Source organism: Sparus aurata, chromosome 9, assembly GCF_900880675.1.
Source record: "Sparus aurata chromosome 9, fSpaAur1.1, whole genome shotgun sequence".
Lineage (NCBI taxonomy): Eukaryota > Metazoa > Chordata > Actinopteri > Spariformes > Sparidae > Sparus > Sparus aurata.
The window spans coordinates 30,086,386-30,140,023 of NC_044195.1; the positions used below are offsets into that span (position 1 = coordinate 30,086,386).

The 53,638-nt window shown below is 42.0% G+C and overlaps 3 protein-coding genes and 2 long non-coding RNA genes across 6 annotated transcripts; all 5 read left to right on the forward strand.

Annotated features, from left to right (window-relative positions):
- Positions 1-9,071: 9,071 nt before the first annotated feature.
- Positions 9,072-22,021, forward strand: LOC115587424 (protein FAM171B-like). Its single transcript, XM_030427225.1, has 8 exons — positions 9,072-9,421; positions 16,459-16,692; positions 17,591-17,683; positions 17,782-17,940; positions 19,020-19,190; positions 19,431-19,547; positions 19,754-19,877; positions 20,835-22,021. The coding sequence occupies exons 1-8, from the start codon at positions 9,235-9,237 to the stop codon at positions 21,673-21,675; spliced, it is 1,926 nt and encodes a 641-aa protein (XP_030283085.1). The 5' UTR covers positions 9,072-9,234; the 3' UTR covers positions 21,676-22,021.
- Positions 22,022-23,818: 1,797 nt separating this feature from the next.
- Positions 23,819-27,892, forward strand: LOC115587418 (uncharacterized). Its single transcript, XM_030427219.1, has 7 exons — positions 23,819-23,836; positions 24,022-24,050; positions 24,321-24,354; positions 25,726-25,851; positions 25,994-26,134; positions 26,219-26,250; positions 27,498-27,892. Exons 3-7 carry the CDS (start codon positions 24,333-24,335, stop codon positions 27,783-27,785), a joined length of 609 nt encoding a protein of 202 aa, XP_030283079.1. The 5' UTR covers positions 23,819-23,836; positions 24,022-24,050; positions 24,321-24,332; the 3' UTR covers positions 27,786-27,892.
- Positions 27,893-31,996: 4,104 nt separating this feature from the next.
- On the forward strand, positions 31,997-43,940 carry LOC115587419 (uncharacterized). Of its 2 annotated transcripts, none has more exons than XM_030427222.1 (6): positions 31,997-32,152; positions 32,417-32,450; positions 33,791-33,913; positions 34,053-34,193; positions 35,427-35,458; positions 43,575-43,940. In XM_030427222.1, the coding sequence occupies exons 2-6, from the start codon at positions 32,429-32,431 to the stop codon at positions 43,860-43,862; spliced, it is 606 nt and encodes a 201-aa protein (XP_030283082.1). In that variant the 5' UTR covers positions 31,997-32,152; positions 32,417-32,428; the 3' UTR covers positions 43,863-43,940. The 2 variants fall into 2 exon arrangements, with proteins under 2 accessions (XP_030283082.1, XP_030283080.1); XM_030427220.1 differs by lacking the exon at positions 43,575-43,940 and adding an exon at positions 36,808-37,215.
- Positions 39,647-41,196, forward strand: LOC115587420 (uncharacterized). The gene is made up of 4 exons (XR_003985050.1): positions 39,647-39,973; positions 40,213-40,240; positions 40,828-40,950; positions 41,085-41,196. It is a non-coding gene; the product is annotated as an uncharacterized LOC115587420 (long non-coding RNA).
- Positions 41,249-41,904, forward strand: LOC115587421 (uncharacterized). Its single transcript, XR_003985051.1, has 2 exons — positions 41,249-41,286; positions 41,771-41,904. It is a non-coding gene; the product is annotated as an uncharacterized LOC115587421 (long non-coding RNA).
- Positions 43,941-53,638: the final 9,698 nt, after the last annotated feature.

Genomic DNA, 53,638 nt, shown 5'->3' on the forward strand with positions numbered 1-53,638 from the left:
TCATTTTTGGGCGAACGTATCTTTAAACAATTTATCCAGACTGCATTTCGAAACAATGCACGGAGCAAAAGCTAGCTTAAGAAGCTAACTAGCTACAGCCAAATAATCTGACAGTGACCGGACTTTTCAGCCGACAGAATCCGCCGTCACTGGCTTTTGCCTGTTTTTGTTTTTTGGGGAGCGATTGTTTGAAAAATAACAAAACATTTAAACAGCCTAGAACAGTAAATGGGCAAATAGGTAATGGGCAAATATTAGGGCCAAACTCAGAGAAAAGATTATAATTTTTTGGGGGGAGATTACGAGAATAAAGTCATAATATTACGAGAGTAAAGTCAAAGAGCAGTCTTCCCCCTGCGTTAAAATGAGGAATGTTCAGCATCTTGTGAAGTTATAGTTTGGTATCAGTTTCACAAATAAGGAAATACTTAATCTTTAAAGCATCAGCATCAAATTATTATCAGTATCAGGACTTTGAAACGATTGTGCAAACGACAACATCTGTTTTGAAGAAAGAACTGGTCACGTCAGATCTTTGATAAATCTATCAAAGCTTTTTTCTCATTAAAACGATTTTTTTTCTTGTATTATTATTACATTATTCCCGTATTATTACGACTTTATTCTTGTATTATTACGACTTTATTCTCTTAATTCCTATAATTTTTTCCTCTTAGTATGGCCCTAATATTCGTATTATAGTATTATATAATAGTCGTAAATATGCATAAATGTATGGTTGTGAAAAAGTGCAACATGTGAAAAAAGATCATTTAATTTCTTAAATAAGGTTTATATGTTTTTATATATTTCTTTTATTGATATTTCAGTTTATGTGTAATATTCCTGAATATACAGGCAGTGAATTTACAGCAAGTCGCTTCCAGAGACAAGACTTACTTTACTTACTACTACAGTGTTTTATAACAGACAGTCAGGGAGACATTTGAAGTGAAAGAAATAAAAACAGGCCTTGTCACAGAGATAATACGCTTTTGAAAACGGGATCAGGTCTCGGTTAGTTACAGATGAAGTAAAAGAAAACAGGCCCTGACTGACATGCTTTGTGTTCAGTAGATGAGGCAGTAGTTGTCGTTGATAATGCACTTGGGTCAGATTCTTCATGCCGCTCTCGGGAAGTCAGCCCTGATAGTTTGCTGCTGCTGCATCATCGTATACCGGTCTGGAACATCGTACTGTACTGCAGAGCCGACGTCCTCCGCACCAACTCTATCAATCATTCAGTGAGCACAGGCGCTCCAGACCCTGTTATTTTTGTTACCGAGCAGGAGGTCAGCATTAGCGCTGATGCTGGTGGACTGGCGGAGCAGCACAAAAGGCGATATAAGAAAAAACAGCGTCAATTAACATCCCACTCTGCATGTCCTCATCTTCAGCTCCCTGATCTCCAAATCCGGTTAATTTCAGAGAACAAATACATTGTGTAAAAAAGATTTAGCTTTCACCTCTTCTGGGAGAAAAAAAAAAAAAAGAAAAGTTGTTTAACAAACAATCAGAAAGCATTTTAATGAAGAAACGCTGTCTGTGGATTGATTTCATGTCTCAGACTGAGTAAATCTTAATACATAAAGCTCCACTGAAGCCCAGCGCAAATTTGCCCGCTTTTTTTGGGGAGGCTGCAGTGTTGGTATTAGCTAATGTAAGAGGGGATGCTGAGTATCTATAATGAAGTTTGTGTGCTGAATCCTCAATGTTCTGCAGGGTGAAGGCACCCGATCACTTATGCTGCGCTGTCTAAATTCAACATGCTCTCTGTAACCCTTGCGCAGCGACTTCTCTTGAACCAAAAAGCTAAACTCCATTTTTGAAGCAGGTCAGTGAATCATTAAGCGAACCCCTCAGATAAAGTAGGAGAGGGAAGGAGGCGTCTGCCACAGGTGTCATGCTCTCGTGTTACAGAACAGGAAGTGATGAAGGTTTTGCTGCAGACTTTTTCACATCGGGTTAACAGCGCTACCTTGGCAGTTCAATTACAGTGTCAGGAAAACTTTCCTTCATGCTCATTTGCTGTCTGAGGTGGAGTTCAGGATGTCGCGCCGAAGACATTCAACAGACACGACTGTAGGCGATATCTCACCCCTGGTAGCGGGAAACAGATGAGTCTGACAGACTATCAGCTCTGCTCTGATCATTTTCCTTAATGATCAATTACATGGCTGGTAAATTGAACTGATGTGACACAAACAAAACAAGAAATGAGTCCGCGGCTACTGGGGACTCTGAGAGGGTTCACTTATCCTCAGAGAGTAACCGTAATTATCAGTTTCAGACAAAATGAATACACAGCGCTGTCTGTCTGAAAGAGGCTGACGTGAGTGTCGGAATTCTGATTCGGTTCTCAATAATTCAAATATGGAATCCTCATTCTGTCATACAAGATGAAGTTAAAGGTGCCCTGTTGAGTTTTTTGTTTAAAGGTGTCATTCAGTGTGTTTACATGACACTCGAGAAAACCGAATTACTGGGTTAGTCCGACTATGATCAGATTTTTAAGATGCATGTATACACCTTAGTCTGACTAAAATCGGACCGGATCGGATTTCTCATAGTTGGATTAAAACACCTAGATTATTCGATTGATAGTCACATTACTCCTGCATGTATACGTTCCATCGGATCGGATTGGATTTTCGCGTTCTGCGCAGGCGTGAGATTTCTAGCGTGAGCCGGTAGTAGACGGACGGCGGTGCCGTCTTTGCTCCGAAATAACCATAAGTAAGAGCGCCATTGTGCATCTAGTTTGTGTATTTATCATGTATACCAAATACGAAATGTACAAAGATGTAGCTTCGTCAGGCTCTTCGTACGCCATCTTTCTCGAATGCGGAGGCAGTTTGTTGTTGCTGGTGACGTAAAGAGGTCAGCTGTAGGTGTCTCTGTTACCACTAGTTGAAATGGGTACAGCGCCACCTATCGTACCGGGGTATGACATGCTTCGGCCGATAATTCGATTTTCTCACCGGCATGTATACTCTGAGAATTGCAGTTGTCTGATTGAGCAGCATAGTCGAACTATGGCTGTAATCCGACTAAGCTGTGCATGTAAACGTACAGACTGATTACATTGATTTAATCTCCTCCTTCCATTGCATCAACGTGACAACAGTGCTATTGATCGAATCATCTTTCTCCTCGAGTCAGAGCTGGTTTTTTGCACTAGCTGGATGTGCTAGCTAGCTAGCAAATATGAGGGTGCAAATTCTAGCAAAGTAACATCATTGTTGCCGGTAAAGCATGATGACCACATGCTGTAGAACTCCGCCACATGAAAACCAGCTCATATTCCATTTATAGACCGTGGCAAGTATTGTAGAAATGTCCATATGACACATAGAAGGAGAAGTTCACATTGGAACACTTATTCAGACAACGCTATCACGCTAATGTGTAGGGAAGGTTTCGTTGACCATCAAAACCGAGCTCATCTTGGTTTAGCCTGTTAGCATGCTAACTATCGCTAACTGATATCGTCGGTGCAGATTTTTGCACAAATCCACAGTCGAAATAGAAATATTTCACTGGATATTTGAAAACTTTCCTGCGCCTGGCAATAGATGAAAAAGTTTGGTCATCGGCAAACTTATTATCACTCATCATTCATTTCGGGGCTCCATGCAAATCTGCACCAAATTTAATGGCAGCCTATCCAACAGCCGTAGAGATATTCAGGAAAAATGTGTATTCATCCTCATGTCTCATTCACAGACTTGCAAAGCCCAGATGCAACAGGTGCCAATATCCAATATCCCTGAACTAATTTCAGAAGAATTTCAATGGCTTCATTTCAAAGACTTGCAAAAGTTGCACAAAGTATCCGAAGCTTTAGCACAAGACATCTTTCAACTTTAATATCCTGATGTCCTGATGTAATGTCCTGCAACGTCTCCCCCCCCCCCCATCGTACAGCCTGCTTCACAACTTTCTAAACTTTCCCTAAACTCTTTTTTATTATCTTCAAATAATATTCCACGGCGCATCAAAAAGCCCTGCCGATGTTTCCGTTATTAATGGCGAGTCATGCACCTGTCTCTCCGGGCAAGGGCTTACTCACTGTGTGACACTGTCTAACACTTCGTCATGTTTTCTGTCTTACATCCTCACGTCAGTTCGTTGCCTCTGGTCCATCTCTGGTATTTTGAACGAGAGCTCAGCTGCCCAGTCTTGCTTTTAATCTATTTCATTAGGCAGGACGTCACCTGGCAGGCTGTCGTCTCTCCTAAAATGGCTTTCGGACCAATTACCAGGAAATTTGTCATTATAGTTTAGAATATTTTAAGAGACGCACTTGTGATGTTGTTAAGAAGTTTCATAATGGACTTTAAAGGAGCTGAGACAAGACACTGGTACAATCTGTTATGTTAAAGGCATTTATGAGTTGCATTGAACTCGTGTGGGGTTTTGAGGAGTGATACAGACACAGAACAAAACATATTTCGTCTTTCATTTGTCTTTCAGCTCTCCGTTACGCTCTGACCTGCAGACTTCGATGATTAATGGCTCAGCTGGCACGAAATGTTGAGTTCATATCTATGTAAAAGGATGAAAATATTGATTTTCCATTGAAAGACCGCAGCAGGCCAACAGAACAGAAGTATATACTAAGTCAAATGCTTTTGTCTAGAAGAGGGCAAGATAGGCAATATATTAGTGCTGATGTTAAGTATGAAACATTTGATTTATTTTCATGCTAACTTTTACCGCAACCCAAAATAAATGTAGTAGTTGGAGTTTTCTGCATACCTTTGATATGTTGAAACTTTATATTTTGTAATGTTGCAACTTCTAACAGTTTTGTGTTCAATTTTCCATTTTGGCTCATGACAATAATGTGAAAATAATGTGGCCATGTTTAGGGATAAAAAACACATCACCTTTTGGCTTAAAATACCTGTTGCACGGATGGAAATGTCTCAAGTTATTGTGAAAAAACCAGATTTTGTCACTACAAACAAAGCTGGCTGTAAAACAATATCTGCTATGTGGCAAAGAACATAGCTGAACATTTTCCTGAGCTCTCCCCCTAAAAATATCCAGCAGTGTCACACATTTTGAAACCTCAACTTACGGTCACCGACTTGGCAGCACTCTCGTCTTTAACAACGACCCCGTACGACCTCCTCAACGTTTGGACGTTTGAACGTTTGGTTCAAATGTCAATATAGTACGTAGCCTGACATGTACGGATGTAAATGTATCAGTCATTTGCAGAAACTCTAAAGCAACATTATGTAGAAATGAAAAGCCAATTCATGCAATTTGGCGCTCCACCATGTGTGCAACATGTAAAAGGTGCTAACGACAAATAAAACTCATTACGTCAGAACTATGTTACATAATGAAGAAACAAGTGATTTCTGTGACAGAGACACCATTCATCCTATTATAAGACACAGAACCATCAAAATGATTTTGAAGCTCTCGTTTTAAGGTAAAAAAGTTACATAATGTTGCTTAAACGGCCAACATTTTATCCTGGCGACTGCGCTGAATATTTATTATCAACCCCCTTTAGAAAGAAGAAGCTGTTATTTCACAGATAATGGACAGTTCGTTTTATTTAACCTGACCATAAATCTGCATAAACAGGAATAATGTCCAATATAAAAGTTGGCCAGTGTAAGTACAAAAAAAAAAAAAAGGAAAAAACATTATTCTGATTCCACACGGTGGAACAGATTTATCTCTTTGCTTTATTAACAGAAATGAATAAAGTTGGCAGCGCTGTGTGTAGAAAAACAAAGATTTAGTGTATCTGTGCTCTGATAAGATTAATAGAAGAAAGCAGTCAGGGATGGAGCAGAGAGCCGGCACAGATTTTTCGGGGTGAAAGCGAGCAGATTTCCCAAATAGTCCCTGTAGATGCAGCTATTTATGTGGAGAAATGAACCATTACTGTATCTAATTTGTGGCAAATTGATCCTGGAGACTGAGGCTGTCATCCATCCTCCTTGCTTGTGTGTTTAGACTCCGATTTATACTTTGTCAGAAGGGAATAATGCCGGGAGGACGAATGTGTCAGCCCACTGCCTCTCTGAGGCCGCTGTCACAGAAGAGCTATGGCGGTGAAGAAGCCAGCCGAGGAAGGATTCACTCATGTTGTGTCGACGGGAGGCTCCGCGGGCGGACATCCCCGAGCAGCCCAACCTTCAGGTGCAACTTGAAGGTTAGAAAGTGAAGCAGGGCACGATTCCCAATGTTAACAGGCAACTTGTTGGGAAGGTGATTGGCTGGCAAGTAGAAATCACAGGAGGAAATGTTTTAAAATAGACAAAAAACCCCGAATCATACATAAGTAGAGATGTTTCGACTCAGCGAGAATAATACAAATAATGCACACAAAAATATTACTGTAATTTTTCAGTTAATTCACAGAACAATACTGTCATTATTTTACAGAAATATAGATTAAAATCACAGTAAGGTATTATGTTTCTACAGTCCAACAGACAATGTTACTATGAAAATACAGTAGTTTGATGTAAAATATCACGATACTGTAATAAGCATCTTTAGTTATTGTAAAAATACAAATCTACTCTAAATTTTGAGTAATATTATGGCAATGTACTGTTTTTTTATGTCAACCCAACCATATTGCTTCTTAGCATGTTAGCATGCTAGTATATGCACCTTAGTGGACCACTTGTAGGCCTCTTAGCATCTTAGCCTATTTTCGTGGACTAATAGTAAAGCTACGATATTTGATTGCTAATTTACTGTATGGAGCTGAAACTTTGTTACAGTATTTCCTTGTAATTTACTCTTTTTACAGCATTGGCACGTTATCTTACTGTACTTTTCCACATTTTTACCCATGATGCATTGTAAAAGTATAATTACAGTGGTTTACCTGCGAGAAATAACTGTGTTTTTGTAGTGCACAGTCATTAATCATCTCTTCTTCAATGCATGTCTGTTTTTTGTCACTAGGAGGCACTGCATTCACGACTACACATGACCAACCACTGCACACCACAGGAAGTTCACTAATTTAGCCGTTTCTGATTGTAGACCAGAATGTGCTTAATGTCACCGAGGATTAAGGGTCATCGACTCTGTTGTCTTGCCGATGGTGATGCGTGTGTGCATAATATTTCCACATCAAGCAATATTTGAACAGACAGGTGATAAATTAAAGCAGAAACGTGAATAAATTAGTGGAGATGCACTTGCTTCCTGGCGGTAGGAGGTCACTGAGTGGTTTGATGAGCATGAGAGCCAAAAGTCAGATCTCAGCACGGTTGATGTGGAAACTCTGCAGCTCATCATTACGGCAAATATCTTTTTTAGAAGATTTGTGTTCATCCCTCCAGGAGAACATACAGAGGTGTTGGAGGAGGTGGAGGGTGTTAACAAAGGTGCTCCGAGGCCGTTTCTAGGTGTTGAAGATCACATCAGGACGGAACAAAAACTTTTTCCCTCCACAGCTCGGCGGCCTCTGGGCAGCAGCTCTGTACTTTCGTGCAGGTGTGAAGACTGCAGCGTGGACAGATTCTGAGTCAGTGATTAAAAACTTTAGAGTCATGTAGAAATGGAGGATTGTAAAAGAGGCGATATGAATGTTTAATATTTAATGTGTGCATTTTTAATTAAGCTCCACAAATTTAAATGTACATCTAATAACTAAAGAAAGACACATTAGGAACTTAACATCACAGCTACAACAGATAACATCCATACATAACTGATGCTGTCACCGTCACAGCTGCAACCACTGACACCACCATCACTATTTCATTCATTGATCATACGAGTTCATGTGCATGTGATGCTCCTCAAGATCAGACTGGGAGATATATTCCAAAGCTCTTATCAATATGTTAATCATTTTTCTGATTATATTAATTGGATTATTAATGAGTAGCTGAAAGTTTAGTGTGAGTCTGTGAGAGAAGTTGCATTGCATTAGCACCATCTAGTGGTAGAAATAAGCAAATGCAAGCGTTATTAACAGGAGACAGCATGAATATGAACATTTTCAGTGGTGAGAATTACATTTGTTACAAATTTAATTACAAGTACAACATCAATCTGACATATTTGTATAGTTACCAGTTACTTTGCAGAAAAAAAAGATCCACTAAGAGAACACAATGCGTTGTTCTGAAACAAAATACATACATCAAGTCATTTCAGTCTCTGATACTCTTATTTCGCTTTTTAAACAGAAAGATATGAGTGTACCAGTGCAGTGTGCATAAAAACATTTTCATTTTTAACAGAACAAAACTTGTTGGAGGCATTTTCTGTAACAAGGTTTCATTTTAAAATGAATTCTGCTACTTTACATGTATTATTCTTTTTAGTTCCATCGGTACATTTGTAGTTAAATTAAACTGAACTAAACTATCAACTATTTTCAAAGTCTTACTACCATCAGTTGATTTTTTTTAATGCCTGAACTAACTAAATAAACAAACTCCTCATTTTTATGACCTAATTTGTTTCACTGTTTTTATATATGGCGGACCCTGCCACCCTTATTTATTTTGCTGATAATGTTCGACATTCTGAATAAAAAACTCTTTAAAAATCTTTCTGTGGTTGCACTCTTACTTCAGTAATACAAAAAAGAAAAGTTAAAGTATTTATTCGTATCATATTTAATGTTTTATTGATAGATAGATATGCCGAAACAAACTTAATAAACACACTCTCTACATTGTTATGACTGAATTTGTTTCACTTTGTTTATATATGGCGGACCCTGCCACAATTTTAGCTTCAAAGAAAAATATAATTTATTACAAATAAATTAAAGTCCGTTAAAATGAGTCTTCATCGACAATCTTAGTCACTTTTTACACTGAAAGTATTTTTTTCTGATGTTCGATATTCTGAAGAATTAAAAAAAAAAAAAAAAAAAAAAAACTTTCTGTGGTTGTACTTTTACTTCAGCAATACAACAAAGTAAAGTTAAAGTATTTATTCGTATCACATTTAATGTTTTATAAATAGATAGATAGATAGATAGATAGATAGATAGATAGATAGATAGCGCAGGGGATTAAAGGGGAGGAGTTTAGTGTGTGTGTGTGTGTGTGTGTGAGTGTGTGTTTGTGTGTGTGTGCTGTCGGGCAGCGGGGCAGTCTGGATGGTGACGACGATGATGATGATGATGATGATGGTGGCAGCGCTTCTCGGGCTGTAGATGGAAACTGGAGTCGTGACGAGCAGAAAAGTGAAGCCGATCGTCCACTCAGCTGAAAAGTCATGCGGCTTCTCCTCTGCGTGTTGTCTGCGCTGGTTCTGGTTTCGTGCGCGGACGGGAGCGAGTCCACAGTACCGAGCCGACACTCTGTGCATACCAACGACCGGAACTTTTCACAGTGGGATCACGTGAAGGAGCAGGAGTCCTCTCAGCCAAGACAACAACAAGTTCTGCTGGGTCCAACTTCAGGTTTGTTCTGTGCCTCAGTGCAGTCAGACTTCTAAATTGTGTGTTTGATGTGTTCCAGAATAAATGACGAAAACTGCAGAATGAGATTCAATGTGTGCATCCTCTCCTCTCTCAGAGGTCTTTCTCCATCAGATTATGTCTGTCCTCATTCTGCAGGCCCACAGACCATCTGTATCAGGATTTACCAGCAGATCTACTGATCTGTTCATGAGTAATAGGTGGTGGAGTGTGAGCTCATCATCAGTTCCTCCATCTGTCCCTTTCTGCTGCTTCACCACCACCAAAGGCAGCAATATATCAGTCCAAGTGCATTATTACAATATCATAACAATGTGTGAGCATTAAAGTGACTTTAAAGTTGACTTAAATATTCTTAAAGGCAAAGATGTGTCAGTGTTACTTGTTTTGTGTGTTTAACATGTGTTTGTGGGTCATTAAAGGTACAGTTCACCCCAAAATTTAAAATATCATGATATATTTCGTCTGTTTTGGTGTGAGTAGCTGAATTTCAGTGATATTGGACGTCCTGAGGTCTGCCTTCGCTCGATAATAATGGAAATAGAAGGAGAAATTTGTACGATATGGACAGAATTTTTCATTGTGAGGAGACACAACAGTGTTGCACATCTCTGTACTGTGTTGCACAGGTGTCTACTAAAGTTAGAATGCTAACCAGCTAGTTAGTTAGCCTGTCCTGTCCTCTAACACCACTTTCTACCACCTGTAGTTTCAGCTAGGTGATATAAAAGCGAGGAGCTTGGGCCTTGATTTAATAAGTAACAGAATCTCAAGAAATGTCAAGAAAGAGGAGAAATTCCTGACTAAAAAAGAAAAATGCTACATTAAACCATCTGAATTCAACTTTGCTCTTTCTTTTACTGAACTAAAACAACCTAAATTGCCTCACTGACTCAATGTAAACAACACTTTGACATTAAAATGACCTCGAGTCATAGTCCTGGACAGACATGCTGTAAATCGCCTCTGTATTGTAGTCTATCCCCAATATTCAATCAGTTATCTGTCAACTCTAGTTCCAGTCCCTGTCTGGTGTTCAGTGGGAGGCCAATTCTGGCCTGCCCCATCATCCTTGGTCGCCTTGTGTACACACTCCCATCAGCTAAAACGGCTACTTAGCTCCACGCCTAACCGAGGTACCCGCTAATGCTAGGTAGTAATGTGAGCAGCAACAGGCCATCATGCTGCCCCCTATAGTCCTGGAGCTACCTTCAAATTCTGTCTATTTCTTGCAAATTACACCCAAGCCATGGTGTTTTCCCTAAACCTAACCAAGACGCTGTTTGACGTAACTTAGACTAATAACTCTCGTTTATAAGTAGCTCGGTAGTTCCTACATGAAACTTCTCACAACAAGATCTGTGGACAATCTTGAGTAACTGGGTCAATGCTCTCTGGAGAGAAATATGGCTGTTGAGTTTTTGAAATGTATTATGTACTAAGCCGAATGTCATTCAGTTCCATTATATAAGAGAGAAGGCAGATTCTCTTGAGGCTGATATTTGGAAATCACACACCAATAGTCACGATGGTTAAATATCATTACAGATAAGAGGAACAGTTTTGTTTGGGTTTTGTATTGAGCTGTCAGTTTTATGCCCCCCGCTCTATATTCACTCAGATCTTGCCAATATATTACAGCAGACTCTCTCTTCTTTACAGCTTCTTCATTTTTTTTGTCCTGCTGGCCATTTTAATTATATACCGCTGCTCCTTCTGTCTCTGAAGTACTTCTCTCTGCCTCGTTCATACTCGTCATGACATGAGCTTCTTGTTTACAGCAGAGCTGTCGGATGGGAGCTGAAAGAGGGGATTTGTGGCCCCACGTCCACTTATCAACTGCTTCATGACTAATTCATGCTGCTGTAGGAGTACATTACCATCGGTCATCACATGATCTCCCCCCCCGTCTGTGCTGACGACTGAAATGCTTGGAAATGTACCCAAGCATGCTGTTGTCTCCAGCACCACCCCCAACACCTCCCCTCCACCCTGCAGGCCTGCGTAGTGTCCTGCCAAACCATCTCCTCTTAGCCTTCCTGTCCTTTCAGTACAGAGTAAACTCTCAGGGGAATGATCGCCCTCTCTCCTCTTCTACAAGATACAAATCTTAAAAATACAAATGCAAGAATAAACACCTCCTCTCTTGAACAGATGGACAGCTCGCCCATGCATCTTCATTATTGTCCCTTCATAATGGGCAACAGATTTAGAGATTTAATCCCAGGGGGAGGATTTTGATTATTAGACAACAGGGCTGGTGTTTTTTTGGGGGGAAAGCTCCATCGTAAGCACCTTTTATTGTTTCTCTTCAATCTGATATTGCTGGCTCGTGCTCATGGCCGGTTTGGCCCACATATCAAAGGGTGCGCTTGTTTTTTTTTTTCCGCCAACCGTGGAATGTGTGGCCTAATTCCAGCACACAAACAAGCATTTTGTGGAGAGGGTGGGGTGGGGATGGGGTCACCAGAGATAAGTCCCTGCCAGACCATCTGTTTGTGTTTGCCGCCTGGTGGTCTCACGGAAATGGCCAGTCAACATGTTTGTGCTCCTCCCTGTGGATGTTGATTTCTGCTCTTAATAATTACAACTTGTCATTCTGATATATACTGTCTTTATTTTTATTTGGCAGGCTCTTGGCACCCCGAAATTAGAAAGGGATTTGATTGTGATACAATTATTGATGCATCTCAATCCCTTAAAATGTTTTATTTCTATACGTGACACTTTTTTTCACTAAGTGACGACTAGCTACTCTTAAAACATAGCATATCTACAATAATACACATTCATAAAAAAAGACTTACTTCCAAATCTTTGCTCACGCTCTGTCATCCTCAACGAAACTGGTAAACGGTGCCAAGATGACGTCTTTGCAACACCCTGTTGTGACATCGCCAAGACATTCAGCTCCAATTTCTGTATTTAATGTTGCTACAATGTTAAATGAGGACTTGGTGTTGGTGAGTGGTGCAAACGGGTGTGTGTGATGACAAGACTGGGGACAAAGCTTGTTTGACTCCACTAACAGGCTAACGCCAAGGCTAACAAAGTAGCCTAGCTTAGAACGTAAACAAGATTTACATGTTCTACTGTTAGGAAAATATAACTTTGGTTGGACTTTAGCACAGAAACTTCTCGGTTATGTTTAGTCACAAAAACATCTAATTGGTTACGTTAAGGGACACAAACTACCTGGTTGGGAGTTTCAGCACAGAAGGAATTTAGTTTCGGTTAGAGGGTAGATTGTGGTTTCCGTTAAAATAATTATGTAGTGAGCTAAGGAACAAGGGACTGGTTGGGATAGATGGGTGGATGACTCCCAACATCTTCACATGAGGGGACGGTGGTTTGTGTTATGTGTGGAGAGAAGCTAGCTTAACTCAAACCACAATTTATGACCTACCATTGTAAGAGGAAACGGAAATGCAAAGCTGCTATTTGTTGAACCAGTTCCATTGCAATAAAATATAATGGGATATGGATAATGTGTTGTGACCCTTGAACATGACCACAAAGCGCTTTAAATCTGTCACATTCTACCATCCAGTTGGTTCTGCCAAAATGTTCAGAACGGTCTTGTTACAGGCAATTATGTTACAAGACAAAGAATTGGGTTTTAAATTTCTGATTACTGACTCTCTTTCAAGAGAGAATCATGATGCGTCTTCGAATCGATTTATCCCCGACCCCTGCTGGAAATGTCTTAAACGTGGTCTATAGATGTATTTCAGTTGGTTCACAGTGTGCTTCACTTGATTGGACACCAGTGCTATCACGCCCCTGATAATAACAGTATTCCAGTCACATCACAGACACACACAAACATTGGATCTCTTTCTCATCTGCCCCAGTGGCCTCAGACGGCCCATTTCAATCCACTTCATAAACCTCTTTGTGGCGCGCTTCACTTCGCCAAATGGGAAGATTATAGTAATCTGGCACGAAACACCTCCACTTCAGATGTAGTGACCCCCTTCTGTTCTGTTTGGCCACTAAGGCAGAGTACATATAAAGTAGAGGCTGCCTCTCCTGAAAAAACAAGCATCCTCTTGCCCATCTGCACTGGTGTACGTGTCCCAGCGGGGTTGACACTAGAACTGCCAAACGTAGATGTTTTTTTGCATATTATGGCTGGAAATGCAGGCACAACTGGCAGCTCCGGGCCTTTTCCCTGCTTCAGTTCAAAGGGAATTGTTCGGGGGGAGCGATATGGGGATGATCTGGTTATCTGGTTTTGGCTGTTGTCTAAAATATTGTGAAAGCTGGTGGCATAAGACTCGGCTTCATGAGTGTTCAGTAAAGCTTTGGCTGATCTGTTTTAGCAGCAGGATTATGAGCAATCAGACCAGCAGAACATTCAACCACTTCTGTCAGTGCTGTGAAAGCGTCCCCATTAGAGGAAGATGCTTATGACATTTAAACTGGTGAGACTGCTGCTACAGCGATATTGCAGCATTTACTTACTAATAAAAAGTGCAATAAAGACCTTTTTTATGGCCTCCAAGCACAAAATAGCTATTCTCTACTGTAACTGGAGAGAGTTGATGATGATGGCTGCTGAGATTTATGGCTCCCGAAACTCACTCTCTGGCCCAGACTGCATCAGCACAGTGCGGTGGAGAATATTTATGGCAGGGCCGTAGGTGAAGGAAGATACCTTGGCAGTGGTCAGTGCTGGCAGAGTTTCGCAGCTGCACACAGTACTCTTTGTACCGAGCAGTTTCTTTGAAGCATTGTTCGGCGGCTCCATCACTAGTTGATATGGGGCTCCTGGTCTCAGATATTGCAGCTGGTCTGTGCATTTTCTAGCTTTTTGCAATGCCACCTTCACAGCTGTCCACAGCAAAAAATGTTTATACACTTTTACCACAAAGACTGCTGCTGTTTGGAATGCTTAACAATTTAAAGCATTAGTGGATTTTTTTCGGCCACATGGGGCAAAAAAGACCTTGTAGACACAACACTGACTGGCTTCTAAAGTTGTTGTGGTGGACATGCTAGCACACAATTGCTTAATTTTTATATCCAGCATAAGAGTTTGTTTAGAATCATGTTTCTGACCCCCAGTCAAATGTAAAACAAGTAATCAATCTAGTTTCAGCTCTGCCTAAAACTCTGGTCTCAAACACCTCTGGATGGACGCTCCTCTGTATGCTCCAGCTAGTTGCTAACTTTGTCAGCAGAGCTTGTTTACATGTCTGTAAAAAGCATAACAATTAGCCAAAGATGCTAAAATGGTCCATCAAGCTAACAGGAAATGCAGAGTTGTTGGTGATTTGTCACATGGAGTGACAGCTTATTCCACACTGACTGAATGATGTTTACATGCGGCACAGTTTGGCAAAAATGGCAAATGTAAGAGACCACGGCAGGCAGGTTGGAAAACAAAAAGGCAAGCTTTATCGACATAAAACTGAATCCACAAAAGAACAAAAGGCACAAAATGAAAGGTTGAGAAGGACGGGGGAGCAGGTGTGAACATGCAGACGCACTGACAAAGAGTGACGGGAAACATTCAGACTTAAATACACTGAAGCTAATTAACAAATGAAACGCAGGTGAGTCAGAAATAAAGGGCGAGAAAAAGACAAAGAGGTTCTTTATTTGTGCTTATCCAAAAACATGTGTCCTCTTCCGACCATGAGGCTCCTCTGCTGAACACGCGTCTCGACCCAAGCCCAGCAGACTTTTTGCTAAAAACCCGAACTGAGAGACGTGTTCTGAATATGCTGTACGTGTCCAAAGAATGCTCCGTAAACCAGGATAATACCGGATGTTCCACGTGTGTTAATCAGAAAATGCTATGTTTGGTACATGGTCTAATTTGTTAGATGCAAACCAAATATGTCATTTACCTGCCCCGTTTCAAATTAATTATAATGTCATAATCTGAGTAATAGTGGATTATTGAGGGCTACAGGGATGAGAGTTTTTCTAGGCCTACCTGGACCTGGCTTAATAAAAAATGCTATTACCGACCTACATTGCGATTACATGACTTTAACGTCACCACCAACAAGCTTCCTCTGACGCTTTTACTTCACAACTTGTAGATTGATTAATTTATAGTAGAGTTCGAATGGTTTGCAAATAAAGGGCACCAGTGAAGACAGACTAATGAGTTTATGAGTCTCCACGTTAGGCACGATGACGTTTAATGTCCCCGACAACCTCTGTAGTGTCATTTAGCTGCTTGTTAGCGACTGCCCTTTTTTAAGGGACATAAACGCTTTATAATTTAAACCTGGTGTACTCTAAAGTATTTTATGTCGCAGAAGAAAATGTGACAATATCTTGAACTTGTTTTCCACCACAGAAATGGAGTGAACCGATGCAAAGATGCTAACTTGTCTCCTGGCTGTAGCGCTCTATTAATGTGCATGTAAATGTAGTCATGGTAATTTGATCCATTGTTGAGATACAAATATTGATAAATGCAGCTTTTAATGTCTCATCATCGGTATGGTTTGCTCATCGGCGTGACCGGCATTTATTTATACGGGGAATTAGTGTCGCATGACTGAACATCCCTACATTGTTATGCGACGCGATACCTCTGAGAGATGAAGTGTTGTTGTCATGATCATGGGGTGCTGGTGCACAGTGTGAAAGCGGCTAATTGAGTTAGTGGATGAAGTGTCGCATTATCAGTCGGCCCTGAATGGGATCCTCATGGAGCTCCCTGCAAAACACGTAATGATCGGGGCCACCTCAGAAGACTCACATTATTGGATGTATGTACTGTCGTTAGCCGTCTGCATGCTGATGTAGCACAATGTCATCTTGAACGCGTGCCTTAATGCACTAATTGGCCAGTTTAAACATTTTGTATTTGTGTCCACCTCTTTAAAATCTCCCAGGATTAATTGATTGATATCCTCGGGGGGATGCTGCAAATTACTTTTCCCATTTTTGTCGTCAGTGAGGTCCCATCTGGGTTAATTGGAAACGAGGCCAAATGTGGACAAAACAAGAGGAGCACCTTATTTTATCTATGTTTATTGTCTATTCTCCAGGTTCTGCGTTTGACCTGAAGGTGCAGGTCGACGACATGCTGACTCGTCAGCAACTGAGCCAGGCAACAGTGGAGGTCTACGTCAACTACACCAGGATCAGCACAGCTCTCACTGGGGAGGACGGCAGCGTCTTGCTTCATGTGCTTCACCAAACTGGGATGCCGATCGCGATCGTGGCCAGCAAGGACGGCTACATTTGCACACTGCTGCCTTGTAAAACCGACAGAACGCCAAGTAAGATGTTTATTCAGGGTCTCTGCAGGTTTTCAACAGTTTGAGGGAGGAAAATCAGAGTCCCCAGAATTACTTCATATGTATATCCGGAGGCTTTTACAGATGCCTAAAGGTCATGACATCTTTATTTCCCAAAAGTACATTAGCATCAAATCAAAACAATCCTGCACCTTCTCCTCTTCACTTGCAATCAGGAAAAAAATCCCAACAAAAAGAAGCACATTTAAAAGCGAGACTGATGTGACCTCAAATGTGACCTTAATGTGACATCAAAATTTAAATCCAGTCATACTTGTATTTGGACTTCAAGATAGAATTCAGATCATTAGACTTTAGACTTTTTGAGGCTTTTTAAAGGATTAACGCTGACATTTATCTGAATCACTGCAGATGATAAACTCAATAAAATGGATAAAATTCAATCAAATTATCGGCGCTCATGATCAAAACTCAGTAAGTATGTTTAGTCTTCCCGGAGCTTTGTACGGTCCACACAGAGGCAGAAGTGCTAGACTTCATTAAGGAGCTTCTTTCTCTTTTTGTCTGTTGCTTCAAATCACTCACACATTCAAAGCCGTGTGAGAATAGATAACAGTTATTTATTTTATTCTTATTTTCAAATGATGTCTTGTTAAAACGAAATCACATAAAGTGCTGAGCTTCATATGTTTTAGTCATTTTCAGAACTTTCTGATCATAATTGCACGGTCACATTTTGCTCCGACCCGACTGAGTTTGACACCTAATTAGATGCGGCGCTCGAGCACAACTACTTGCTGAATCTTCAGCGATTGTTTTTTGTGGTTAAAACTCCTCCATTTCTAAAGAAAGCAATTCATTTTCAGAGAAGAAGAACTCATCATGCCTCTTTCCCCTTTTTCTCGTATCTTTGCTGCAGTTTTTTCATCCGTCACCATGTCACTGCTGGGTCGGACTCAGGGGAACATCTGGCTCTTTGAGGATTCTGTCCTGATCACGGGCAAAACATCTGGTACTGTAAATGCTGTTAAGTCACACTTTTTATGTTCTCCTTCTTCCTCGCTCTGTCTCTCTCCAGCTGTTAATAATCGTGTTTTCTCTAATTTGTAGATGCCTCGTCGCGGCCCGTCGTCCAGTTTCCTAAGAGCCTTCTGAACCTGACAGACGGCAGTAATGTCACCTCTGTTAAAGCGTATCTGACTGTTCCCAAGCTGCCGTCAGAGGAGGACAACTATCTGAACACACTGGGCATCATGAGCAGAAAATCAGGTAGAGGTCAACTTTGAAATTGAGACTAAAATGAAGCACTACAGACTGCAGAGGTGGAAGAAGTACTCAGATTATGAACATAACGAAATCTAACTCCTGCAGGAGACTCAGGTCTTCAAAAACTGACACCTTGTATTGGTGGTTCACTCAACAATCAGCTATCTTTATCCAGATGTTACACTGCGTTGGCTCAAGCACTACAATCTGAGTACTTCTCCCACCTCTGCAGTCTGTAGTGCTTTGCTTCGGTAAAAAAGAGGAGCTGTACACTGTAGGAACAAGCAAAACAAAAGTCATGCATTTGATTTTTAATAGCTCAGCATTTTTTAAAGTATTAATGCTAAAGTATTAGCATTAAAGTAAATAAGAGTATAGAGTACCGACCTGCTCTGATTGTAAACTAAAGCTTCTTGAAATGCAGAATGTTATTTTTAGAATAATGTATATTATTATATATTATATTATTATTATTACTGGGTTCATCACTACAATGTTAAATCTCGCACAGGTGGTCTTATATAAACTTTATCTCCTCGTTGACCATTCAAGATCAATTAGATCTATAATATTACTTCATAATTTATCTGTTGATTTATTAAACTAAATCTGCTCAGTCACCAGAAACTGAGTTGTGGATTATAGGGGAGTAAAAAGTACAATAATTGCCTCCGTAGTCTAATAGAGTAGAAGTGTAAATTTGCAGAGAGTGGAAATACTTTATTGAACTCAAGGACAGTACTCGAGTAAATGTACTCAGTTACTTTCCACCACATTTGTAATCTATTGTTGGGTCAAGATGTGAAAAGTTAAAACCTCACTGTGTGTAAGATCAGCTTGTTTTTTTTCCTGTGGCTCCATCTAGTGGTAGAAGAGAGAAGGACAAGTTTTAGTTTTAACTGACTGACCTTATTTCTGAACGTTTGCCCTTAAAACTGATTTAATCTGTTACAATGTCGAGCTGGGACCATTTAGCTGATGTGTGAACACTTGATTCAAGACACCTTCATCCAAGAAAAAGGTCAAATGAATGAGTCTGGTCCACGTATTCTCCTGAGCACGGCCTCTTTCTCTTTGTCAAGGATACGTCAGTGTGGAGTTGAGTCCCGTGGCGGCCGTCAGCGTGCAGCTTTTCTCAGGAGACACGGAGTTACATGTGAGTGGGCCCGTGCAGATCAGCCTCAGCCTCCCTGACAGCTCTGGACTCCAGGCTTCCAACGTTGTTCCAGCTTGGTTCTTCAACCGGACGACTGGTGAGGACATAATCACAATCATGCACGCAAAAAAACATCTAGTCTTTTTTGATTGTAGAAGAATCAGGGGAACTTTGGGTCATTTCTTGGCAAACTTTGATATTGAAGATAGATTAGAGCTGTTTTTACCTTAATCAAAGCCTTCTTATTAACCTAGACTGACTTTGGAAAAACATGAGCACATTTTTTTTTCTAGTAATTGTGGGAAATTCAAGACGGTATTTGTTTTGGCTGCTGTAGGTGGCTGGATGAGAAAAGGTCTGGGGTCGGTGGCGTCATCAGAGGGAAAACTCGTGTGGACGTTCACAGCTCCTCATCTTGGTTACTGGATAGCAGCACCTCTGTCTCCAACCAGACGTAAGTGCTCACTGCGAAGATGTTAAAAAACCGTAAATAAGATGCAGCGCTCTGTATTTTTAATGCCAGAACTATTAGCATGTTGAGCAGCAACATGGAAACATCACGATAATCAATCAAAACCTTTATCATCTTCACCTATTATGGTTTTTATTGCTTATGCTTATAATTCATCCGACATCTTCTTAATTTTCTTTACACGTTAGGTTTCTTTGGACTTGACGTCCCCGTCGACTTCATCTTGCAGCATTCGTCTCTGCTGATTGTAATCCTCGGAGGAATGCTCGTAATTGTCATCTGTCTTCTGGTTGTGTTACTGTGTAATCGCAGGTAACAGACGCCTTCATCTCATTCTTAATGTACATATATATATATATGCTATTAATTTGTGGGAGTGTTACAGATGATCACATTCTGTTTTATTTATGTTTTGAATGTTTAGGTCTCGGGAAATAACTTTTTAAAGACGCAATTTCTGGTTTTGCCGCAATCGTAAATGTCGTCCTGGCTCATATCAACCACGTGTAAAAACACAAGGTCATTATGTGCTTTTACAGGCTGTACCTGAGGGTTGTAGTTCCTACCTGCCAGTACTTTTAAGAGTTGCTGATGTATCACCAGCTTGTAGCAAAGTTTCTCTGTCATAAAGATAATGACACTACTTCTTTGCGACTCTATTACCTCCTCGTAGCTCTGAGGTTTCGACCGAAGTCATAATTTCAAGAATATGTTAGTAGTGATTTGAACGGAGCTGCTAGGTAGAGTTTGGAAAACTCAGGCACTTGCTTGGCAGGTGATTGGACGAACCATGTGTCAATCACTGTCTGTCACAGGCTTATCAACTAATCAGATCAACAGTAGGAGAGCGTTACCGAAGCCAGTCTAGAGAAGAGAGGAAACATCAATTCGGATGTAACAGATGCTACAGCCGCTATGCTAACCTCTTGTTTGGCGGCCATTGTTGTTTTTGCCGTGACACCTAAACCACCCCTGTAGCTGCCGTCTCTAGCAGCTAGAAGTTCCTCAAACAACACTGAAAGCTCTGTCAACTCTCAAGGTCCCCTCTGTGGTGAATCCAGGCCGACTAAACTTTTCAACCCTACAAGGCAGAGTATTTAAAAATACTTCTGTATCAGTAAAACACCAAGGAATCAGTAACTGCTCACTGACTACAAAAGCAAATGTATTTTTTGAGCGGTGAGCATTTAGACAAAAGAACAAACTCCTACACTCAGTTTCATTTTCCTGTCACTGTTTAAGTCGAATGTTCTTGTCTTGTTCGCTCAGTGAAACTCAAAGAAAGAAGATCCTCCCTGTGATGAGAAGAGACCAGACCACCTCCACCTGTGATGAAGACGAGGAAGGAGAAAAGGGGGATAATCTGCACGATGTGATAACCAACCCCGGTGCTGTGGCCATCGCGGTGGACTGTAACGACCTGGAGCTCAACGATCTGAACGGTTTTGATAAAACGAAGCAGCAGATCAGAGTTCCGGCCTCTCTGACCGACAGTTTGTTTTTCTACAACCAGCCTGTCGCCATCCTTCACGCTCCGGCGTTCTTCCATCTGGACGAGCAGCCGGATGAACCCCAGTGGAGCAGGTCGGCCACTCTTCCTCGCACCGGGGCGACAAACGGCAGCGCCGCCGAGAGCAAAGACAGCTTCACACAGACGGCCCCAAAAGGCTCCTCTGCCACCCAGAACCAGGCGGAGGAATCTGAGGACCAGCTCGGGGTTTTAGAGGGCAGTCAAGCAGCAGCGTCCACAAAGACATCCAGGGGTCACTTCAGCCTCCCGGAGTCGGCTTCCGTCCCAGGAACTTTACATAACATCCGGGGCGGCAGACACTCTGTGCACACCTTGGCAGAACTTTCCAGAATCCCGTCACTTCAGCCACCTCGGGCCTGGTTTGTGTCGCTGGAGGGGAAACCTGCGGCGGAGATCCATTACGCCGTGTCGGAGCAGCAGAGGAGACGGAGGCCGGTGGAGAGCCGAGAGACGAGCCTGGACTCGGGGGTGGATATGAGCGAACTGAACCAGACGCCTGGAAGGAGGGCCGTGACGCTGGAGCGCAACGCCACGTTTGTCAAAAGCTCATCCGGCAGTAAAGATACACCTCCACAGTGACTCAGCAGTCCTCTGAGTCTGTGGAACAGCAGCATCAGCTCCACCTGTACTACAAATAACCTTCATTTTATACATATATGTACATTAACGTGCCAATCCAGACGGTTTCAACAGGAGCGTGTGGACGTTACATCCGAACTCTGATGATGTATTCAGAGGTCAACACCTCCGTCATAAACAGTCATTAACTTTTATCCCCTCAGTATTAACAGACTATCATGGCGAACTTAACATGACTGATATTTTTGTATTTAACGATGTAGTTTGATTTGTTTGTGCATGTTTTTTGTGAATTTCATCATGAAGTGAATCATTTCATTATATTTGAATTAAAGACTGGACCTTTGTCCTGACTGTTTCTGTCGCTGAATAGACATGAGACACAGTTTGAGACTGTGTTGTCTCCTCCTCCACTTCTCCTCCTTCTTTTTCTCCTGTCTCCTCCTCCTTATTCTCCATCTTCTGCTATTTCTTTGCCTCCTCCTCCTCCTCCTCCTTCTCCTCCTCCTCCTCCTCCTCCACCACCTCCTCTACCTTCCGCTTCTTCTCCCAACCTCTCTTCTCCTTGTTCTCCTCCTCTGTCTCCTTGTCTTCTTTCTTTCCTACCCCCTCATCGCTTCCTTCTTCCTCTCCTACCCCCTCATGGCTTCCCTCTTCCTCTCCTACCCCCTCATGGCTTCCTTCTTCCTCTCCTACCCCCTCATCTCTTCCTTCTTCCTCTCCTACCCCCTCATCTCTTCCTTCTTCCTCTCCAACCCGAACATCGCTTCCTTCTTCCTCTCCAACCCGCTCATGGCTTCCTTCTTCCTCTCCTACCCCCTCATCTCTTCCTTCTTCCTCTCCTACCCCCTCATCGCTTCCTTCTTCCTCTCCTACCCCTTCATCGCTTCCTTCTTACTCTCCTACCCCCTCATCTCTTCCTTCTTCCTCTCCTACCCCCTCATCGCTTCCTTCTTACTCTCCTACCCCCTCATCTCTTCCTTCTTCCTCTCCTACCCCCTCATCTCTTCCTTCTTCCTCTCCTACCCCCTCATCGCTTCCTTCTTCCTCTGCTACCCCCTCATCACTTCCTTCTTCCTCTCCAACCCGCTCATCGCTTCCTTCTTCCTCTCCAACCCGCTCATGGCTTCATTCTTCCTCTCCTACCCCCTCATGGCTTCCCTCTTCCTCTCCTACCCCCTCATGGCTTCCTTCTTCCTCTCCTACCCCCTCATGGCTTCCTTCTTCCTCTCCTACCCCCTCATCTCTTCCTTCTTCCTCTCCTACCCCCTCATCGCTTCCTTCTTCCTCTGCTACCCCCTCATCGCTTCTTTCTTCCTCTCCAACTCGCTCATCGCTTCCTTCTTCCTCTCCAACCCCCTCATCGCTTCCTTCTTCCTCTCCAACTCGCTCATCTCTTCCTTTCTTACTCTCCTACCCCCTCATGGCTTCCCTCTTCCTCTCCTACCCCCTCATGGCTTCCTTCTTCCTCTCCTACCCCCTCATGGCTTCCTTCTTCCTCTCCTACCCCCTCATCTCTTCCTTCTTCCTCTCCTACCCCCTCATCGCTTCCTTCTTCCTCTGCTACCCCCTCATCGCTTCTTTCTTCCTCTCCAACCTGCTCATCGCTTCCTTCTTCCTCTGCTACCCCCTCATCGCTTCCTTCTTCCTCTCCAACTCGCTCATCTCTTCCTTTCTTACTCTCCTAACCCGTCATCGCTTCCTTCTTACTCTCCTACCCCCTCATCGCTTCCTTCTTCCTTTCCTACCCCCTCCTCATTTGGTTATCATATTTCTTCTGCAACACTTTTGGTGGTAGAAGTATTCAGATCTTTTACTCACATGTACATTAATAAAAGTACTGCGGTGTAAAAATACTTGTTACGAGTATAAATCCTACTTAAGTAAAAGTACAAAGGTATTTCTATCAGCAGCAAAGAGTACTGGATGTAGTACCAAAAGTAAAAGTATTCATAGTGCAGGATGACCCACAGTCGTGTCTCTTTGCAAAGTCTCTGATGGGGCTGCTGATAAGGCGGGCTGGGTCTGGCTGTGAAGCGGAACCGGCCCAAATAAACAGGCTGGTTACAGAACCAGAGAGGAGAGAGCTGATGGATGTTTCCATGATGCAAACACAAAAGCAGGTGTGGCAGCGCCCGAGGGAGGGAATCTCAGAGGGCAGGTGAGTTCACCAGCAACAGGTAAATATATACTGAGTGTGTGTGAAGCTGGAGTGTAGGTAGGCATCGTGGAGGGAGGTGAGCGCATTCTTCTGGTAACAGAGGGAGAGGACGGAGCAGCGAGCGTTTCCTCACTTTCGATTATCTCCTTTAACTCCTTTAAACCATTTTTAACCCGCTTTGAAAGGTACAACTGCAGCTGACGACACGACAAAGGTAGGCTGTGTGTGTGTGTGTGTGTGTTACTACACAGATGCGCGCTAGTTGAAAGTTGACATTTCTGCGTAAACTTAACTTTTAGGATTCATCACTTCACAGTGTTGATTCACTGTAGTAAGTTTTCTAACGTCACATTTTGTCAGTAGTAAATCCTCTGCAGCCGAACCACAGGCGTGTAATAAACTCTGTCAAGTCGGCCATTAACTTTGGAATCTACAGCACACTTTCGCTTTGGTGCTTCTGAGCAACATTTATGTCTCCTTGCAGATCACGGACACGATGTCTGACCGACCTCCATCAGGTGAGCTGTACATTTATCCCTTGACGTATAAATGCATGAATACTTACAGCAGGGGGGCCCAAACGTTTTCTTTCCTTGCGGGGGCCCAAACTGAAACTAAACGGCGGGCTGGTAAAATGCAAAATGGTCGCTGGATCCTACATGTTTGTACAGCATTTTATCACACAAAAGTTGTTGATTATGATAGATATAGTTTTTTAAAAGTCGCCTCCACGTGGGGAGCCATATGAAACCTTTTGGGAGGGCTGATCTGGTGCTGCGGGCCACACTTTGTGCAGCCTCGCCCTACAGGTAGAGACAAAGGTGTCACTCACATGTGGGGAGCAAAAGGCTGAGATGAAAACACGTACGTTTCACAATGGTCTTAATGTTGTGTGAGTTCAGACATCAGAGTAAATAATTACACGGCAGATTAAAATTCATTTAATGTCATTTTGTTAGTGCTTTATTTATTTATTTATTTTTTTTACAAAGTGTGCCTTTAAAGTGAAACTCGCGCCAAAAACCAAGGCTTTATATGTAATTGAATATGAGTCAAACCTTCGTGTAAAAGCATAATTACGACAAAAGAGGCACTTTTAAGATTTTCGGCGAAGCTAATTTTCAATGGGATGTAGGGGCACTTTTTTTGCTAGCATCAAAATCGCTATTTTTAAAACACTACGAAGGCTCGACACAACATGAAACTTGTTCGTAGTATCAGCAGGGTCTCTACACATGTACACGAGCATTGAGAACATCGTTTGTGTACACAGAGTTTACTAAAAAGAAGGTTTTTGAACTACTCACCGTAGGAGCTGGATCTCCGGCGTGCCGCCGTCACGGCAGACAAAAAGTGTCGATCCCCGAGTGCGACCTAACAGGCAGGGAGTAATGATGGACCTCCTACCAATTTTGATGCTAGCGTAAAAGTGCCCCATGCATTTACATGAAGGTTTGACTCATATTCAATCACAAATAAAGCCTTGGTTGCTTTTTGGCGAGAGTTTCACTTTAAAAGTGCAATATTCTACTTTTTTTAAGGGGGCCAATAAACAGACAGCACTCTTGATATAAGGAATAGCAGACATGAGTTTTAGATGTACTACAAAACCACGTGTTTACGTTTGTTTAGCACATCTAGACGTCCTTCATTTCAAGAATACAGGACTACAGTATGTTACAGTCTCCCTGAGCGGCCATGCGTCAAACTTTCCTTCTTCTGTTTCCCCGTGATAATGAGTTTAGTTTGATTTGGGGTTTTTTTTTTTGAGCTCATGAGTTTTTTATGTCGTAATCACGAGGTAATGACATCCTCATGCATCCTCTGCAGGATACAGGTTGTGATCAGAGTTTCTGGATAGTTCTGATGATTGTGATCAATGTTTACAGGGCCATCCAGGCCAAAAGCGTATATCGAAGATGGCAGCATTTGTAGCCACAGAGAAATAACTTTGGGAAAGGTGAAGGGATCCCTGAACTTTGGACAAAAGGTCCAACGTGGAAGTGATGCATCCGGTGAGAATGAAACCAAAACTTGTGAAATAAACTGACGTGTAGCTGTTCTCCTCTCAGAAGTGAAACCTGATGTTCGTCAGTGTTTCGTTTTGAGCGTGTTGAAACCAGAACGTGTGATTGTTGTTTTTTTTTTCGTGTTCAGGAAATGTGAGTCAACAGGTTCCCAATGTAGATTACGTCGTAACTGGCGGCAGTTGTGTCAACGCTGACAAGATAACTTTTGGAGAAATTGAGGGTGATTTGGATTTCTCAATGACGGTGACATCAGGACAAGAACGAGCAGGTAACATCTTCATGGAGAGCTGTCGGATGTTTGTACAATAGTAACTACGTGTGTGAGCAAATCTGAACGTTGCTGTCTTCACAGGAGCTGTGGGCAAGACGCTGCCTTCCTCTAAGGTACAGCACACACACACACACACACATACACACACACACACACATACACACACACACACACACACACACACACACACACACACACACACAGTTGCTTCCCGTACTGGACACACACCTGCTGCAACACAGAAGATTTGAACGTCAGTAACCCTCCAGCTTTCTTTACAGTTAACACCCCCGGGTTCACTTCCTGCTTTAGGTTGACCCTGTTCCTGAATGTTCTCAGTTGTGAGCTCATTTTTCAAATTATTCCAGGAACAAGTGAATGCACCTTGTGTTGTTTTTTTTGTTGTTTTTTTTTGTATAACTTTAACTAAGTTTTTAAAGGTGCTGTTTGTGAGAAACGTTGATCTTTGAGTCTCGTTCTCAGTTGACACTTTGGGATTTTAGGACGAGTCGGCCGCCATCCAGAAGCGTCGTTTCATTTAATTTGACCAGAAACTAGTTGATTCAGTTTATGTCAGCACAGCCTGGGTTGACTTTGGTTAAATTTAAGTTTTGTAAGCATTAAGCAAACATAAGAAACCAAAATATGTCATTATTGAGCTTTGGTGCTGGTAATTCGTCACCTTCGGACAGAACCGGGCAAGCTGCTCTCACCGTTTCCATTTTTCAAGCGATGCTAAATAAACTCTAGTTTAATATTCAAAGGATAGAACAAAGCTGATGCTACGCTCTCAAGTGAGCTTCAGTTTCCCAGAGAGCTGATGAGCTTGCAGCCATGATGAGCTTATCGCTTCAATCCTGTGCTCCTCCTCTCCGAACGTCCTTGATTTAAACAATAATGATGCACAAATTGTTCCCGGTATTAAGTGTATGGGAAAAAAGGTGATAGATTTTTGCACAACAGCATCTGTCAAATGAATGTCGGTCACAAGTAGGTCTCCGTACGCACCAGATGGCCGGATGCGTTTGAAGGATGAGCTGATGAAGAGCCTCGAGTTCAAGCGTCTTCGGAGAGGTTGACTCCTGTGTTTCATGACTTTTTTGCGCAAAGCTGCCACTGATCTGCTGAACCGAGCTGAAACTTTCTGTGTCTGCTCATGTGGTTACAGGTAGCTGAAGCTTTATTTCCCAAGCATACAAGGGAGAGACTTTAAATGTAAACACACACGTTACCACTCAGTCTACAACCTGCATGCTGGGAAAGAAGAATGGTGTAGAATATTTCCCAAAAGCAAACGACCAATTTAATTTAAAGAAAACACTGATGCATCCCCATAAATGAAACCTGCTGTGTCTTCCAGGGCGGTGCTGTGAAGATGATCACTAGTCACAAGGTGGAGCTCATCAGCCGACTGATGGCGGACCCCTCCTTCATCCTGCAGCACGTGCAGGCCAGAGAAATCATCACTGACAGAGAGTATCAGAAAGTAAAGAGTGTCGCACAGCCGGAGGAGAAGGTTACTGAGCTGCTCGATTGCGTGATTTTGAAAGGTGAAGACTACTGCTCCCGTTTTCTTGACATCCTCAAAGCGTCGGATGCTCTGGAGACGTATCCACAGCTCGAGGGCATCATGTCAAAGTGGTGCTGAGCAGCAGTGAGATTGGAAAATTTGAATCGTGGGCAAAATCTGGCTACAGAAATGATATATTTTTGTATTGTCTGTGTTTTTCTAATCAGAATGTTCAATAAAATGTTTTAAAACCCCCAAGGACCACACCCAGTTATGTTTGTAACAGTTGGAAAGGAAGTGTGTCTGTACTGGATGATAATGTTTCATACTCGCCGACCTCGAGACTAAGAAAAAAAAAGGATGGATTTCCAAACCAAAGCAGTTTCCAGCTTTCAGGTCTTACCCCTGAACAACCTGAGATTCAAGGACTGTTTCCTGCATTCTGATGATATTTAAAGAATGAAAATAACAAAATATAAACAACACAGGATAATTAGCTCTGTGGCATAAAGTAATGTGACTTTTTCATGCTTTGACTGACAGCAAAAATCAACGTGGCAGATTTTTACAGCCCCCTTCCTTTAAAATTTTACGGAAGAAAGGGGGATTTCTTCTTTACATGGTGTCTGAAATGTGTCTAAATAGTCTTTCTTCTCTAATGGCACTGAACTACACACTGCAGCGCCATAAACTGGTTATAATAACAAAAAAGGTGGAAAAGTTCACATCAGTTGGGAGAAATACAGGAGAAAAGAGTGTTCTGAAATAACGGTGATGGGAAAGTAAAAGTCCAGGTGATGAACGACTGTGTGCCTGCCTGGTATATTATCTGTCACTGGGTGAATTCTCCTGCATGAACACACTCGAGCACGTTGCGTAGCTCAAAGCTGACGGCTGCACATCATCTTCCAGACCACCAGAGGTCACACTTGTACCAGGTTGGGTTTTGCTCTGGTGATGAACGCAGTGTCTTCAACCATTTGAGTTAAAATCCTAGTTTCATATACCAGGCTTTTGAGTTCTATGTACATTTTCTTGGACTGTAACACATTTATATAAAATAGAATACATACAGGTTTTAACTCAGCATCTAAGAAGCGGTTTCACCTCCAACTGCACACATTCAAAGAACTCATGCATACTTAAACCTCTGCACCCTGTAGTGTTGAACCAAGCACTCAACAGTAATTTAAGTCAATCAAGTAAAGATATTGTGTTAAAGTATTACTATGAATTGTACTTGAGTAAAAGTCTTAAAGTATCTCATAATAACTGCATCAAAAATACAAGTAAAAGTAAATTATGCGTATATTTAAATGTATATATTGTTTTCTGAGGGTTGAGAGATTTATTGATCTGGCCGATTATAGCATGCGATATTCTGAGTGTAGGAGCCTAAATGGAGTTTTTATGTTGATGGAGTAATACAAGTTCATAAAAGGAATAAGGATAAAAAAATTACATTGTTTACAGTTGTGTACATGTAATGTGTAATAAGTACATGTTTGGGTTATTTCAATATTTGTTGAGAGCTAAAACAATCCTTTAGGGTGTATTTGTGGTACTTTATAGTGGCAGGATGTATTTTTGTTTGTGCAGACTGCACCTTTAATTTGTCACTCTTCCTTGTGTTTTTGGTACATGACGTGAATTTTGGGGTCAGTCAGGACAAGCGGGGAGTGGAACCTCTCTCCAACTCGCTTTTACTCTCTTATTCATGCTCTCACAGTTATCACGCGTTTAGGACACAATTCGTATTTAATTTTGCGACAATATATTTTGGGTATTTTTGACCGCATCTTTGGAAGTAAACGTTTCAAGTTTATCTACTGGTCTCTGTGGATTTTTTGGATGTGGACAGGAGGGAGATGGTCAAGAGCATCAGACTTAAGCTTCAGCACCTACGCTGAGATTTTCTGATTATTGGAATCAGTGTTTTAAAAAGGATGATGCAGCCTGTAATCTGCAAAGTAACTAATAACTAAAGTCATCAAATAATGTAGTGGAGTAAAAAGTCCAGTATTTCCGTGGAAGTATGAAGTAGCAGGGAATGGAAACACTCTACATCTACCACAAAAGTGTACTTGAGTAAATGTACTTGGCACCATCGTTCTTTTCTGTGCCTCTCTCTGGTGGTAAACAAATGGCTAGATGTGATTTATTGGGAGATATTAACCTTTGATTGATACGAGATCAGCGTGTGAAGGTTTCCACCTGATCAGCTGGTTGTATTCTCAGTGGACGGACGTTCGTTGTTGGATCACACCCAGCTGCTCTACATGCCTACACCCCCCCCCCCCCCCCCTCCTCCTCGTCCTCCTGCTCCACTTCCTCCTCCTCCTCTCTGCCCTGGCTTTACTTTATTACTCCACACGTCCACACTGTTTTTTGTTTTGTTTTTCCCAGTTTCAAACTTGTACTCTTCAGCCCCAACAGATGCTGACACAAGTGACATCAGACTTTGAGCAGCTCTCTCTGGTGCAGTGGAGTGCACAGACTTTTTGAAGGGCAGGGGCGAAAAAAGGGCACTTTAGCGTGCGTTTTGGCTCCCAAGAGGGCACTTTAGCATGCGTTTTGGCTCCCAAGAGGGCACTTTAGCGCGCGTTTTGGCTCCCAAGAGGGCACTTTAAGGCATGTTTTGGCTCCCAAGAGGGCAGTTCATCATATTCTAACCAGCCAAGGGGGCAGTTTAGTGTGTTTTGCCAACCAAGAGGGCACTTTAGCGTGCGTCTCTCTGGTGCAGTGGAGTGCACAGACTTTTTGAAGGGCAGGGGCGAAAAAAGGGCACTTTAGCGTGCGTTTTGGCTCCCAAGAGGGCACTTTAGCGCGCGTTTTGGCTCTCAGGAGAGCACTTTAGCGCGCGTTTTTCAACAATTGGGCCACGAGGGGGGGCGACTGCAGAAGTCTTCACCCACCTTTTTTTTTTTTTTACAATAACATTCTTCATTCATGTCCTGGCACTACACGTGTTGCTTTATCACATGTAAAAATCACAAAATCACATATAAATGCAACATTTCCACATGTAGCATACATTTTACTTTTCAAATAATCGCATGAAAGTCCACATTTTGACATTTTTTCTCAACTGAGTGGCTTTTGCTTCCCCACATTTAATGTTAATGTTGTGACACGATTAACATTTTTTGGATCATATGGATTTTTAATTTCCACACGTCTGGTCAACTTATCGAGTGATTTTGGCGACGATGTGATGACTGATAATCATTTCCATTTTTTCGATTGTCAAAAAACATCGGTTGAGAATAAATGTTACAGAAAAACCCATAATTCTACCCTTTAATAAACAGCATTTATGGCTCATTTTTGGGATGCAATCTTTTACAGATTTTAAGCCACACGCATAATGTTACAAAAAAGTGACATAAACATTTCGACAGCAGTAAATCTTCTTAAGTCCTTGCGTGCCTTTGTTTCCTCACAACGTGACCAATTTGGCATTCATGAAAAAGCAGCATTGAACGTAACAGGTGTTAACAAAACCTACAAGTGTGACCTACAACAAAGTAAAAAGCTTAAAACCTTTGCAGATGAAGAGGGTACAAATGATGTAAGTAACCTACACAGTGGAAGGGACAAATTCAAAACTGAGACTTTTTATGTCATCATGCCTTGATCATGGCCTCTCTGCTTACAAGCACTTAGCAGAAATATTTGGGGTGTTATTTCTGGTTGAAACAGCAAGCAGCAGTGAGATCACAGAGCATGCTAATACACTGGTCAGTGCTTATCCATCAGACTTAGACAGTAGCTTAGCCAACGAGCTCCTGCAGTTTCGATCATTCATGTTGGCTGAGACAGACAAGTCACCCTCAAACATGCTGAAGACCATATTGAAGTTTGGCCTGCAGTCAGTCTTTTCTAATGTTTATGTGGCATCGAGGATGTTCCCCACGCTGCCGGTGACAAACTGTGAAGGGGAGCGCTCATTTTCTCATTTGGGGAGAATCAAAAATGAACTGAGAACGAGCATGAAACAAAAACGCCTGAAGTCTCTCTCATTACTGGCAGTCTGAACTTGTCAGAGACCTGGACTTTAGCGATGTTGTGGAGGAGTTTGCTAGGAGAAAGGCCAGGAAAAAGGTCATTGCATAAGGTAGCTACTCTAATGTGTGTGTGTATTCTTCCAAGTGTTGTTAATTGTGCATTTTTTTTATGACTTGGAAAACATTTGCCGTTGGGATGTTTGATATTGTGGAGATTCTAAAAACAGATTGTTTGCTATTCACTGAAGTGTTTCTGCATATCTGAGTGTAGACTGTTTTGATAATACACACATACAGCTGGAGTGTATGTCAGCATCGTGTCAGCCAGATGTAGAAGGAGGAAGTCCGCGCATTCTTGTGGTAAACAGTCAGAGGGAGAGGACGCGGCCACGGAGCAGCGAGCGTTTCCTTACTTTCGATGATCTACTTTTACTCCTTTAAACCATTTTTAACCCGCTTTGTCTGAAAGTTACAACTGCAGCTGACGACACGACAAAGGTAGGCTGTGTGTGTGTGTGTGTGTGTTACTCTCCAAATGTGCGCCAGCTGGAAGTTACTGCATAAACGCAACTTTCTGGGTTGATCACTTCACAGTGTTGATTCACTGTAGTAAGTTTTCTAATGTCACATTTCGTTTGTAGTAAATCATCTGCAGCTGAACCACAAGCGTGTAATAAACTCTGTCAAGTCGGCCATTAACTTTGGAATCTACAGCACACTTTCGCTTTGGTGCTTCTGAGCAACATTTATGTCTCCTTGCAGATCACGGACACGATGTCTGACCGACCTCCATCAGGTGAGCTGTACATTCATCCCTTGATGTATAAATGCATGAATACTTACAGAAGGGGGTCCAAATTTTTTTTTTCCTCAGAGGGCACAAACTGAAACTAAACGGCGGGCTGGTAAAATGCAAAATGGTCGTTGGATCCTACATGTTTGTACAGCATTTTATCTCACAAAAGTTGATGATTACGATAGAAATAGTTTTTTATAAGTCGCCTCCACGTGGGGAGCCATATGAAACCTTATCAGAGGGCTGATCTGGTGCTGCGGGCCGCACTTTGTGCAGCCTCGCCCTACAGGTAGGGACAAAGGTGTCACTGACGTATGTGGAGCAAAAGGCTGAGATGAAAACATGTACGTTTCACAATGGTCTAAATGTTGTGTGATTTTAGACATCAGAGTAAATAATTACACGGCAGATTAAGATTCATTTAGTGTCATTTTGTCAGTGCTTTCTTAAAAAAATATGTTTTACAAAGTGTGCCTGTATGGGCAGATGTTGACTAGCAGGTATTCATGGCTTACACGTGTCCAGGCACTGTTGTTCTTAATAACTCACTTGACGTCCAGGTGAAGTTGAAAAAATATAGAAGACTTTTATTGTGACACTCAATTATCCAAGAAATTGGCCTTCATGTAATAAAAACAATACAGGACAGGACGCGGTAAGTAAACCGTGTGTCTCCACTGCTAGTCTGGCGTCCACTAGCACTCAGGTCAACGACCTCTCTAGAGCCAGAGTGTGAGGCTGCTGCCTCTTAAAGCTGCAGTACAGAGCGTTTTAAATTTCAATGAAATAGCATGTTATAAACAGAAAAGATTAACAAATAGCCAACCTAAATTAAACTTAGTCATCAATGACTATTAGATCAGTATTTAAACTTCAAATCCAAAGTCACAGTACAAAATGTACATTTAAAAAACATAAGGAAAAATTAAAAAATTAGCAAGCTCACTCTTGCCTCATGCAGTGCCTTAAAAGTGCAATATTCTACTTTTTTTAAGGGGGCCAATAAACAGACAGCGCTCTTGATATAAGGAATAGCAGACATGAGTTTTAGATGTACTACAAAACCACGTGTTTACGTTTGTTTAGCACATCTAGACGTCCTACATTTCAAGAATACAGGACTACAGTATGTTACAGTCTCCCTGAGCGGCCATGCGTCAAACTTTACTTCTTTTGTTTTCCCGTGATAATGAGTTTAGTTTGATTTGGGTTTTTTTTTGAGCTCATGAGTTTTTTATGTTTTGATCACAAGGTAATAACATCCTCATGCATCCTTGGCAGGATACAGCTTGTGATCAGAGTTTCTGGTCAGTCCTGACGACTGTTATCAATGTTTACAGGGCCATCCAGGCCAGAAGTGTATGCCGCCGATGGCAGCGTTTGTAACAACAGAGACATAACTTTGGGAAACGTGGAGGGATCCCTGAACTTCAACGACGAAGTGGAGGGAAGATATCCATCTGGTGAGAATGAAACTAAAGTTGTGACATAAAGTGGTGTGGAGCTGTCCTCCGTTCAGAAGTGAAACCTGATGTTCGTCATTGTTTCGTTTTGAGTGTGTTGAAACCAGAACGTGTGATTGTTGTTTTTTTCCGTGTTCAGGGAATGTGAGTCAGCAGGTTCCCCAAGCAGTTTGTGTCGCAACTGGCGGCAGTTATATCAACCGGGACAAGATAAATGTTGGAAATGTTACCGGTGATTTGAATTTCTCAGTGAAGATGACATCAGTAAAAGAACGAGCAGGTAACATCTTTATGGAGAGCTGTCGGATGTTTGTACAATAGTAACTACTAGAGCCCGACCAATTTATCTACAGGCCGATATTATCAGCCGATATTAGGCATTTTCCAAACTATCGATATCGCCATATACAATGGCCAATAAATTAATATTTGAAACATTTAATAAAAACGGACAAAACACCCTCCAACCATGTAATGAGTGCTGGCGTCCACCAGAGGGCGCTCTACAACAGGTCGAGTCCATTGCCACTTGATTGACGTTCAGGACGGCCAGTCTGAGATCTTCTTGTCGGGTAACGGGTAATGCGTCACGGGTCACCATGCATCCGCAGACGCGCTAGCTACTGCAAAAAACAAGCAAGCTAAGTGACCAGTTCAGCGGCTTCAATTGATATCAACAAAAGAAGGGATATAAAAAAATGTGCACTTGTCTGATTTGCCAAACTACCATGGCTATTCCAAAGAAGAGGAATGTGGAGAGGCACTTTCGAACTGTTCGTAAAAAGTACGACACTGACTTCCCTCCGAGAGCGAGCTGAGGCCGACACCGCAGCATCGTTACGGGTGAGTCACTCTATTACGCGAGAGGACGCTGAGCAAAAGTGCTTTTTTCTGCCGGAAAATGAAAGCCAAGTTGTCCCGACAAGCTCTGGGGCTGTGCTACTAACTTAAGACTAAAGGCTGCACACCTGAACAACTGGCTCTGTGAACTCACATTTCTCCGCTAACCAGCTGTTAGCCTAGCAATGCTAACAGAGCTCCTCTGGGCTCCTCTGTTGCTCTCCTCTGCTGCTGTGGTCTCTCTCGGCAGACGGTGCTATTCCCTCCGTGCGGACTGACAGGCGCTCCATTTATTCTTTGTTTTGTTTGTTTCACTTTGTTAAGTGCTAAGATGATAAAAGAAGCCTTCGATGAGGCAGCTGACTCCTTGTTTCAGGATTTTAAGAACAAACTAGATATATTATCATCAATCAAAGCTCTTCAGCTGTCAAGAAGTACAGTTACACAGCGCTGTGGAGTGGCCGAGGATTTGACACAGCAGCTTTGGAGAGACATCGCAGATTTTTTAAATATATATATCGGCCGATATATCGGAATATCGGATTTTTAAATCACCAAATATTTGTATCGGAATCGGCCTTAAAAATCCTTTATCGGTCGGGCTCTAGTACCTACCTGTGTGTGTGTGTGTGAATCCAGCAAATCTCAATGCTGAAATCTTAAATCTTCACAGGAGCTGTAGGCGAGACGCTGCCTTCCTCTAAGGTACAGCATGTGCACACACACACACACACACACACACACACACACACACACACACACACATTGCACTTGTTAGCCTTAAAGTACATGTTTTACTCATAGCTGCTTCACCTGCTGCCACACAGATGATTTGAATGTACCCTCCAGCGTTCTTTACAGTTAACACCCCAGTGTTCACTTCCTGTTTTAGGTTGACCCCGTTCACTCACACTGATGCTGCACATACATCAGAAGGATGTAGACACAAAGCTTCTGTTCGGTACGTCACACTTGTTGGCTGTACATTAGCTTCTGTCTGTAGCACGCACATTGAGACATTTCCTGTGCGGTCACACCTTTCCGTTTGCGTCGTCTTTAGTTAAGTCTATCTGCTCCTCGGATGACTTCATTTCCCCTGTTCTTAACGCTGTTATCAGGGATTGTGGTTATTAAATCAGCAGCTAACGTGTTATAAATGACGCTTGAGCCAGAAAACCTGCTGCGCAATGCGTTAATCATTAAAACGCTTTTAACCGCGAACCAAACAAACATTCACTCTCATCCATGTTTCTGTGTGCATGAGCACAAAGTGAGCGAGTCGTGCAGCAACATCTCCAAGTCGATTTTCCCACAAGAGGAAGCATTCACATGAATGTTCTCAGTTGTGAGCTCATTTTTCCGATTATTCCAGGAACAACTGAATGCACCTTGTGTTGTTCTTTTTTATAACTTTTTTAAAGGTGCTGTTTGTGAGAAACGTTGGTTTTTGAGTCTCGTTCTCAGTTGACACTTTGGGATTGTAGGACGAGTCGGCCGCCATCCAGAAGCGTCGTTTAATTTAATTTGACCAGAAACTGAATCGATTCAGTTTATGTCAGCACAGCCTCGGTTGAATTTAGTTAAATTTAGGTTTTGTAATGTCATTATTGAGCTTTGGTGCTTGTAATTCGGCACCTTTGGACAGAGCCAGGCTAGTAGCTGTGATGCTAAATTTACTCTAGAATGTCGGTCACACGTAGGTCTACGTACGCACCAGATGGCCGGATGCGTTTCAAGGATGAGCTGATGAAGAGCCTCGAGTTCAAGCGTCTTCGGAGAGGTTTTGCGCAAAGCTGCCACTGATCTGAAAGACATCTGCTGAACCAAGCTGAAACTTTCTGTGTCTGCTCATGTTGTTACAGGTAGCTGAAGCTTTATTTCCCAAGCATACAAGGGAGAGACTTTCAATACAAACACACACGTTACCACTCAGTCTACAACCTGCATGCTGGGAAAGAAGAATGGTGTCGAACATTTCCCAAAAGCAAACGACCGATTTCATTAAAAGAAAACACTGATGAATCACGATAAATGAAACCTGCTGTGTCTTCCAGGGCGGTGCTGTGAAGATGATCACTAGTCACAAGGTGGAGCTCATCAGAAGACTGATGGCGGACCCCTCCTTCATCCTGCAGCACGTGCAGGCCAGAGAAATCATCACTGACAGAGAGTATCAGAAAGTAAAGAGTGTCGCACAGCCGGAGGAGAAGGTTACTGAGCTGCTCGATTGCGTGATTTTGAAAGGTGAAGACTACTGCTCCCGTTTTCTTTACATCCTCAAAGAGCCGGATGTTCTGGAGACGTATCCACAGCTCGAGGGCATCATGTCAAAGTGGTGCTGAGCAGCAGTGAGATTGGAAAATTTGAATCGTGGGCAAAATCTGCGTACAGAAATGATATATTTTTGTATTGTCTGTGTTTTTCTAATCAGAATATTCAATAAAATGTGTTAAAACCCCCAAGGACCACACCCAGTTATGTTTGTAACAGTTGGAAAGGAAGTGTGTCTGTACTGGATGATGATGTTTCATACTCGCGGACCTCGAGACTTAGAAAAAAAAGGAAGGATTTCCAAACCAAAGCAGTTTCCAGCTTTCAGGTCTTACCCCTGAAAAACCTGAGATTCAAGGACTGTTTCCTGCATTCTGATGATATTTAAAGAATGAAAATAACAAAATATAAACAACATAGAATAATTAACTCTGTGGTGTAAACTAGTGGCATAAAGTAATGTAACTTTTTCAAGCTTTGACTGACAGCAAAAATCAACGTGGCAGAGTTTTACAGCCCCTTTCCTTTTCAAACTTTACATACAAAAAGGGGGATTTCCTCTTTACATCATGTCTGAAATGTGTTCAAACAGTCAAATAGTGTTACAATTACAAAAAAAGTTTGAAAAATTCACTTCAATTGGGAGAAATACAGAAAAAAAGAGTGTTCTGGGATAACGCTGGTGGGTTGGCAAGTATGCAGTGTTTATCTGCAGTGATGGGAAAGCAAAAGTCCAGGTTGTGAAAGAACGGGCGCCTCATATATTATCTGATATATGAGGCGGAGGTCACACTTGTACCAGGTTGGGGTTGGCTCTGGTGATGAACAGAGTTTTTAGCCATTTGAGTTAAAATCCAAATTCATCCAAGTAGTTTTACATAACAGGTGACAGTAACACATATACATAAAATAGAATACAAACAGGTTTTAACTCAGCATCTAAGAAGCGGTTTCACCTCCAGCTGCACACATTCAAAGAACTCATGCATACTTAAACCTCTGCACCCTGTAGTGTTGCACCAAGCACTCAACAGTAATTTAAGTCAATCAAGTAAAGATATTGTGTTAGAATATTACTATGAGTTGTACTTGAGTAAAAGTCTTAAAGTATCTCATAATAACTGCATCAAATATACAAGTAAAAGTAAATTATGCGTATATTTAAATGTATATATTGTTTTCTGAGGGTTGAAAGATTTATTGATCTGGCCAATTATTGCATGCAATATTCTGAGTTTTTCTGATTATTGGAATCAGTGTTTTAAAAAGGATGATGCAGCCTGTAATCTGCAAAGTAACTAGTAACTAAAGTCATCAAATAATGTAGTGGAGTAAAAAGTCCAGTATTTCCGTGGAAGTACGAAGTAGCAGGAAATGGAAACACTCTACATCTACCACAAAACTGTACTTGAGTAAATGTACTTGGCACCATCGTTCCTTTCTGTGCCTCTCTCTGGTGGTAAACAAACGGCTAGATGTGATTTATTGGGAGATATTAACCTTTAATTGATACAAGAAGGTTTCCACCCGATCAGCTGGTTGTATTCTCAGTGGACGGACGTTCGTTGTTGGATCACACCCAGCTGCTCTCTGCTCTACATGCCTACACAGAAATGCTGACAAGTGAATATAAACATTTCGACTTACTCCCTCCCTCCCTCCTCCTCCTCCTCCTCCACCTCTTCCTCCTCCTCTCTGCCCTGGAAAAGAGGCCTTGAGCGCCTGGCTTTGGCCCAAGCAGCTCTGGATGTGTGGAGTAAGAGTACTTCCGGTGCTTCAGAAAGCATCAGAATACATTATCCTGCCCTATTGTTCTACTTTTCTGCCGTCCCATCATGGGGGACATTTTTTACATGCCATTACACTGCCAAAGTTTCTGTGGATCAGCAGCATCAGTTCCATCTGTGACATATAACCTTCATTTATATTAACATTAAAGTGCCAATCCGGACAGTTTCAACAGGAGCGTGTGGACATTACATCTGAGCTCTGATGATGCATTCAGAGGTCAACACCTCCGTCATAAACAGCCATTAACTTTTATCCCCTCAGTATTAACAGACTATCATGGCAAACTTAACATGACTGATATTTTTGTATTTAACGATGTAGTTTGAATGTCATCATGAAGTGAATCATTTCATTATATTTGAATTAAAGACTGGACCTTTGTCCTGACTGTTTCTGTTGCTCAATAGACATGAGACACAGTTTGAGACTGTGTTGTCTCCTCCTCCACTTCTCCTCCTTCTTTTTCTCCTGTCTCCTCCTCCTTATTCTCCATCTTCTGCTATTTCTTTTCCTCCTCCTCCTCCTCCTCCACCTTCCGCTTCTCTTCATCTCCTTCACCTCCTCCTCCACCTTCTGCTCCTTTTCTCAACCTCTCTTCTCCTTGTTCTCCTCCTCTGTCTCCTTGTCGTCTTCCTCTCCTACCCCCTCATCTCTTCCTTCTTCCTCTCCTACCCCCATCCTCATTTGGTTATCATATTTTTCCTGCAACACTTTTGGTGGTAGTAGTATTCAAGTTTTACTCACATGTACATTAATAAAAGTACAGTCGTGTCTCTTTGCAAAGTCTCTGATGGGGCTGCTGATAAGGCGGGCTGGGTCTGGCTGTGAAGCGGAACTGGCCCAAATAAACAGGCTGGTTACAGAACCAGAGAGGAGAGAACTGATGGATGTTTCCATGATGTAAACACAAAAGCAGGTGTGGCAGTGCCCGAGGAGGAGCAGCAACAGGAGTGTGTGTGGGAGGCTGGAGTGTATGTATGCAGATGTGGCGGGGAAGGGGGAAGTGCACGCATTCTTGTGGTAAACAGTCAGAGGGAGAGGACGCGGCCACGGAGCAGCGAGCGTTTCCTTACTTTCAATTATCTGCTTTTACTCCTTTAAACCATCTTTAACCCGCTTTGTCTCAAAGTTGCAACTGCAGCTGACGATACAACAAAGGTAGGCTGTGTGTGTGTGTTACTCTGGACATTTCTGCATAAACGTAACTTTTTGGATTGATCACTTCACAGTGTTGATTCATTGAAGTAAGTTTTCTAACGTCACATCTCCTCGGTAGTAAATCCTCTGCAGCAGAACTACAGGCGTGTAATAAACTCTGTCAAGTCGGCCATGAACTTTGGAAACTACAACATACTTGCACTTTGGTAATTCGGAGCAATGTTTTTGTCTCATTGCAGATCACGATGTCTGACCGACCTCTATCAGGTGAGCTGTACATTCATCTGTGTTTCATGAACGGTGTCACTGACTTGTGTGGGGAACAAAAGGCTGAGATGAAAAATTTTATTTTTAAAACTGTCTTAACTTTATGTGATTTCAGACGCCAGGGTAAATAATTACAGCCAGATTAAAATCCATTCAATCTCATTTGCTGGTTAACATTTTCTAGGTACTTGGTATTTGTTGGTGCTTTATTTCTTTTTAACAAATTGTGCCTTTAAAGGTGCAACATACTACTTCTTTTAACGGGCCAATAAACAGACGGCACTCTTGATATAAGGAATAGCAGACACGACTTTTAGATGTACTACAAAACCACATATTTACATTTGTTAAGCCCATCTACATTTTAAGAATACAGAGCTACAGTATGTTACAGAAGCCCTTAGCGTCAAACATTATTTCTTCTGTTTTCCCGTGATAATGAGTTTAGTTTGATTTGGTTTCTTTGAGCTCATGAGTTATTTATGTCGTGATCACGGGGTAATAACATCCTCATGCATCCTCTGCAGGATACAGCTTGTGATGTCAAGTTTCTGGTCGGTCCTGACGACTGTTATCAATGTTTACAGGGCCATCCGGTTCAGAAGTGTATGCCGACGATGGCAGCGTTTGTAACAACAGAAAAATAACTTTGGGAAACGTGAAGGGATCCCTGAACTTCAAAGACGAAGTGGAGGGAAAAGATCCATCCGGTGAGAATGAAACGAAAGTTGTGACATGAAGTGATGTGGAGCTGTCCTCCGTTCAGAAGTGAAAACCTGTTGTGTTTAATTTAGAGCCTGTTGAAACCACAACGTGTGATTGTTGTTTTTTTTTCCGTGTTCAGGAAATTTGAGTCAGCAGGTTCCCAATGCAAAGATAATGGCAACCGGTGGCAGTCTTGTCAACGCTGACGAGATAACTGTTGGAGATGTTGAGAGCGATGTGAATTTCTCTACAATAGTAACTACGTGTGTGTGTGTGAGAGAGCAAATCTGAACGCTGCTGTCTTCACAGGAGCAGTGGGCAAGGCATTTCCCTCCGCTAAGGTACAGCACGCACACACACACACACACACACACACACACACACACACACACACACACACACACATTGCACTTGTTAGCCTTTAAAGGAGATGTTTGACTCATAGTTGCTTCCTGTACTGAACACACACCTGCTGCCACGCAGGAGATTCGGACGTCAGTATTGTTAAGATTCAGTAATTTACCTGTGCGATTAATTGCCTGACTGCTGTGACAAATTATCATGCACTAATATTTACCTGCCTGATTTAATTCTAAAACACTGTGATTGAATTACCATGCACTAACAAACTGCATTATTAAAAGAGTTGTACATATCCTGTTGATAAATGTGATTGGTTGGAAGCATGAATCCTTTTTATGAGGGGTTGAAACATTGCCAAGGTTGTAGATAATGAGGATGGAGTCCTTTTGGTGAGAAGTCAGCAGAGAAACTCACACAAGAAACCCAAACACGTGCAGGATGAGAATGGTTTTCTCTTAACAGGGTGTTGTCTTCATGGAGAGAAGGAATCGTGTTGCCAGAAGTAGCTGGGACCAGCCTGTGCACCAACGATGGGAGAGAAAGTCCTTGATCAAGCTTTGCTTAATGACACAATTCTAAATAAATAGTGAAAAGTTTGTCGTGGTTTGTCTTCTCTCAAATAAACGAATACGCATGACAGTATCCCTCCAGCTTTCTTAACAGTTAATACCCCAGGGTTCACTTCCTGCTTTACCTTACACACACACACACACACACACACACAAACACACATTGCACTTGTTAGCCTTTAAAGGAGATGTTTGACTCATATGCTTCCTGTATAGAGCTGAACAGTGAGGTTCCGGAAGTGAAAATGCCATTCATATTCTGCATATAGATTTTGATTATTGGCCATAATGTCGTAACCATCCAAAAGTAGACTCACCACGAGTTATCAGATTGTTACACGAAGATATATGATCCTGTAGAAGTCACAAGTCCGTGTGATATCAATCTTGTTTTGAGAAAAACATGTTTTATTCGCGATGTCATGGAGACGTACTACACTACCCACAATCCTATAGTGTAACAGCGACGTCTCTGATTGGTGGAGCTCGCTGTTACCATGGAAATGTTTACCAAACCCGCAAATTTCATGTTAGCTAGTTACTGCTAACACTGAACTCTACGATCGTTTACCACAGAGCGGCCATGATTTCACTTTCTGACCTGCTGCGTTTATTTAGTGATGAGGAGAAGAGTTTATTAAGGGTTCACACGAACATGAAATTTGCGGGTTCGGTAAACATTTACATGGTAACAGCGAGCTCCACCAATCAGAGACGTCGCTGTTACATTTGCAGTGGTTTATGGGATGAGTAGTTCCTTTACTCTGAAGATAATTATGTACGCAGTCTTGTACCTTTGCTTTTTTCTCCGTTTTCCAACATTTTTTCTGTGCCGAGTTAAATGTTTTACGGTCACGATTCCTCTCCTAGCTGATTGGCCTAAAACTCTTTATATAAGGATTTTATGAAACGTCAGTGGAGTAAATGAATGGCAAATTCACTTCCGGAAGTGGGAGGTCACTGTTGAGCTCTATTGGACACACCTGCTGCCACACATATCATTTGAATGTCAGCATCCCTCCAGCTCTCTTTACAGTTAACACCCCCAGGTTCACTTCCTGCTTTAGGAACTAAACTGTACATTAGCTTCTGTCTGTAGCACGCACATTGAGATATTTCCTGAGTGGTCACACCTCTAAAGTGGGCTTCAGTTTCACAGAGAGCTGATGAGTTTGCAGCCATGCTGAGCTTATCGCTTCAATCCTGTGCTCCTCCTCTCAGACATCCAAGATTTAAACGATAATGAAGCATAAATTGTTCCCGGTATTAAGCGTATGAGAAAAAAATATAATAGATTTTTGCACAACAGCATCTGTCAAATGAATGTCGGTCACAAGTAGGTCTCCGTACGCACCAGATGGCCGGATGCGTTTCAAGGATGAGCTGATGAGTTCGAGCATCTTCGGAGATTTGTTTCATGACTTTTTTGCGCGAAGCTGCCACTGATCTGAAAGACATCTGCTGAACCGAGCTGAAACTTTCTGTGTCTGCTCATGTTGTTACAGGTAGCTGAAGCTTTATTTCCCAAGCATACAAGGGAGAGACTTTCAATACAAACACACACGTTACCACTCAGTCTACAACCTGCATGCATGGAAAGAAAAAAGGTGTCGAGCATTTCCCAAAAGCAGACGAGCGATTTCATTAAAAGAAAACACTGATACATCACGATGGACGAAACCTGCTGTGTCTTCCAGGGCGCTGCTGTGAAGATGATCACTAGTCACAAGGTGGAGCTCATCAGCCGACTGATGGCGGACCCCTCCTTCATCCTGCAGCACGTGCAGGCCAAAGAAATCATCACTGACAGAGAGTATCAGAAAGTAAAGAGTGTCGCACAGCCGGAGGAGAAGGTTACTGAGCTGCTCGATTGCGTGATTTCGAAAGGTGAAGACTACTGCTCCCGTTTTCTTGACATCCTCAAAGAGACGGATGTTCTGGAGACGTATCCACAGCTCGAGGGCATGATGTCAAAGTGGTGCTGAGCAGCAGTGAGATTGGAAAATTATAATCGTAGGCAAAATCTGCGTACAGAAATGATATATTTTTGTATTGTCTGTATTTTTCTAATCAGAACATTCAATAAAAGGTTTCAAATCTTTAAAACTTTACGAAAGAAAATGGGATTTCTTCTTTACATCATGTGTGAAATGTGTTCAAATAGTCTTTCTCCTCCTCTTCTGGCACCGAACTACACACTGCAGTGCCAGAAACTGGTTACAATGACAAAAAAAGGTGGAAAAGTTTGAAAAATTCACATCAATTGGGAGAAATACAGAAAAAAAGCGTGTTCTGGGATAACGCTGGTGGGTTGGCAAGTATGCAGTGTTTATCTGCAGTGATGGGAAAGTAAAAGTCCAGGTTGTGAAAGAACGGGCGCCTCATATATTATCTGTCACTGGGTGGATTCTCCTGTGCAAACACACTTGAGCGCATTGCGTAGCTCTACGGCTGCACATCTTCTTCAAGACCACCAGAGGTCACACTTGTACCAGGTTGGGTTTTCTCTGGTGATGAGTGCAGTGTCTTCAACCATTTGAGTTAAAATCCTAATTCATCCAAGTAGTTTTACACATCAGGTTTTTGAATTCTACGTCCATCTTCGGGGACAGTAACACATTTATATATATATATATATATAAAATAAAATTCATACAGGTTTTAACTCAGCATCTAAGAAGCAGTTTCACCTCCAACTGCACACATTCAAAGAACTCATGCATACTTAAACCTCTGCACCCTGTAGTGTTGAACCAAGCACTCAAAAGTAATTTAAGTCAATCAAGTAAAGATATTGTGTTAAAATATTACTATGAGCTGTACTTGAGTAAAAGTCTTAAAGTATCTCATATTAACTGTATCAAAATATATATTGTTTTCTGAGGGTTGAAAGATGTATTAATCTGGCCGATTATTGCATGCAATATTCTGAGTGTTTCTGATTATTGGAATCATTTGAAAAAGGTTGATGCAGCCTGTAATCTGCAAAGTAACTAGTAACTAAAGTCATCAAATAAATGTAGTGGAGTAAAAAGTGTACTTGGCACCATTGTTCCTTTCTGTGCCTCTCTCTGGTGGTAAACAAACGGCCAGATGTGATTTATTGGGAGATATTAACCTTTGATTGATACGAGATCAGCGTGTGAAGATTTCCACCCGATCAGCTGGTTGTATTCCCAGTGGACGGACGTTCGTTGTTGGATCACACCCAGCTGCTCTCTGCTCTACATGCCTACACAGAAATACTGACAAGTGAATATGAACATTTCGACTTACTTACTCCCTCCCTCCTCCTCCTTCTCCTCCTCCTCCTCCACCTCTTCCTCCTCCTCTCTGCCCTGGAAAAGAGGCCTTGAGCGCCTGGCTTTGGCCCAAGCAGCTCTGGATGTGTGGAGTAAGAGTGCAGATCGAGGCTCGGCGGCTGGAGGATCTGCCTCGGAGTGGAAACAGTTTGACGCACTTGGTGGATCATAAAACAGCGGCGGGATTAGCGCTGGCCTACGGGGGACAGTGAATGACAAACGCATGCAGACACCTCATCTGAACTGTTTACCGTGTTTCTCCAGCAATTTCTTATGAGGCCAAAGCGACCCGAATGTGCACGAGTCGTCGGGGGAACTGTCAGAATCACATGACAAAAAGTGTTTTTTTACTTTATCGACATGATGCCTGCAACCGAGAGATTTACAGTAAACCACATTTGGCATGTTTTTTTCTTCACGTTGTTTACTGCTAACAGTAATAAAATAATTCTCCATTGATTTAACACTGAACTCCTGTAATATCATGATGGACATCCAGACTAACAGCAGCTCAAGGATTCGCTATACCCTTCATAGCCTGGTGCCTACATTACCCATAATGCCACGTGAACTTTGACAGTTTGGTCAGAGATTTGGGTGTGGCATGCTAGTAGCTGCTAGCCTTGAGCTTCTATCTTCAGAGTAAGATGAGGTGGTCTGGCTGCACACGTCCTTCTTATGGATGGTCCAATTTCCCAACATTGGGAGTTGTTTCTCCGACATCGGTGTGTTCATGTGTTTCACGTGAGAATGTGCAAGAAAGCAAAAAAATACGCATTTTTAATCGCGCAGGGCGTTTTAAACAACATGTTGGCAGCTGTTTCCAGTACTGGCGTGACAAGGAAGAGCAAAAGAAACAATACAGCGACTCTACGATACATGAAGTTGGGAAAAGTTTCTTACCGTCAACCCAATTGCTGTCTTAATAAAGGGTCCCAATTCAAAGGCCCCTTCAAATGCAGCCCAGAAATGCGAAGTGTTGCTACGATCCTTCATGGCCTTACATATCCCAAGATTCTTTGCGCGCCTGAAAAAGAAGATAGAAAGAGAAAAAATGGCGACATCGCGTTGCGTAGATCGTCACTTTCGCGGGCCTGGGCGGCAGAAATCGTGACGTAATGGTAAAACATCTGGTGACGCAACCAGGAAACGGCTGACGAGGTTAACAAGGTCTCTCTGAAGGACTCGCCTTCAAAGGCCGGGTCCTTCGAAGGATGCAGACCCTGAATTGAGACACAGCAAATGTTTCTTCTCCTCCACCATGTTTCAGCATCACATGACATCAACTCGAGTGCTTTTTTCCGACTCTAGAGGGCATTCAGTTCCAACAGATGAACTCATTGTTACTCCACACGTCCACAATGTTATTTTTATTTTTTATTTTTTCCAATTTCAAACTTGTAGTCTCCAGCCCCAACAGACGCCGACTCAAGTGACATCACATGAGGCAGTTAATCAGACCTTACGCAGCTCTCTCTGGTGACACGGAGGTCTTCAACTTTTCTTAAAGCACCGTTCTTCATTCATGTCTGGGCACTTCGTGTTAAGACTTATCTTTTAACTTTTAACTTTAACTTTTTTTTTTAACATAATCTCATGATATTCCACATTTTGACAATTTCTTCTCAACTGAGTGGCTTTTGTTTCCCAGCAGATGAATGAGACTTCCACATATGAAATTTTAATGTTAATGCTGTGACACGATTAAAATTTTCTGGATCATCTGGATTTTAAATTTCCTCACGTCTGGTCACCTTATCGAGTGATCTTGGTGACGATATGCTGTTGATCAGCTGGAATCTATCATTTTACAATTGTCAAATAACATTGGTTAAAAATACATTTTACAGATAAACTCATAATTCTACCCATTAATAAAACACTGTATCTCACACTTCAGTGTGTTGCTGACAGGTCTGGAGTACCGGTGCTTCAGAATACATTATCCTGCCCTATTGTTCTACTTTTCTGCCGTCCCAACATGGGGGACATTTTTCACATGCCATTACACTGCCAAGCTTTCGAAACGTGAACCCCCCCCTCCTCCTCTCCCGCCAGGCCAGACAGCGAACGCAACACGGCCGGCGGTGAAAAAAAGGGGGGGGTATCTGTTACACAGACGAGAGGCCGGCTCAACAGTGTTTGTTTTAACAGCAGGCTATTAGCAGGCGTGCTTTTCTTGTGCGTTTAAAAGGTTTCCAATCATGTCAAAGAAATCCTCCTCATTAGTCAAGATACATGGCTGTGGAGGACTGAGGAGCAAAGGCCTGGTGTTGAGCCATCTTCATGTGAATGTAAGACCACGTTGAGATCTTGTTAAGGACCAAGAAACACAGTGAGGGCAATAGTCATTTTTACGTTAGCAGACACTGACCCTCCTGAGGTTTGTGCAGCTATGCTATGCCGGGAAGTGGATTGTGTTCCGGCGAGAGGTGAGACCTTTTTGGAAGTGTAGGCTGTTGTTCAGGTTGTTGAATGTCAGAGTTAATTCTCTGGCATTTCTCAAGTGTCACTCAAGGATCATGCTGACATGAAAATGTACTTTTGAAATACCTGTGAGCAAGAGAAAACCTTTATTTTCAGCATTTGTACCAGCATTGTCCATTTTCCCTTTTTCCGTCTGTCGTACTCAATCCCAAACCAATTCCTTCCATCTGAAGAAGAAAATCCTTTTAAAACTAAGCCCCATATATATATTTTCAAATTGAAAAATGGATGCACTAGAGTCCAAAATCACCTCCCTTTGTGCACACACACACACAAAGCACACCAGTCCTCCAGCTGTCCCAAAAATAGCCCCCTGCTTTGGCGTAAATGGGTTCAGATATAGCCTGGAGTTGAAGAGGGGCTGACATGGATACCCTGAGAGATTGTCAGGTCTCAAGTGTCATCTCACTTCCTTCATTTTGTTTGTCACACATGCATATAGAACTGCCGGCCACATATAGGCTCTCGTCTTCCCGACATGTATAGATCACACACGGGGGTTTAACGTTTCAGCTCAGTGCTTCACAAGAGACAAACAGAAGTGACGGGTTAGAAACCACCTTACATCTGTTAAGAAAGAAAGCACCTGCAGGACGTCTGATCGTTTACCAGCCTCCTCTTTATTGAAACTGAAGCCTTTTTTTTAATATATTAAACTATAAAGCGACTTTTTGAACATATTACAGGAAAAACAAATACAACTTTTAAGAAGAAACCACATTTCATGCAGTAAATAAGGCTAATTAAGGATAAAAGTTGTTTTTTTTGAGATGTAATACATTACTGCAGTCGGCTCAGCTCAACATGCGATAAGGGGTTTGGGGTTAAATACGCAGGAATCTGAGGTCACCGTCTCCAAGACAGTACAGTCTGTACAGGAAGTCTGAAGCCTCTATTGGCCGAACACAAATATAGGAAAGAACCCGATAACGTCACAGCGACTGATTAAGAAAAATCGCACGGAGAGTGGACGGGAAACTGATCAGATTCAACTGATAATGAAAAGTACACTTAATATTAAAGACCAAGCGTAGCAGATGCTGGATCTCCGTGTTATGAAATACCCTTTAGCACAGATTTGTTCCCTCACACGCGGCGGCTGGTTTCATACTGCGAGAAGACACTTGTCACCACAGCTGACAGCTAACGAGGTCCTCTTGCGGTCTGCACGGTGCAGAACGAGCTTCACATAACAGAAATGAAGAAAACATGAGGAGAAACCACACAGAGATCTTCACTGATGGGCCTCTGAGGTGAAAATCTTGAGGCTTTAAAGTAAAAAACAAACTCAACCGAGGGCTGACTGCAGTACTTTCACTACAGTAGCTGGTTACTGTATATAAATTATTAAAACAGGAAAGGGATGCAGTGAACTCACTTTGAATCGGGACCCCCTATTTCATTCCCCTTTAATAGAAGGGAGAATTGTTTTCTGTTCTTGTTCCATTTTCTCTTCTGTGTTCATGATTTGCAGTCTGGTGGATAAAAAAAAAAATAGTTTTGCAAGTCTAATCTTTGCAAGTGCCTAATTTGTTTATCCAGCTGTGAAGACTTAAAAAAATAAATGTAATATGTAAAAGCCAAGTAAAAAACAAAATGTTTTTTTTCTCACAATCATTTTTCTCCCCATGTGTGGAACCGAGTGCATTTTTTATTTTCAGGAGAATATATATTAGGGGTTTTTAAATCAATGTGTGCAACCGAGGAGAAAAAGAAGTGTTGAGCTAGGCTAGTTAGCTGTTAGCTGCCTGAGCTAATTGACTACATCTTATGGAGATGATTGAGGTAATGAGGTAAAAACACAGGGGACCGCGAGTTTCCGTTCAGAGTACATGAAGCGTTGAACTGTGAACTGAAGTTTAATGTTACAAGTACTTTTAATGCGGATACTTTAGATGAAAACTATAGATAATGATAAAAAAAGTAAATAAAAAACATTCTGATTCTCAGACAGTTTACGGTCCTTTAGCAAAAATTCATCCCTTGTAACATCTGTATCATATTTCATACCGCCCATCCACAAGCCGTTGAAAGATTTCCTACAAAGCTAAAACATTTTAACCTTGCAGTGGCTCTGGAGGAAAAGGTATTAACAAAACAGTCATCAGGATTCATCCTCTGAGGACCACGAATGTCTGTACAAAATCTTACGGCCATCCGTCCGATGGTTGTTGAGGTATTTCCGCGATGGAGCGACCGACCAAACCCACGCCGCCATCCAACACACCCACCGCTGGCATGGCTGAACACTTGTACTACACGACAGAACATCTAGTACAATTAAATATTCATGTCATTCCACAAACCCAGCTTCCTTTAGTGCTGATTTTTGACAGCTTGATTTCCAAAGACAAAGAGAATCTAATCTGCTGTGAGCTTATTTGAATGTGGGACATGTGCCGTGCAGACTGGGCGGATCAAAGATGGCTGTTGATAGCTCGAAAAAAAACACAAAAAAAACCCCACCAAATTGATTTACGATGGCTGGATTTTTACAGCTGACTGAATTGAAAACAAATGTGATGGAGAGCCAGTGTTGCTTATAACGTCTTGCTGGAACTTATTTATTTGGCCTGCGGAGCAAATGCAGAGCAGCTGTTGTGCTCATGCTGCTCCGGGTCCGATGTATGTCACACAGAACTGCTCGGTAAGGATACTGGGTTTCGCTCCGCCTGTGGTCCGCTGTGGTTAAACGCTCAGCAGACTTTCCGCTGTGTGAGATCAGCTTTGATGATGAGGATGTTTTCTCGACGCGAGCTTGTTTTTCCTGCTCCGTTTCATGTCAGTCACACTTTTGACAGATGGTTGCAGATTTTCCTCGTTTTTTTCTGTATATTTTGCTTGATAGCCTTCGAAAGTAAGAGGCAGATTCCACATTTTATTTCTAAATTAAAACACATCATTCTCAAATCTACACCCGTGTTGAAATGTGATAGAAAGCTGACAATAAAACTGAATTTAGTTTTTAGCCCTCGTTGTTTTTTTCTGGACAGGAATCCAACTGTCTCTTCACTCTCACTGCTCTCATGGCGTCACTGTTTCAGACACAGCAGTCAGCCCTCTTCGGCAAAAGGAAAAAGAAATGCTCAGATACGCAGCCTGATCATCACCAGACAGCAGGGAGACACAGTTAATGACTAGATGATGAACATAGTTAGCAGCTGAAGAGTCAGATATTTTCTTCAGGAGGTGGACGAGACCATTAACCGAGCTGAAGGGAGGGAAACACATATACAAATGAGTGCAAATGTTGCTCTGCATTATCTGGACGTGTAATTACGCAACAGTTTTGCCATAAAAACTCAAAAGATTCTTGTAAGTTTCAGTTATTTATGTCAGACAGTATGTTACTATGGTATAATTGCATCTTTCCTTTACACAAAGTAATTGACTGATAGATTGAGAATGTAAAAAAAGTTAAAAGCAAGTCAAGAATAACAAAATCAGTATAAAAGATGTTCAGCTTCCTGCATTCATGCCACAACACTAGCTAACATTTCTAACCTTAACAAGCAAATGTTTATGTTGCTAATGCTAGCTAACCATAATGTTGATTATATAAGCTAGCTAGCATTAGGAAGTTCAGTGTCAGTATCAGTGTTTCCCATTAATTAACAAGACTCTAGCAGTCGTAGCCCACTTTGCTGCATCTTAGTCTCATATTGATATCTTATAATAGTGCTCATGATTTAAAACGTTTCGCACTGTTGGTTCAGCAAAGCATCTTTCACTCAGTCAGTCGACTCCACACACACACACACAAGTACTTCAGTCCAAAGCCCTGCAAATAACGCTGCCTCCCCCGTCGTATCAAAGTGGTGCCAGTGTTTACAACTTCACTGAGGTGGAACTAGCTTTGTCTTCGGGTAATGGAAAGAAATAAGAAAGACGTAGAGGAACAGCTGTCTGGTCTTTAATTACATTTACGTCTTCAAGTGCACCAGATTGTTGCATTTTACTTTAAAATGTGCAACATTTTCGTCCGGGGCAGCATGTCCTCGTCCCCCCAGAAGGTCCGACCTCCACCCATCATAAAAACCCATCACTGTAGACACTCAGCTGTTTTTACTTTTTTCCCACAAACTGGCAACTACCAAGACTCTCCATGCTGTTAAAACCCAGGTATCATGTGACACCAACGGTGGCTCACAAACCTCGTTTGTGCTGAAGCTGAAACCAGCCGTCAGAATTCAGACACGAAGGTTGACAAAAACAATCACTGTAGACCTGAGAAACTTTTCAAATGATTAATTCACAATCATAGTAATGTTTTCAAGGAAATAAGATATTAAGTCTGCACGTATTATTTTCAAAAAATGAAAACTGTTAACAATTTCAATTTACACTGAAACGGTGCAGGAAGAAGTATTCACATTTTAAATCCTGTCTCCTCTCCTCAGTGAATAATCATTATGTTACGCGCATTCAACATGATTCACCAAATTCCTTGCTTGGTTAAGAATAACAAAAATATATTCGCTGTGAGAGAGGTGAGTCTGGAGCCATGGGAAATGTCACTGTAAATATGAGCATCATAAGCTGTGTCTGGATATCAAACGGCCCCGAAGCACTTTGTAAGATATACCAACGAGTGAAAACACAGCAGGTCGCCCCATGGACACGCATGTTTACTTTCCTTGACTTTCTCATGGTCGTCTGGCTGCAAAGGTCACTCATCTGTTCTCTAACACAAGTGCATCATCAGTGCCTTTCAACCAAGGCGACGGGCGCTTCAGCTGTACAAATAAAAGGAAGCCGGCGACCGTGCTGGGATGATGTGTTTGAGTTGCCATGTTTGTGGTCTGACACCTGTATGGAGCGAGATAAGGGTCAGAAAAAAGGGAGAGCTCGGCGGTTTGATCGTATGAACGGCGCCTTGTTCCTGGATGTGAACTCTTTAACACATCTGCTGCACAATCCTTCCCTTAATCGTAGAGAGAAATGATAGAGCGCCCGATGATGAAAGCCCAAATAAAATTGCCTCGACCATTACACAGTCTTTTGAGGGCAAGCCAGCCGTGTTTTTTTTTTTTTTATCGGCACAACAATAAGCAGACAGGCAGCATTTGGCTTTGAAAATAATGAAAGTAAATCATTCCTCCTAGCTACGGCGATGCGGCTGAATTGCAAATTGGTGGCTGCACACAGACGATTGTGTGTACGTGCAGCCGCGGCTCAAAATGGGATAATATGAGACCGAGGCAAAGTTGCAAATGTCAGTTTAATCGAGCCAAATAATGTTGTTAGGGGCTGCAGTGAGAGGTCAGGGAGACGGGGCTATCTATAGCAGCGAGGCCATGTGGGAGATGTGATAAGAGTTAATCCTCCGGTAACCTCGCTTTACCCTTTTGTACAGTAGAGTGTTGACCTTCGGAGGTATTGTAAGAGGCCACATGTTTTTTTACAGCTATAGATATATGAACAATCTGTGGAGCAGGTGCACGGTATCTTTAACAGGACTGTGTCTGTTGAACCACATTTAGATTTCTCTCCGATAAAACATACATACAGGCGCTTCTCTGTCACACAGGACATAACGAGCTGAACACTGTGTAAAGCCCAGTGTGAAGACTTATAGGTACATGACCGAGACACTATGATAGAAGAAAATATTAGAAAGAAAGGATGGAAGGAAAGAAGAAAGAAAGGGAGGAAGAAAGAAAGAAAGAAAGAAAAAGAGAAAGAAGGAAGGAAAGAAAGAAAGAAAGCAAGAAAGAAAGGCAGAAAGAAAGAAAGGGAGAAAGGAAGGAAGGAAGACAAAAAGAAAAAGAAAGAAAGAAAGAAAGAAGGAAGGAAGGAAGACAGAAAGATGAAAGAAAGAAAGGGAGAAGAAGAAAGGCAGAATGAAATAAAAGAAAAAAGGGAGAAAGGAAGACAAAATGAAAGAAAGAAGAAGAAAGAAAGAAGGAAGGAAGGAAGACAGAAAGGCAGAATGAAATAAAAGAAAAAAGGGAGAAAGGAAGACAAAAGAA

Bases quoted from the DNA above. Each gene is read 5' to 3' on its own strand.
- LOC115587424 (XM_030427225.1), top strand. From the start codon at position 9,235: ATGCGGCTTCTCCTCTGCGTGTTGTCTGCGCTGGTTCTGGTTTCGTGC. The intron at 9,422-16,458 runs GTTTGTTCTGTG...TCTATTCTCCAG, and splicing joins TCTGCTGGGTCCAACTTCAG to GTTCTGCGTTTGACCTGAAG. The intron at 17,941-19,019 runs GTAGAGGTCAAC...CTCTTTGTCAAG, and splicing joins CATCATGAGCAGAAAATCAG to GATACGTCAGTGTGGAGTTG.
- LOC115587418 (XM_030427219.1), top strand. From the start codon at position 24,333: ATGTCTGACCGACCTCCATCAG. The intron at 24,355-25,725 runs GTGAGCTGTACA...CAATGTTTACAG, and splicing joins GTCTGACCGACCTCCATCAG to GGCCATCCAGGCCAAAAGCG. The intron at 25,852-25,993 runs GTGAGAATGAAA...TTTCGTGTTCAG, and splicing joins ACGTGGAAGTGATGCATCCG to GAAATGTGAGTCAACAGGTT.
- LOC115587419 (XM_030427222.1), top strand. From the start codon at position 32,429: ATGTCTGACCGACCTCCATCAG. The intron at 32,451-33,790 runs GTGAGCTGTACA...CAATGTTTACAG, and splicing joins GTCTGACCGACCTCCATCAG to GGCCATCCAGGCCAGAAGTG. The intron at 35,459-43,574 runs GTACAGCATGTG...TGTGTCTTCCAG, and splicing joins AGACGCTGCCTTCCTCTAAG to GGCGCTGCTGTGAAGATGAT.